The 72,089-nt window shown below is 35.6% G+C and overlaps 1 non-coding gene across 1 annotated transcript; it reads right to left on the reverse strand.

Moving 5' to 3' along the window:
- Positions 1-29,308: 29,308 nt before the first annotated feature.
- On the reverse strand, positions 29,309-29,415 carry LOC131503258 (U6 spliceosomal RNA). Its single transcript, XR_009257362.1, has one exon. It is a non-coding gene; the product is annotated as a U6 spliceosomal RNA (small nuclear RNA).
- Positions 29,416-72,089: the final 42,674 nt, after the last annotated feature.

The raw sequence follows: 72,089 nt of genomic DNA on the forward strand, positions 1-72,089 counted from the left end.
AGAAGGAGACACAGAATCGGAAACAGGCTCCAGGCTCTGAGCCATCAGCCCAGAGCCCGATGCGGGGCTCGAACTCACAGACCGCGAGATCGTGACCTGGCTGAAGTCGGACGCTTAACCGACTGCGCCACCCAGGCGCCCCTAAACCATATTTTCAATATTACTCTGAATGTAAATGGACTAAATGCACCAACCAAAAGACATAGGGTATCAGAATGGATAAAAAAACAAGACCCATCTATTTGCTGTCTACAAGAGGCACATTTTAGTCCTGAGGACAACTTCAGATTGAAAGTGAGGGGATGGAGAACTATCTATCATGCTACTGGAAGTCAAAAGAAAGCTGGGGCAGCCATACTTATACCAGACAAACTAGATTTTAAATTAAAGCCTGTAACAAGGGATGAAGAAGGACATTATATAATAATTACAGGGTCTATCCATCAGGAAAAGTTAATAATTATAAATGTCTATGCGCCGAAAACGGGAGCCCCCAAATATATAAAACAATCACAAACATAAGCAATCTTATTTATAAGAATGTGGTAATTGCAGGGGATTTTAATACTCCACTTACAACAATGGATAGATCATCTAGACACAGGATCAATAAAGAAACAAGGGCCTTGAATGATACATTGGATCAGATGGACTTGACAGATATATTTAGAACTATGTATCCCAAAGCAACAGAATATACTTTCTTCTTGAGTGCACATGGAACATTCTCCAAGATAGATCACATACTGGGTCACAAAACAGCCCTTCATAAGTATACAAGAATTGAGATCATACCATGCACACTTTCAGACCACAATTCCATGAAGCTTGAAATCAACCACAGGAAAAAGTCTGGAAAACCTCCAAAAGCATGGAAGTTAAAGAACACCCTACTAAAGAATGAATGGGTCAACCAGGCAATTAGAGAAGAATTTAAAAAATATATGGAAACAAATGAAAATGAAAATACAGCTATCCAAATGCTTTAGGATACAGCGAAGGCACTCCTGAGAGGAAAATACATTGCAATCCAGGCCTATCTCAAGAAACAAGAAAAATTCTGCATACAAAATCTAACAGCACACTTAAAGGAAATAGAAGCAGAAGAGCAAAGACACCCCAAAACCAGCAGAATAAGAGGAATAATAAAGATTAGAGCAGAAATAAACAATATAGAATCTTAAAACACTGTAGAGCAGATCAATGAAGCCAAGAGTTGTTTAAAAAAAAAATAGACAAAATTCATAATCCTCTAGACAGGCTTCTCAAAAATAAAAGGGAGATAACCCAAATAGATTAAAACATGAATGAAATGGAATTATTACAACAAATCCCTATGAAATACAAGCATTTATAAGGGAATACTATGAAAAATTATTTGCCAACAAACTGGACAACCTGGAGGAAATGGGCAAATTCTTAAACACCCACACACTTCCAAAACTCAAACAGGGAAAAATAGAAAACTTGAACAGACCCATAACCAGTGAAGGAATTGAATCAGTTATCAAAAATCTCCCATCAAATAAGAGTCCAGGACCAGATGGCTTCCCTGGGGAATTCTACCAGACATTTTTTTTTTAATTTTTTTTTAACGTTTATTTATTTTTGAGACAGAGAGAGACAGAGCATGAACGGGGGAGGGTCAGAGAGAGGGAGACACAGAATCTGAAACAGGCTCCAGGCTCTGAGCTGTCAGCACAGAGCCCGACGTGGGGCTCGAACTCACGGACCGCGAGATCATGACCTGAGCCAAGTCGGACGCCTAACCGACTGAGCCACCCAGGCGCCCCTCTACCAGACATTTAAAGCAGAGATACTACCTATCCTTGTCAAGCTGCTCCAAAAAATAGAAAGGGAAGGAAAACTTCCAGACTCATTATTTGAAACCAGCATTACTTTGATTCCCACACAAGACAGAGATCAGCAAAAAAAGAGAACTACAGGCCAATATCTCTGATGAATATGGATGCAAAATTTCTCAATAAGATACTAGCAAATAGAATTCAACAGCTTATAAAAGGAATTACTCACCATGTTCAAGTGGGAGTCATTCCTGGGGTACACGGCTGGCTCAACATTCGCCAATTAAACAACTTGATCCATCTCATTAATAAAACAAAGGATAAGAATCATATGATCCTGTCAATCGATGCAGAAAACGCATTGACAACATTCAGCATCCTTTCTTAAAAAAAAAAAAAATCGAGAAAGTCTGGATAGAAAGAACATACCTAAACATCATCAAAGCCATTTATGAAAAGCCCACAGCTAATATCATCCTCAATGGGGAAAAACTGAGAGCTTTTTCCCTGAGATCAGGAACATGACAGGGATGTCCACTCTCACCGCTGTTGTTTAACATAGTGTTGGAAGTTCTAGCATCAGCAATCAATGAAAGGAAATCAAAGGCATCAAAATTGGCAAAGATGAAGTCAAGCTTTCACTTTTTCAGATGACATGATATTATACATGGAAAACCCAATAGACTCCACCAAAAGTCTGCTAGAACTGATACATGAATTCAGCAAGTTCACAGGATACAAAATCAATGTACAGAAATCAGTTGCATTCTTATACATTAATAATGAAGCAACAGAAAGACAAATAAAGAAACTGATTCCATTCACAATTGCACCAAGAATCATAAAATACCTAGAATAAATCTAACCAAAGATATAAAAGATCTGTATGCTGAAAACTAAAGAAAGCTTATAAAGGAAATGCAAGAAGATACCAAAAAAAGAAAAACATTCTGTGCTCATGTATTGAACGAATGAATATTGTTAAAATGGGTAGCCAAAGCTATCTACACATTCAATGCAATCCCAATCGAAATTGCATTCTTCTCAAAGCTAGAACAAGCAATCCTAAAGTTTGCATGGAACCACAAAAGACTCTGAATAGCCAAAGTAATATTGAAGAAGAAGACCAAAGCGGAAGGCATCACAGTCTCAGACTTTAGCCTCTACTACAAAGTTGTAATCATCAGGACAGCATGGTATTGGCACAGAAACAGACATAGTCCAATGGGATAGAATAGAGGCTCAAGAATTGGACCCACAAAAGTAAGGCCAACTAATCTTTGACAAAGCAGGAAAGAATATCCAATGGAAAAGACAGTCTCTTTAACTAATGGTGCTGGGAGAACTGGACAGCAACATGCAGAAGGATGAAACTAGACCACTTTCTTACAACATTCACAAAAATAAACTCAAAATGGATAAAGGACCTGAATGTGAGACAGGAAACCATCAAAACCCTAGAAAATAAAGCAGGAAAAAATTTATTTGACCTTAGCCACAGCAATTTTTTACTCAACGCATCTCCAAAGACAAAGGAATTAAAGCGAAAATGAACTATTGGGACCTCATGAAGATAAAAAGCTTCTGCACTGCAAAGGAAACAATCATCAAAACTAAAAGGCAAACGACAGAATGGGAAACAATATTTGCAAATGGCATATAAGTAAAGGGATAGTATCCAAAATCTATATAGAACTCACCAAACTCCACACCCAAAAAACAAATAATCCAGTGAAGAGATGGGCAGAAAACATGAATAGACACTTCTGTAAAGAAGACATCCAGATGGCCAACAGACACATGAAAAGATGCTCAATGTCACTCCTCATCAGGGAAATGCAAATCAAAACCACACTCAGATACCACCTCATGCCAGTCAGAGTGGCTACAATTAACAAATCAGGAGACTATAGATGCTGGCGAGGATGTGGAGAAATGGGAACCCTCTTGCATTGTTGGTGAGAATGCAAACTGGTGCAGCCACTCTGGAAAAAAGTTAGGAGGTTCCTCAAAAAATTAAAAATAGGTCTACCCTATGACCCAGCAATAGCACTGCTAGGAATTTACCCAAGGGATACAGGATTGCTGATGCGTAGGGGCACTTGTTCCCCAATGTTTATAGCAGCCCTTTCAACTATAGCCAAGTTGTGGAAAGAGCCTAAATGTCCATCAGGTGATGAATGGATAAAGAAATTTTAGTTTATATACACAGTGGAATATTACTTGACAATGGGGAAGAATGAAATATGACCTTTTGTAGCTACGTGGATGGAACTAGAGAGTGTTATGCTAAGTGAAATAAGTCATACAGAGAAAGACAGATACCATATATTTTCACTCTTATGTGGATCCTGAGACACTTAACAGAAGACCATGGGTGAGGGGTAGGAAAAAAAAAAGTTAGAGAGGGAGACAGCCAAACCATTTGAAACTCTTAAAAACTGAGAATAAACTGAGGGTTGATGTGGAGTGGGAGGGAGGAGAGGGTGGTGATGGTCATTGAGGAGGGCCCCTGTTTGCAGGAGCACTGGGTGTGCATGTAAATCAATTTGACAATCAATTTCATATTTAAAAAATATAAAAAAATAAACCAAAGATTGTAAGAAGAGATGAAGAAGGGCACTGTATCATAATAATAGGGTCTATCCAAGAATAATACCTAACAATTGTAACCATTTATGCCTCCAATTTAGGAGAAAACAAATATATAAACCAATTAATAACAAACATAAAGTCACTCATTGGTAACAATACAGCAAAAGAAATGAACTTTAACAGCTCACTTACATCAATGGACAGATCATCTAAGAAAGTCGAAAAGGAAACAGTGACTTTGAATGACATACTGGACCATATGGACTTTACATATATATTCACAACATTTCATCCGAAAGCAGCAGAATACACATTATTTTTCGAGTGCAACATGGGACTTTCTCCATAAAAGATCACATACTAGGTCACAAATCACACCTCACCAGGAACAAAAAGATTGAGATCTTACAATGCATATTTGCTGAGTACAATGCTATGAAACTAGAAGGCAACCACAAGAAAACATTTGGAAAGACCACAACTATATGGAAGTTAAACAGCATGCTATTAAGGAATAAATGGCTTCTCCAGGAAATCAAAGAAGTAAAGAAAATACATAGAAACAAATGGAAATGAAAACATGACAGTCCAAACCTTTGAGATGCAGCAAAAATTGTCCTGAGTGGGAAGTATATAGCAATATACACCTACATCAAGAAGCAAGAAAAATATCAAATAAACAAACTAACCTTACACCTAATAATGCTAGAATAAGAAGAAAAAACAAAACACAAACCCAGGAAAAGAAAGAAAATAATAAGGATTAAAACAGAAATAATTGATAGAGAATCTAAATGTGTGTGTGTGTGTGTGTATATATATATATATATATATATATATATATATATATAAAACAGATCAATGAAACAAGGATGTGGTGTTTTGAAAAATTAATAAAATTGAAAACCTTCTAGCCAGACTTATCAAAAAGGGAAAGGATCCAAAAGATAAAATCACAAATGAGAGAAGAAAAATAACAAACACCACAAAAATACACACAATTGTAACAGAACATTATGAAAAAGAGTATGCCAATAAATTGGACAACCTGGGAGAAATTGATAAACCTCTAGGAACATATAAACTACCAAAATTGTAGAAGAGGGGAGGAAGTTGGCGGCAAAGGAGGATGCTGGGCTCACTGCGTCCTGTTGATTGCTTAGATTCCACCCACATCTGCCTAGTTTACCCCAATAACCACCAGAAACCTAGCAGAACGGACTCTATGGAGCCAAGCATAGATGAGAGGCCCAGGGAATAGGTTGGAAGGGCAGAGAGGCGGTGCACACTACACGGACTGGTGGGAGGGAGCCAGGGAGGTGGAGGGGCAGCCAGCCCACTCGGCAAGGCAGAGCCCCCGAGTCTGGTTTGAAAAGCAGAGGGGCTGGACGGAGTGTGTTTTGACAGCCAGTGGGACTTAACATCTGGAATGTTATAAGTCAACAGCTGTGCTCAGAGAGCAGGAGGGAGAGTTGTTGAGCCCCAGAGAAAAGAGCTCAGCTTGGCAGGGAACAAAGGTGCTGGGAAGCGCTGTCTCCCTCTCCCATCCCCCAGCCAAAATCCCAAAGGGAGTCAGTTCCCCTCATGGAACTTGCTTGCACCACGCAAACACCCAACGCTGTGCTTCTGCAGATCCATCACTTCAATGGGTCTGCCTCCCTCCCAATGCTGCAGGGCCCCTCCCAAAGTGGGCCACCAAAGGCAAAGCGAGCTGATCTTGCCTCTCCTGCCCCTGTGCACCTTGTGGATCCACCCTGGCTAATACGCCAGATCCCATCCAAGCAGCACCACAAGCCTGGCAGTGTGAAAGTAGCCCAGAAAGGGGCCACACCACTCCACAGTGAGTCCTGCCCCTGGGAGAGGGGAAGATAAGGTACACGCCAGTCTGATCTAATTCATGTTAAAGGAAGTTGGTGGCAGTACTTACCAGCAACCATCAAGGACAAGTGTTGTATGGCAAACTCACCTATATATTAGTGCCAGAGTGATGCAGATCCATATAATCATCACTCAGAGAGATCAACTGGAAACTCTGCTGGTAGAAAAGGTAAAAGGGAAAGAATTATTTCTTAATAGAAACCAATAACAAGGAAAGTAGTAAGTTGATATACATTCATGGTTTTGGCCTATTTAGATCACTTCCAACAGACTTACAAACACGTATGTCAGAAGAAAACATATCAGGAATTGTATTACAGCCATGGAGAAAAAAAAAGACATGATTTCCTTTACTCACAAGGCTTTTGAGGAGTGCTGTATCTCCAGGCTTACCTCTGTTTTTTTTTTTTTTGGAAGATTGAACAAGTTTTTCCTAACAGCAGCAGTTTTTTTCATGAACCACTAGATGCTAAATTGTGGGCAGCTTCTTATAATTACCAAAGTCATTAAAGGGCTGGATGTGTGCTGGGTCAACAAGCAAAGTCATGTTCAGCTCAGTGAGTGGCTGCATGGAGTGTCATAAATCAAGAGTTCTGAGACCTTCCTCCAGAGCTAATGTGATCTCTTCTAACTGAGGTCTATTCCCATTCAGGCACAGATTAAACTGAGACAAGTTGCAGATCTCCAAAACACCAGGGGACTCATGCAGTCTCTCATTTCTAACCTCATTTTCCTAGCAACTGGCAGAATTTTATATAAACTCTTTTCTCATTACCAAAGTAACCCTACTTTTAAATTGAGAAATGAAGAATCTATACTTTGGATCCTGAGGGTGTACTTGGGAGATGGAGAGAATTTGTGATATGTATTTAAATTTTTTTTCTGAACCACCTCTCCCCAAAAAGCCTTTATTTAAAAGAGTATAATATCTCCAAAGATAGACCACCTACTCATAATATCCCTTTAGATTATTCAAATGATGTACATTGAAATATTCAACCAAAAAGTCTGGCTAATATTTCTGAGCATACTGTCACAAGTATACTAGTGTCTAGGACTGTATCATCAACAAATCCTACTCTCATATCTTTCCCTGATTTTCTAAATAGTAATCTTTGAAAACTGCAGTCAGAATTAATAGGGGACTAGAGACAGACATAGTTCACTCAACATATGTCTGTGAGAACCCATAACATTTTTAGTCTGGAAACTTTAACACTTAGGAAGCATTCAGTAAGAGAAAGGTGATGAAAATGTATTTTATTTCTCACAGGAACTATTTATTCTCACTATGCTACTGGTGGATACAGTCTTTGAAAATACAAATATAATCTTTTGAAAATACAAAACTCACCCCTCATATAGATTAGCAAGTACTATAGCTTTGGTTTGGCAGGTTTTGTATTTCAGCAGAGAGAGGCCATAACAGGTAAAATTTCATCTCCCCCACAACACTAAAAAAATCTTACAAAGTTGACACACAAATTTCACAGAAAATATTAACAGTTTGTTCCTTGAATGTGTTCATTTTCCCTTCTCTATAAAAGATGTCAACCTTATTTATGCACTGCTCCAAGTGTTTTTATAACTCCCTCATACACATTACAAAAATCCCTGTAGTTTGTTGGGCCTAGAGGACACATAAAGAAACTAAGAATATATGGATATACTCATAGAATTACATCAAAATATGCATGTATAAGGATGTTCACTGAAGCACTGTTCATAATGATTATAAGAATGGAAGTAAACCACAAATTCATCACCAGTAGAATCATTAGGTAAATTATGGTATTATTCAATGATAAAGTACAGTGATAAGTAGCAGTTAAATACAAATATCTGTATATACTGAAATGGAACAATTTTCAAGATTTTTATGCAGCCTTATTCAATGTGCAAAACGGTCTGTAAAGTAATATGTAGTTTTATAAGAAGTTAAAAAATATTATGCATATACACCTGGTAGAATTTTGTAACAATGTGTTTGTATTGCTTTAAGATATATTGATGTGAGTTACACAATTAAATTATAAACTGTTTTTCTTTATAATTTTATTCAAGTATGAGAATATTAATAATTTATATTTTAAAGACATAAATGGTCACTCAATAGACCCATTAGGCCAGAAATCCAGTTACCAGATTATGAGGATTCTCTTTAGGAAACTTGAATGAACCTGTAGGTCATAAATAGTTAAATACATTTTCTTGGATTTCCTGAACAAGGCCTAGAAACACCGCCTCAGCAGTATCCAGAGGCTAGCTGCTAGGTGGGTAGAAAAGATGGAGCAGATTTCATCCTGACTCAGCATATTCTAAGAGCTAACCTGTCTATCAGAAAGAATTCTTCAGATAATAGGGTTTCAAAGCTGAGACATGAAGTGTACACTAATGACCTGAAAATTTTATCAATGACTTTTATTAAGTTTATTTTGAGAGAGTGAGAGAGCACAAGCGGGGAAAGGGCAGAGAGAAAAGACAGAATCTCAAGCAGGTCTCACGCAGAGCCTCATATGGGGCTTGAACTTATAAACCATGAGATCATGACCTTAGCCAAACTCAAGAGTCAGAAGCTCAACTGACTGTGCCACCCAGGTGTCCCAATGACTTTTCAGTGAAGTGTGGAATTCTTTGTTAGCACATCAACAAAGTATAAAATATTTTACTAGCACAATTTTATTATAAAATTGTGTAGGTGCTTGTTGTCTGTCTAGAAAATATTTCTGGTTATATTCTGAGCATTTGGTCAATTAACATTTATATTGGCTGGCAACATTTTTTTTACTTGTTTATTTGACTCTTTGAACTGTTTGCTCATTAAATTTGCTCATTTGTTCATTAAATCTGGAGCCCAGAGAAAACTCCCCTAGTTTTCTTTGATGACAAGCATCCAACTTAAGTGATGCCAAGAGGAGCAACTGGTTTCAGGTACAACATAATGCTGAAATGATAAATTAACCTTCCTGACCACCATTCGTTTTTTTTTAAAACGTTTATTTATTCATTTTAAGAGAGAATGATAGAGAAAGAGAGGGGTAGGGGCAGAAAGAGAGGGAGAGATTACCTCCATTCTTGCAGTCACTTCATGACTCCATTCTGGCAATCTTAGGACAAAGTAAAATCCATACATAAAACAAGAAAACATATGGCTAAATTATGCAATGATTAAATCATACAGGAAAGTACATAAAATGATATATATATATACTCTTGCCTGTACCATTTCAGGCTTGACCATGTTACTTTCTTTGGTCAATGTGATTTAAACAGAAGTGCCATTATTCCTATAGCCACTAGACCTTTAATTACTATCACATTGTTTTTCACTCTTTCCCCTGCCTTCCACCATGAAACCAGCATGTCCAATATAAGGTCTATTTTTTTTAGTTAGTGTTCTAGAACGAGAAGACACATGGAACATAGCTGAAAACTGGTCATACTGAGATTTGGGGGTTTTAACTGCAGAAAATGCTCATGAATACACTTACTTATTGTTTTATATGGTCAAATTGTATTTAGTTTTATTTCTATGTTTCTAAACATATACAATTGTTTCTTGTGCCCTTGACTTTTCATCTGGGATTACTTTCCTTTGTCCTGAAGAGCAACCTTCAGAAATTCCTTCAGTGAAAAACTGTTGGCAGTAAACTTCACAGTTTATGTTTATCCAAATATATCTTTATTATGGTGTAATTTTTGAAAAACTGCTTTTCTTAGGTAAATTTTAAGTTGACAGTTACACATTTTCTTGACTCTTTATATATTATCTCACTGTTCTCTGGGTTTCACTGCAGCTATTGAGAAGTCAACTGACAATCTAATTGTTCTTTGTATCTCATCTTTCTTTTCTTCTTGGCTGCTTTTATCATTGTCTTTGGTGTTCTGAATTTTGAAACCATGGATTGCTTTCCTTATTTATCCTTCTTGAAACCCATTAGTCTTCTTGAAATTTCAAAACTAAAGACTCATGCCTCTCATCAATTCTGAAAAATTGTCAGTTATCTATTGCTTTTTCCCAATCTCTTTATCTTCATCTGCTTTGCAGATTAGATTTATGTTGAATCTACTTTTTCACTCCATCTTTTGTGTCCCTTAATTTTCATCACTTTGTCCCTCTACTGACTTCTCTCATAATGTTCATATCTGACTTGCAGCTTTTTTATTCTTTTTGTGCCTAATCAACTATTTAGCCTGTTCATTGAATTTCTAAATTCATGTATACATATATTGATGGAAATATGTATGGAGATCTATTTCGTTCTTCAGATATATTTGATAATTTTTATACTTGCTTATTCCTTTCTTATACTTTTGATACCTTTAAAAATTATTTAACAATAGTATGTGTGTGTATTATTTAATCTACATGCTATTTTCAATAGATACAGTTTTCTAAGTCTGCATAGAATGGTTCCTGAAGTCAGAAGCCCCAAAATATATGCCTGCTCCAGTGCTTCCTTTTGTCTCCAAATTTATAGTTTCTCATTGTTTCTAGCATCCAGGTATTTATCTTTCTTTCCCACCAGTACACCCATGTACTCACAAGAAAATTTTATATTTCTCTTCCAGAAATTTTGGATGCTCTATGCCAGTAATGTTTCCTGTCCATTCAGTATACCATGTTGATGAAACTAGAAGACTTAAAATAAGATTTATTTTAATACTGAAAAATCCCTATAATCCTGGATTAAACTCAATTTGGTCAAGACACATTTTTAAATATATTAAGGGAGTTGGATTACTGGTATTCATTAAGATTTCAGTATCTATTTTAATGGATTAGATTGGTCTATCATTTCCTTCTTCATATTGTTTTTCATTTGTGTTTTTAGGTTATAATTGTTTCATAAATGGGTTATAAAATGTTCCTTTTTTTAATATTATTTAGAACTATGTGCAGCCATCTGCCCCTATTTATTTTAACATTTATTTTTAGTAACTGTTCTTTTATTCCTGGTAAATAATTTAAGAAGTTTCTCTATTTTATTACTACTTTCAAATATTTGAGTGTTTCTTTGTTGATCCTCTGTATTATTTCCTTGTTTTTTATGTTGTTATTTACCTTATGAATATTTGTTCCTTTCATATCACTTTGCTCCCATGTTTTCTTTTGGTTTATCTTGATGCTAACTTTCTACATTTTCAAACTGGGTGATTAATTTTTTTTTAGCTTCCAAATTAGTTTTTTTAATTTAGTTTTGAAGTATAATTGAGATTAGTTTTAAAACTTACTTTCTTCTATTGCATGCATTTAAAATTATCCATTCTCATGTAAGTGGAATTTTAGTTTCTACAAATTTTTTTTGTGGGTCCATTCAAATTTTGATATGAGTTATTTTTGCTGTTCTAAAATTACATTTTTTCTAATTTCTCTCATGATGTCTCCTTTGATCTATGAATTATGTAGATGTGTTTCCTTTACAAATGGATAGCAGTAACTTGGTTATATTTTTCTGTTTGATTTTTATGTATATGAATTATAATAAAAGAATATATGGAATCTATGGTTATTCATTAAATCAAATTATTTTAAGTATGGTTAAAACATGGTATATATTTAAAATATTTTTATTACTTGATTATTCAATTATGAAGAGCAGAGTGCTACAATATTATATTATGATAGTGGGTTTGTCAATTTCTCCTTTTAGCTTTGTCAAATTTTATGTATGTATTTTGAGGCTATGGAATCAGATACATATAATTTCAGAACTATTATCTTTGAAGAGAATGTATCTGTGTATCATTATGTAATGATCTCCTTTATCCCTAAGGATTTTCTCATACAATGTATTCATTTTATATTAATATAGCTATATCAGATTTTTTTTTTAGTGTATGCCTGATACATCTTTTTGTTTTCAACTTTTCTATGTTCTTAAGTTTATGTCTCTTTTATAAACAACATATAGCTGGATATTATTTCTTAATCAGCTGATAATCTCTTTTAACTTCCTCTATCCAGTTATATATATTTATTAGTGATATATTTTCATTTATTTTTATAGTCTGATTTTGTCCTTTTTATTTTCCAAGCTGTTATTTTTACTGTATTTTCCTCCTCCTTGACCCCTATTGAATTGATCAAGCTTCATTCAGGCCTCTCTCACTTCCCATATTAGTATAAGCAATTAATAAGTTTCTGAATGTTTTTTATGCTTAATTAAAAATTTTAGCATTCATATTTTACCTAAAATATTAAAGTTAAGGGGCACCTGGGTGGCTCAGTCGGTTGAGTGACCGACTTCAGCTCAGGTCATGATCTCACGGTTTGTGAGTTCAAGCCCCGCGTCGGGCTCTGTGCTGACAGCTTAGAGCCTGGAGCCTGCTTCTGATTCTGTGTCTCCCTCTCTCTCTGCCCCTCCCCCACTCATGCTCTATCTCTGTCTAATAAACATTAAAAAAATTTAAAAATATTAAAAAAATTAAAAAAAATTAAACTTAAGTCAAGCCTTTAAGTTCCTCCAAAATAATGTATACCTTTTAGAATTGTTTAACTCTGAGAAGCACTCTCATATCTTTCATCCATTCTAGCTTATCTCTTCTGGAGCTATTAGTCATATTATAGTTTTCCAATACATTCTTAGTTTCCAAACATCTTCTACACTTTCCATATTTTCATCACTCTGTGATGCATTCTGGGTAGCTTTCTTTTATCTACCTTATGATTCAATAATACTCTATTCAGTTTTTTCTAACCTGTCCACTCAATTTCATTGTTAAAACTCCTATTTAGTATTATTTTTTCAAATCTGACTATTCTTTTTTCATGATTTTTTCTTTTTCCTATGATTTTTATTATTTTGAAATCTTAATTATTAAAAATATACTCATGTAGTTTATTTTAGATTGTCATACATCATGTACTTGTGCTTATCCTATTAGCTGTGACTGCTGACTGTCCCTGAAAATATACCATTGTTGTGTGTGTTTTGTAATTTTTTATTTGTTTGTTTTGAGCTCATTTTTAGCAGGACTTTTTTTTTTTTTTTGTAGGAATCTCATGGGAATTGTTTGCTACCTCTTCCGTGTACTTGAAGGGTATCTTTGGTCTTGGATTTATCTCTATGCATTTTTTTTTTTTGGTGATTCCTTAGCCTTGTGGAAAGGTTAAATTCAGTCTCTAATCCTGTGTGTAGCTCATGTTTGTGGTTTTAGTTTCTCAAAGGATAGTACATTTTCCCACCCAAAACATTAGGTAAGGCAAATATTTTTGGCACTCTTTTTGGACGATTGGAAATAATTTTTCTGGTATTTCTTTCACTGAGAGTGTAACAGTTTTATGCAGTAGTCTCAGATTCAACCTTTCACCTCACATTGAATTAACATGTAATTTTCTGTCTATGCATGATGCTGAGCCCAAGACCTTAATGTTAGAGCCTCTGAGTTTACTCAGTGATTATACCCATTTCACTATAGCCAGTTTATGAGGTTACCATCCTGGTTTTAATTTTTCTCTTTGCTTCTAGTACTTGATGATTTTTCTTAATTTCTTTTGGCTTCAGAAACATATTTCACTGGATATTTTAATTGTTTTGCTCTATCAAGACTAGCTAGGCATTTGTACCAGAGAAAGTTTCCCATTAGCTGGGCCTACTATGCTAGAATTTTAAGTAAAAAAAATGAAGTTCTAGAAACAAAAGCTTTATGGCCAATAAAGATATTTAAAATATTCAACTTTATCAGTCATCATGAAAATGAATGTCAACACCACAATGAAATACCACTACATGCCATGTGAATGGCCAAAATTAAAAAAAAAATAGAAAATGGTAGATGTTCTCAAGGATAAGAATAACTGATATATTGATAAAATACTGCTTGTAAGAGAATATATTGGTAAAGTCAAGCACTTTCAAAAAATTTTTGCCAATAGCTACCAAGATGAATATATGCATACACTATGACTCAGTAATTCCACTCCAACAAGATATACACTCAACATAAATAATTTTTATCTTCACCAAAGGCATGTGCCAATATTTATTTGTCCATTCTGCTATTAATGTACCTTTGTGTAAGCTCCAGTTTCAAGCTATTATGAGTTATCTGTTATGGATAAATCATGGGAATAATTTAATCTAAAACAACTATTTTAAAGTTGTAGAAATTCAAACTTGTGAAAGTTAACTGATTTACCCAAGCCAGTTAGTGACAGCTGACTCTGATTTGATAAAAGCCAACCTCTGATTTCTAATTCAGTACCATTTCAAACAAGCATTTTTAAACATTGCCTAGGACCTCAAAATCCCTAGAGAAATATTATGAATATAATGCAAAGAGTATGTGTGTGTCTTTTCTGAATAAATGAAATAAAAAAGAATGTCTTATGTCATTTAAGTTGTTAACTATGTGATATTTTTACTATCAAATGCCAACAAGAATTCCCTATTGTTATGGTTTAAAAGGATCCTTAAATAGAACAGCCATTTCCCTGCCCAAATTGTAAACTCAATTAAGAGATAGGTAAGGAGTAAAGGAGATAGAAATAAAAATATAGGCCCTGTTGCTGATTAAGCTGATGTTACAGAATGTGGCTTATATAAATTTTCTTTACATTCAGGAGTAAGCCTCCTTGCATTTAGGGCATGGAGTAGTGGAGCAGAAAGTTTGTTCTTTGAAAACAGATTTATTTCACAATGAAGTAAAAACAGAATAAGTCTCTGGAATTCTCTAAATGGAATGAATGCAGACCTCAGAATTTGTACTGTCAACTCTATATGCTTTTTATTAAGAATACACATTCACCATAGCTAAGACTTTGTGGTATGTGAGGGAAGAATAAAATGAATGACAAAAATAATTTTGGTTTAAGTTTTCCCAGGATTCCAACAGGTCAGAATACCAGGATGCTAATTTATCAGAGTCCACAACCAGAGAATCTCAAAACAATGAGGAGAAATTTCCCATAGAGATTCATTTTGGAATGATATATTGACTTTATCTTATGAAGAACATACATCTTATTCATTTGAAATGGTGACAGCCCCAGTCACCAAGTCTTATTTTAGAATTATTTTTCCCTTTGTATATTTCAGATTTTTAATTCCTGTTTTTGCTTTGGTCCCACATTTCTGGTACCCAAATGCTACACTCAGGGTGGTCTCAGCCTAGTGACATAGCCTTCATTATCTTCTTGGAACCAATATCATCAGTCCTATGCCACAGTAACTTCTCCCACTCTCTCCTGCTAAAGAAATGTCTGGTCTTATGAAATATTTCTCATAAAGATAGGTTTATGTTTATTCCAAAATTTATTTCTGCTGGAGTATCACTGCAGATTTCTGAAGTGGAGCTGATGATGCCACTTTTGAAATGTATTCCCCAAGGAACCTAATAATGACTAATAACCCACTCATGTGCTCCTTAAATCAGTGCCTTCCCTCTGCTTTTGAATCTTCCAAGGTACAATCAGCATTTACATCTGCTATTTCCTTTCTTCCCTTCAGGGGTGAATGTGCCTGTAATGTGTCATTCTCCTCTGTTGTTTCTCTACGCCTTTCAGGAAGACAGTTTAACCTGCTTCTTAAGATGGTATCTTTTAATCTCTGACATATGCAGGGTTATTACTCTTTACTTGATTTGCATGCTTTCTTTTCTTTTGTTTTCCATTTGATTTCTGACTCAGACATTTGTTTTATTAACATATTCTTCTATATTTCATTTTGTGGGTTCACATATAGTGAGCAGTATAAAATCAATAAAAATTTGGCCTGTCAAAATTATTATTTAGACAAATCATGTTCACCTTCACTTTCCTGAGTTGGATAATAGTACAATGTCTAACCTAGGTCTGAACTTGATCTATCATTTTTCATCTTACTCCCCTTTAAATTCCTCAGACTTGTTCCCTTAGGGCATAGATTATAACTAAGCTCCTCTTAAGTAAATGTACTGCCTCAAAACTCACCTAATAATTCTCTTATACTATTTTATACTCTTCTTTGTACCCTTCTCCCATCAAATATGTCCAGATTTTCTGTAATTAATCAGTATAGTTGTTCTTAATTATAAATTATGTTCCCAAATTGCTTTTTCACCACTGGATTCTTTATCTGCAATCTTTCAATAATATACTGGATCTTGATCCTTACTGAAGAATTATATCTGGTTGTTGACCAATTACTTTCATTTCTTTTTCTCTTTGATTTCATTGGGTTCTGGTCACTTTTTCTAAAACTAATGAAACCGTGGTTATTTCTTTTTTAAAAAAAACAATTTTGTTTATTTATTTTTTTTTTAGAGAGAAAGCCAGTGAATGGGAGATGAGCAGAGAGAGGAAGACAGAGAATCCCTAGAAGGCTCCCCATTGTCAGCACAGGGCCCAGTGTGGGGCTCGAACCCACCAACTGTGAGATCATGACCTGAGCCTAAATCAAGAGTCAAACACCTAATCGACTGAGCACCCAGGCACCCTGAAAATTTGGATATTGCTTACTTTAACAATTTACTTTTCAGAGAAGTTAGATATGAAACAATCTTCATTTCTTTTTTATAGCATTCTATTCTCGAGATTAAGATCTCATTCTTTCCTTTCATAAAAATAAGGTGTTGTATGCCTATGAGCTTTACTTTTCTTCTGAGTAAATAAATATATTATTTTCACTGTTCTGCTCTTATTCTGATATTAAAATTGAAACATACTTTTCAAATCACTCTAAATCCTTCTTGTTTCCCTAAACTCTTCTGACTCCTATGGACAAAATATGGGAGTAGACATTTTAAACTGCTTTATTACATTTGTGTTTTCAATCATTTTATTAACTTATTTCTCTACCTCAGGATGACATATTCTCTTTAAAATCAATTTATTAGTTTTCTAATAAAATCTACCACATTTCTGTAGGTGAAGCCACAATTTGGGCCTCTGTAATTTAAACTCATAATCACTATTTTAAAAATTAATAAATCTAGACTCATCTCATGACCATTTGGTGGGACAGTGATGAACGAGTCTATGGATCAACGATATGAATTCAATTATTCCTCCTGAACACAGAAAATAATTTTTAGGAGTGAATATGATCCTCTAGCCTTCATGAGTTTAGCACTAACACTTTAAAGTTAGAATAAGACACACTAGTGTGCTGAAGCACATATATATTTAACGTATTTGCTTACAGACTTAGCTGAAAAAACATTAAAACAGAAGCCAAAAATCTTTGTCTAAAAGGCTGATATCTAGAAAGACTTTATTTTTTTTTTCTTCTTTTTTTTTTTAATTTTTTTTTCAACGTTTTTTATTTATTTTTGGGACAGAGAGAGACAGAGCATGAACGGGGGAGGGGCAGAGAGAGAGGGAGACACAGAATCGGAAACAGGCTCCAGGCTCCGAGCCATCAGCCCAGAGCCTGACGCGGGGCTCGAACTCACGGACCGCGAGATCGTGACCTGGCTGAAGTCGGACGCTCAACCGACTGCGCCATCCAGGCGCCCCGAAAGACTTTATTTTTTTAACCAATTGTTCAATTTGATTCAGCTGCCTCTGCTTACTAAGGTCCCTACAATATTCATGTATCTGCTGAGGTCCACGTGAAGCCCCAAACATATGCTTCAGCCAGTGTTCATATACTCATTTGATTACTATCATCTGGGGTATACATATTGTATCAGACTAAGACTCACTGGGTCTGCTTCTAGCTGAGACCTGTGGTTGGCCTCATTTTGCTGCCAACCCCGCATGTTGCTGAGCAGCTCAATTTCCCTTCAGGTGACAAGATTCATTCAATTTTCACTCAATGCAGCCCTTTATACAAAACTTGCTTCTGGTTAAAACCACGCAAACTGTGGGGTGCCTGGGTGGCTCAGTCGGTTGAGCAGCTGACTTCAGCTTAGGTCATGATCTCACAGCTCCTGAGTTCAAGCCCCACGTTGGGCTCCGTGCTGACAGCTTGGAGCTAGGATCCTGCTTCAGATCTGTGTCTCCCTCTCTCTCTCTGCCCTAACTCACTTGCATTCTGTCTCTGTTTCTCTCAAAAGTAAATAAACATTAAAAAATAATAAATAAATTTAAAAAAACATGTAAACTGTGATGACTTACTGTATTAGCTACATACTATTTTATAACAAATTATCCCCAAATTAGTGATTTAAATTAGACACATCTATTATCTTACAGTTTTTTCTTCTCAGAAATGTGGTTGTAAATTGACTAGGCCTTCTGGCTCAGGATCTCCTACAATGATGCAATCCAGGTGTTGGCTAAAGCTGTGGTCTCATCTGAAGACTCAGTTGGAGGAGGATCCACTTCCAAGGTCATGACATAGTTGTTGGAAGCATTCAGTTTTTCATCAGCTATTGTAATGAGGGCTTCAGTTTCTTACTGCCTATTAGATGGAGACTGCCTTAAGTTTTCTTGTCATATGTATCTCTCCAACATGACAGCTTGCAAAACAAAAAGCAATATAGAAAATGCTAGCAAGATGGAAGTTACATAATTTTGTAACCCATTCATGTAAATGTCATCCCATAACTTTTGCCATATTTGTTAGAAGCAAGCTGCTAGGTAAAGCTGAATCTCAGGGTGGAGGAAATACACAAAGATGTGACTACTAGGAGGAGGGGATCATTGAGGGCCATCTTTGAAAACTTCCTATCACATTTACCAAGGTGAAAATTCCATTTGGCTGACATCTGGGTCCTAAAGTGGCCTATACAGGTCACATCATTTGAAAGCCAAATAAACAATTATGAAAAACAGCATATGGCCCAATAAAAGCCTGTACAAACTGCCAAGAAAAAAAAAAGTCCAGTACACACACTTAACATCCAAAGACAAAGCTGAGTTCCTTGGTCCCAAAAGAGCCTCTAAATATGTTGTTTTGGTTCACAATCCTGTACTCTAAAATTTTTCAAGGGTTTGAGGAAACCACATTCCTTATTCCTCTGTTCAATTTCGAAATATTTTAGAAGATAGTTATAAAGCAGATGACATTCAAGACATCACTTTTATTACTGTCATAGCTGATATTGGAAAATGTGGCTTATGTTTGTGGTCAAGTTGACTTTCTATTATTCAGTCTCTGAATTAGAAAGTTTTACCTACCTACTCTCGGCACTGTCAGACCACCATACATTTCTTTCACAAAAGTAGTCTTCCTTTACAATTTGTAAGGGATAAAAATATAAAACCTGCTCTCTGTAGGGATGCTCACTCCTAAGGAAAGAATAGAACAAATGTTGAAGATATATACTCTCTGTTTATTCAAATTCAACAATAAGATTAAGTTATTCTTTCTTCTTTGAAAAAGAGTAAGTGAAGATACAGGTAAGTATAGTTTTCTTCACAAGGCAGGAAACACTAAGTGGAATAAAAAGTGTTTCCATACCTAACAACAGTGAATGAAAGGAAGAATTACATTACAATCTAGGAAGAAGTTTCTTCCCTATCTGCACCCTTTTACCTTATGTGGTGGAAGTTATCTAATGAGAAATGATCTTCATCAAGGAAACGCTGCATTAAATAAAGAATTACGAGGGTATAGAACAATAGAGTGAATGTCAGGAAACACGTGCTCTATTCTTGCACACTTCACCTGACCATTTACAAGCTAACTTAGATTTTTTTTAAGTTTCAATTTCCTCTATATAAGGGTAAGGATGGACTCATAAGGATATGAATGATATCTACTAGATGAATGATTCTCAATGGGGAAGAAAAAGCATAATTTCCTAGGTAGGGAAGTAACATGTTTTTCCCATAATATAATAGATTGGATAGTATAAAAATCCCTCCCTGTGTAAATAAATAGAAAACTAAAATAACCTTGCAGTCTGTTGCAAAGAAGTAGAAATTAAATATCTTTCCTCAATAGAATTCCAGAGCTAGATGACTGACTTCATGGGAAAGTTCCATCAAACATTAAAGCAACAAATAATATCAGATAAGCTCTTCTAAAATAGAATAAGAAGGAATATTCCACAACCAATTTACAATCTATAAGAATCTTCAAATCAAAGGAACAACCATATGAAAAACTCATTTCACTCATTAACATAGATGGAAAATTTTTAAATATTAGCAAAGCAAAACCAACAATGTAATAAAAGATGGTCTGTTATGACCATGTTAGATTTATTTTTTTATGAAATTTATTGTCAGATTGGTTTCCATACAACACCCAGTGCTCATCCCAACAGGTGCCCTCAATACCCATCACCCACCCACCCCTCCCTCCCACCCCCCATAAACCCTCAGTTTGATTAGATTTATTCACAGAATACAAAGATGGCTGTCTTAATATTAGAAAATCTATTAATCAAGATATTTAGACTCATTAATATGTTCTATTTATTATAAGATTAAAGGAGAATATTGAAGGAGAAAATAACATCTCAATACATGAAGAAAATATTGATAAAATTCAACAGTTGTTCATAAAAAATATTTGCAAGGTAGGCATAGAAGGAAATATTTTTAACTGATAAAAATATCTAAACAAGCAAACCTAAAATAATGGTGAAACACTATTCTGTTTATAATCAGGATGAAAGCAAGAAGCCCTAATATCAACACTTCTATGTAGCATTTTAGTAAGTTCTAGCCAGTTCTCTAAATGCAAAACAACAACAACAAAACCTCAGAGCCCCAATATGTACAAATTAGAAAAGAAGAATCCAAATTCTCATTATTGGGATAATATTTGATTGCTTATATAAAAAACAGGAAAATCTGGGGCACCTGGGTGGCTCAGTAAGCTAAATGTCCGACTTTGGCTCAGGTCATGATCTCGCGATTCATGGGTTCAAATTCCATATCGGGCTCGTGCTGACAGCTGAGAGCCTGGAGCCTGCTTCGGATTCTGTGCCTCTCTCTCCTCCCTTCTCACACTCATGCTCTGTCTCTGTCTATGTCTCTCTCTCAAAAATAAATAAACGTTAAAAAATAATAATAAAATAAAAATAGGAAAATCTACAAATTATCAAAACTAATAAAAATGATTCTTATATGTAAATATGAATAATTACATTTTATGAACTATTATTGGTTAAAAGTGTTATGTTATTTTTAAAGATATTTCATTAATAAAATTAATTAAATAATAACAATAAGTTACTTTGAAGTAAATTTAATAAAATTGTATAAAAATCACGTGGAAATTGATTATTTTAGTATATATTTATTTATTTTGAGAGATAGAGCATGCAAGCAGGGGAGACACAGAGGGAAAAGGGAGACAGAGAATACCAAGCAGGCTCTGCACTGTCAGCAGAGTCCAATACAAGGCTCAAACCCACAAACTGTAAAATCCTGACCTGAGCCAAAACCAAGAGGCAGACACTTAACCAAGTGAGCCACCCAGGCACACCTGGCATTTATTAAGAGTTATTTCAAATATTGATAAAGACATATACGATATTCATACATACAAAAACTAGATATAAAAAAGATGTAAATTCTCCCCAAATTGATTCATGAATTCAATGTTGTTTATTCATGAAACTTCTTATTGAGTCTAAAATTTACCGGGAATAACATAAGACCCAGGATAGTTAAGTCAATTTTAATGAAGATATAATTTGAGTGGGTAACAAATACTTTTTATATATTCTTATAAACCTACAATATTTTAGATGACGTAGTGATAGTTCAATACATAATTGGAAAGTATACACTGTTTAAAAACTTATAGATAAATGCATATATGGAAACTTTATATGAAAAATCTGGCATTACAGATTAGTGGAAAAAGTGCTATTTTTTTTTTTAAGATTGAGTCACCACTTACGCTGGTTCATCACTTTGCTTTATGACGTGCACACCTGGTGTGTTCAAGTGTGCATGTGTACTGTTTGTGCCATTTGTGTATCCCTCTCATTTCCCGAAGTACACTCATGAGCACAGTACAGTGGGGGCATCAAGGATGAAATATTTAAGGATTGTTGCATGATTCTTAAAAATGAATTAAACTGTTGGGGCACCTGGGTGGCTCAGTTGGTTAAGCATCTGACTTCGGCTCAGGTCATGATCACACGGCTTGTGGGTTCAAGCCCTGCACTGGGTCTTGTGCTGACAGCTGAGAGCCTGGAGCCTGCTTAGGATTCTGTGTCTCCCTCTCTCTCTGCTTCTTCCCTGTTTGTGCAGTTTCTCTCTCTCTCTCAAAAATGAAACAAACATTAAATTTTTAAATTAAAAAATTAATAAAACTTTTTCAAAGGAATAAAAGAGATAGAGTCATCTACATAAAATAGATTTTGAGGGGGTCATATAAATAGAAAATATGTAAAAGGTTACCATTGGAAGAAATCAGGTAAAACGTACATGAAATCTCTGTATTGCTTCTTAAAACTGCATTTGAGTCATTTGAGTCATCTTGAGCCATTATTTCAAGAATTTGTTTAATTAAAAATAGAAAATAAAATACTAGAGTTCATCACATATAATTATGAGTGAGTGATATTTAATGAAAATATAAATTTGTGCCTCTGTTTGCATAAATGTGGTTCAATGTTGATCACTATAAAAAATGCACTACCCAATATGAGCCCTTGTCAAAAATTTTTTAAACCACTGAATTTTAAATAAGTTATCTGGGAAAAGTGATCATTTATATCAGAAATATAAACAAAAATAGGTATATATTTCCCATCATGTATAAAATTAATTCTTGATTAATTAAGAACTTAAATATAAAGACAAAACTATTGAACTATAAGGTGAAAATATAGGAGGATTTTAAAACAAAAACAAAATAGCCACAAAAGCTGTGAAGAAAACAGTTGATAATTTCATTTAAAATTAAGACTGTTTCTTCATAACAAAAAGAAAGGAGAAGATAACCAGACACTGGAAGAATTTATTTATAAATGATATAATTAATAATTATTAGAATTATACACATCATATGTTAGAATCACATATATAATTAATATGCTAATCATATATATGAATTATACATAATCATGATTTATGTGTATTTTTAATATATTTTATTATATTATTTACATGTATTAATATAGTAATCCTACAAATCAATAAATGGAACAAACAACAAAATAGAAAATTGGGAAATAGACATGAACAGATTTTTCAGAGGAAGAGAAATACTAACTAACATCATAGATAAATCTTATAACATAGAGTTTAGCAAAAGAGTCTAGACATAAAATAATATAAACTGCACATTTCCATTTACAAAAAGGTGAAAAGCAGACAAACTATATAATATAGTGTTTAGGGACACATGTAAATGTGACAAAACTATATAGAAAAGAGGCAAACTATAAACATAAAATTCATGATAGTGATTTCCTTGGGTTTGAAAGACAGATGTTACTAAGCATGAATACATAGGAGGCTTTAATAGTTTTTAATTTTCTTTGAATGAGTGGTTTTACTTTATCAACATTTTAAAAACTATACATATATGAATAATGTACTATGTACATATGTTTTAATAGGATATATTTTATTAAGTATTTAAATATAGAATTAAAATTAGATTAGAAAGACTCCCCCCAACTGCCTTCAAATAAATAATCATTACACTAGACCAAAATTCCACTTTTAATGCAGGGTGGACATAGCCTCACATAATGTGTGTGAAAGGCTAAAGTTCTGCACTGCTATCACCAGGGACCTAAAGTAAAACGTGCTCATAACTTCTGTGAAATGTGGGAGATGTTTTAGGTCAGGCTTATTCTGGAATTACTCTTTCCAACAAAAATTAGAGTAAAATTCTTCCCATATTTACAGGGCAGCTGAAAAGATATTCAGCATTGAAAATAGTGACTGTATCATATACCTATAAAATCACAGTAAGGAAGCAGAAAAAAACTATTGTTCTGGTATTAAGCAGAAACATCTGTAAGTTTAGTGTGCCTTGAAGCAAAGCAACCTCCTTAGAAACAATTAATGAACACACAACATGTAAGAAGAGTGCTTATACAATTAAAGACAGAAAGATAGAATTCTTTGTCTTTCATGTTAAATACCTAGGTATAAGATGCCATTACAAGAAGATTAGAAAGGAACACAAATTGTGAAAGGCTGATGTAAAATACTTAAGGGTTATGAAATAAAAGGTCTAAAATTGATTCAGGCCATAAAATTTTCTTTTGATCTCACATGGCTAAGAGTTGCTCCAAACACTAGTGAGGAGGAAATTATTTTATACCAAAATAACATTGTGTAATATTTGTAGATTTTTACAAATGTATGATGGTGTATTCATGTAGACATTCAGGTTTAAATTTAATTCATTAAATTACACAATGTTCTAATGCTATATTGTGGATTTAGTAATTTTCAAACTGTTCTTTCACTTTATAGAGTATTGGGTTAAAAACCATTCTAGGTAGATTGGTAGATGGAATAGACAGACATGCGAGTTATTATCTTACCATCTACTTAGAAAAGTTCTTAAATCAATAACTTAGTTTTCTACCCTAAGAACCTAACTAAAGTAGAGCAAACTAAAGAAAGCACAAAAAAGAAAATAATAAAGATTAGAATGGAAATAAATTAAGGAGAGAATAGAGAAACATAGATAAAATCAATGAAAAAAATTATATTTTGGAAAGATTGATCAAATTGACACATTTTTAGCTATACTGGCCAAGAAAAAAGAGAAAGAGCAAGAAGGAAAGCTCAAATTACTAGAATCAGAAATGAAAGTAAGGATATTACTACCGAACGTATAAAATGTAAGGCCTTGTAAAGGAATACAATGAGCAATTGTAAGCCAATAAATTATTTAACTTTGATGAACTGAACCAATTATTAGAAATATACAAACTACTAAAACTGACTCCAGAAGAAATAGAACATCTGAACAAACCTATAATAAGTAATGAGATTGAATTAGTAATTAAAAAAAAAAAAGCTACCAACAAAAAAGCCTAAGCCCAGATTAGTTCCCTGGTAACCCTTCCAAACATTTAAAGAATTAGCAAACTAATCCAAATCTCAAACTTTTAAAAAATATTAAGAGGAGGAAACATTTCCCAAATAATTCTATGAGACCAGCATTAGCCAGATACCAAACCCATATGAAGATATTACAAGAAAGAAAAACTAGAGACTAATATTTGTAATTAATATACGCATAAAAATAGCAGCAAACCAAACCCAGCAACATATAAAAAGACTATACAACATGATCAAATGAGATTTAGCCCAGGAAAGTAAGGTTGACATGACATTTAAAAATTAACGTAAAACACCATATTAATAAAATAAAAGGCAAAAACTGCATGCTCATCCTAGTAGATGCAGAAAAGTATTTGACATAATTCAACACACTTTCATGACAAAAAAAATCAACTCAGAATAGAAGGGAACTTCTTCAATCTGATACAGGAAATCTATGAAAAACCCACAGCTAGCATTATACTTAACGATGAAAGACTGAAAGCTTTCCACCTAGGATCAAGAACAAGTTGGGGCGCCTTGGTGGCTCAGTAGGTTAAGCAGCCAACTTCGGCTCAGGTCATGATCTCGTGGTCCATGAGTTCAAGCCCTGAGTCGGGCTGTGTGCTGCAGCTTAGAGCCCAGAGCCTGTTTCAGATTCTGTGTCTCCCTCTCTCTGACCCTCCCCCGTTCATGCTCTGTCTCTCTCTGTCTCAAAAATAAAAATAAACGTTGAAAAATTTAAAAAAGGACAAGTTAAAAATGTTCACTTTTACCTCTGCTACTCAACACTGTAATACAAGTTCTAGCCAGGGCAATAGGCAACAAAATAAAATAAAAGGTATTGGTATTGAAAAAAGAAGTAAACCAATCTATACTCACTAGGACATCATTTTATATATAGAAAATCCTTGATAATCCATAAAAAAAATTTAGACCTAGTAAGCAATTTCACCAATGCTGCAGGATATAAGATGAATATAAAAAAATGTATTTCTATACAATAACAATAAACAGTATGAAAACAAAATTAAGCAAATAATTACATTTATAATAGGATCAAGATAATAAAATATTTAGGAATAAGCTTTAACAAAATAAGTGCAAGATCTGTATACTTAAAGATACAAAATATCATTGAATGGATTATGGAACTTATACATAGAGAGAAACAGGGAAAGGAAGGTGATAGTACCGAGTTAAAGATAAGAAATTTCCTTTAGTTCCTCACATTACAGAGCCAATTCCCATCTAGCACTGCTCTCTTCTATTTTCTATCCTTTCAATTATACATTTTTCTACCCATTTTTCATCTGCTTAAAAAATGTTACTTTATTGGCTAATATATGCCAAACATTTTTCTAAGCATCAGTAATATATTGGTGAATAAAATAAAGGCCCTTGCTCTCATGGAGATTATATTATAGTGGCAGGTGATAGACAACAAACAATAAACCTTAAAAGTAAATTGCACAAGTGTCAGAAGGTGATAAGTACTATGGAAAAATTTTTAAAAATATAAGCATAAAGAAGACTAACAATGTGGTGTGTAAGTGGAGTAGATGGGTTGGTGAGTCAGGTGACATTCAAATAAAGACATGAAAGAAGCAAAATATTTTGTCCTGTAGATATGTGGAGGGGGTAGGGGTGAAACAAGGCTTTCATACATATACAACAAGACAAAGACCTTAATGCATGGGTATGCTTAGAATATTCAAGTAATAATAGCAAGGATGCCAATGTGGGTAGATTCAAATGTGCTGAAACAAAGCAAAGAGAATATTAGGAGATGAAGTTAAGGACATGACATAAGGTGGTAGGTTATGTACGAAATTGTAGATCATAGATAGGATTTTGGCTTAAACCTTAAGTAAAATACAGAACTATTGGAGTGTGTCGATCAAAAAACAGATGGTAGCTACACTTGGGGTGATTGTAGCATAATGTATATTTGTTGAATCATTTTGTTACATACATAAAACTAACATACCATAGTGTGTCAACTCATGAAACTATTTTATTTTTATTTTATTTTTTAGTATTTATTTATTTATTTATTTAATATAATCTATTGTCAAGTTAGCTAACAGTCTATACCGTGTGCTCTTGGGTTTAGGAGTAGATTTCCATGATTCAGCACTTACATAGATAAGAATTTATCCAAAGGATATCCTTTGCTATTGCTGGATCCTAGGGCAATTCTAATTTTAACTTTTCTAGGAACCTGCACACTGTTTCCAGAGCAGCTGCACCAGTTTGCGTTCCCACCAACAGTGCAAAAATATTCCTCTTTTTCCACATTTTTGCCAACATCTGTTTTTTCCTGTGTTGTTAATTTTAGCCACTCTGACTAGTGTGAGGTCGTATCTCAGTGTGGTTTTGACTTGTATTTCCCTGATGATGAGTGATGTTGAGCATCTTTTCATGTGTCTGTTGGTCATCTGGATGTTTTCTTTGGAAAAGAGTCTATTCATATCTTCTGCCTATTTCTTCACTGGATTTTTGTTTTTTGGGTGTTGAGTTTGGTAAATTCTTTATAGAATTTGGATACTAACCTTTTATCCAATATGTCATTTGCAAATATCTTCTCCAATTCCATTGGTTGCCTTTTAATTATGTTGAATTTTTCCTTGCTGTGCAGAAGGTTTTTATCTTGATGAGGTACCTGTAGTTCATTTTTGCTTTTATTTCCCTTGCCTTCAGAGTCATGTCGAGTAAGAAGTTGCTGCAGCTGAGGTCCAAGAGGTTGTTTCCTGTTTTCTCCTCTAGGGTTTTGATGGTTCTCTGCCTCACATTTAGGTCTTTTATCCATTTTGAGTTTATTTTTGTGTATGATGTAAGAAAGTGGTCCAGTTTTATTCTTCGGCATTTAGCTGTCCAGTTCTCCCTGCATCATTTGCTAAAGAGACTGTCTTTTATCCATTGGATACTTTTTCTTGCTTTGTCAAACCTTAGTTGGCCATACATTTGTGGGTCCAATTCTAGGGTCTCTATCCCATTCTATTGATCTATGTGTCTGTTTTTTATGCCGATATCATACTGTCTTGATGATTAGAGCTTTTTAGTAGAGACTAAAGTCCAGGATTGTGATGCCTCCCACTCTGGTTTTCTTTTTCAACATTACTTTGGCTATTTGGGGTCTTTTTTGTTTCCATACAAATTTTAGGATTGTTCTAGCTCTGAGAAGAATGCTGGTGCAATTTTGATTGGGATTGGATTGAATGTGTAGATTGCTTTGGGTAGTATTGACATTTTAACAATATTTGTTCTTCCAATCCGTGAGCATAGAATGTTTTTCCATTTCTTTGTGTTTTCAATTTCTTTCATAGGCTTTCTATAGTTTTCAGCTTACAGATCTTTTACCTCTTTGGTTAGGTTTATTCCTAAGTATTTTATGGTTCTTTGTGCAATTGTAAATGGGACTGATTACTTCATTTCTCTTTCTGTTGCCTCATTATTGGTGTATAGGAATGCAATCAATTTCTGTACATTGGCTTTGTATCCTGTGACTTTGCTGAATTCATGTAGTGGTTCTAGCAGCTTTTTGGTGGAGTCTTTCAGGTTTTCTGTGTAGAGTATCATGTAATCTGTGAAAAGTGAAAGTTTGACTTCTTCTTTGCCTATTTGGATGCCTTTTATTTCATTTTGTTGTCTGATTGCTGAGGCTAGGACTTCCAACTCTATGCTGAACAACAGTGGTGAGAGTGGACATCCTTGTCATGTTCCTGATGTCAGGGGGAAAGCTCTCAGTTTTCCCCTTTGAGGATGATATTCACTCTGGGCTTTTCACATATGGCTTTTATGATGTTAACATATATTCCTGCTATCTTGACTTTCTTGAGAGTTTTTATTAAGAAAGGATGTATTTTGTCAAATGCTTTTGTCTGCATCTATTGACAGGATCATATGATGCTTATCCTTTCTTCTATTAATGTGATGTATCACACTGATTGACTTGCAAATATTGAACTGGCCGTGCAACACAAGAATGAAACCCACTTGATCACGGTGAATAATCTTTTTAATATACTGTTGGATTCGATTTGCTAGCATCTTTTTGAGAATTTTTGCATCCATGTTCATCAGGAATATTGGCCTCTAATTCTCCTTTTTAGTGGGGTCTCTGTCTTTATTGGGGCTTAGTTGTTGGGAATCAATGTAATCCTGGCTTCATAGAAAAAATATGGAATGCTTCATGAATTTGCACATCATCCTTGCACAGGAGCCATGCTAATCTTCTCTGTATCATTCCAATTTTAGTATATGTGCTGCTGAAGCGAGCACAAAAATTAATTAAAATTTAAAATTACAGTGCCCACAAAGTGCAATAAAGTGAAACACAGTTTTAAATTTTTTTAAAAAAAAGAGTAATTTGATCTAATTTAAATTTAAATAATTATAATAGCTGCTGTGTTGAGAGTAGACTATAAAGCCAAGGGTAAAGCACAGAGACAAGTACAAATGAGAAATGATCATGGCTTGGATTAGAGTTATAGCACTGGACATGTAAGAAGTGGTCAGATTTAAATCAATGCTATTTCCTCATAAGCCAGATGTCAGGTAGGAGAAAGAGGGAGGAATCAAAACTGACCCTACTATTTCTGGCTGATATGCTGGGAAGATGAATGTTCAGCACACAACCTATAGTATTCTTTCAACAAATGTTCTTTGTATCTGAAGTGAAATAATTAGCTGTCTGTGACTTACAATAAAATGATTCCTTCAAAATTAAAATGATATCTAGACTACTTGGATCCCAATTGACAGTGTAGTCAGGATACTTGTGCCCAGAGTGGAGCAAACAGGAAAACAAAATAATATACAAAATAATAAATTTAAAAGCCTTACTCCAAGGGTGCCTGGGTGGCTCAGCAAGTTAAGCATCAGATTTTTGCTCTGGTCAAGATTTCATGGTTCGTGAGTTCAATCCCACATTGGACTCTGTTCAGACAGCTTAGAACCTGGAGCTTGCTTTGGATTCTGTGTCTCGCTCTCTCCCTCTGCCTTCTCTTGCTTGTGCGCTCTCTCTCTCTCTCTCTCTCTCTCTCTCTCTCAAAAATCAATAAACATTAAAAAAAGCCTTACTCTTGTCTAGCTATGCCACATGCTACAAGGTACCTTATTTTAAGTCAATTTAATCTGGCAAATGAATGAGGAAATGACAACTCTTCAGTCTAAGAATTCCTTTGCCAACAGATCTCACAGTTCTTTCATCTCCTGAGTGGAATTTTGTTGATATCTTCAATTAGAACAATATGAGATATTTAGTATATCAATTAAGCAAAGGATTTGAAGAAGGTGGAGCCCTGGTTCCATTAAACTGAAAAGAATGACACAATTATTTACATTGCTAAATTTTCCTGCTGACAAAATGGTTCCAGAGTGAGACTTTTTCATCAGAGACCAAGACAACAGTAGAACACAAATAGAGCTTAAAATGCCATGCCCCACAAGCACTTGCCAGGCTGAGTGGAAGAGAAGCAGCTGAAGAAAAATGTTTCTACTTTCCAGAAATTGTATCTCACTCTACAGAAAGAACATAGCCCCTCTTATCATTTTATTCATAATATCTATTTGTTAAGACAGAAGTAGCTTTGTAACATTTAGAGAATATCCGTGTTTCAAATATAAGCATAATAATGAACTCTTTTCAAACTGCAAAATTTAGGGGTTATAATTTTTGAAGAAGAATTAAGATAATTCCAGACATTATATTATCATTTCCTTCATTATAGGGAAAGAGAAATAGAAGAGAAAATGAAGGCAGAATTTACTAAACTTTTAGGGGGAGAGAAAGCACAAATAATGCAGAAGGTTTTCAAGGCAATGTTAAAAATCTTGTCTCATATTTAATATAATGTATTGCTATTCAAAGAACTTTAATGGCTGTGTTATCTGAAAAGCAGGAAACTAAGGTTTTGAAAAGTTATGTGATGTCATTCAAATACTTAGCAACCAAGACAAGACAAAAATATAAGCCTTAAAATTTATAAATAAGTTTTCTCTACTATATCAATGCTTTCTTTCAATTATAACTAAAAATATGAGGAAATCATTGACTTAGATATTGATTTCATGGTTTGCGAGTTCGAGCCCCACTTTTGGCTCCATGCTGACAGTGCAGAACCTGCTTGGAATTCTCTCTCCTCCCTCTCTCTTTGTCCCTCCCCTGTTTGTGTATGTGCATTCTCTCTCTCTCTCCCTCCCTTCCTCTCTCTTTCTCCCAAAATAAATAAATTAATTAAAAAAAACTATTAAAAATTAAGAAATTAGGCAAAATAATAGAGACTTTTTCTTTAATAATATCAGAGGGAAATTATGTAAATTTCAAGTTCTTACATAAAATAGATAAAGCACTACTCTTACTTGTGGAGTAATTTACGATTGACAAACAACACACCAATTAATAAAAGCACAGGAAATAGCTAAACAAAAGAACATAGCTTCTAGGAAATCAATAGGTTACTGTAGCATCTTAGACTGGAAATAAAGGTAAATAAATATTTAAACTGCAAGCACTTTGGAAAACAGCTGTGTTCACATGCCTGTGATTGGTAAGACAGTTTTAACTATCAGAATCAATCTGATCTGATGGAAGATGCTAATGACGGATAGCCACTATAACTCATCTCCCAAAGTACTAATTTTGGGGAGATGTAAAACATAATGCCTGGCATTGAATTCATGGGACAATATGCCTTCCTTTTGCTGAGTATGGCTAGCTTAAGTAAATTGGTGACACAAATAGCAATTGTAAAGTCGTCATTGGAATTAGAATGAGTGTCTATCTTTGGAGATGTTTCAAGAACATTGGTGGGTGAAAAGTGACTTCATTGACCTTACATGATAACTAAAAGGAAGGGGACTTTTTGGTATTTATGATTTTCTTATCAAATATTGTGTAAATACAAGGGATTTATACCAAATAAATATATGTGTTACAATAGACATCTTCTAATGCCACAGTTGCATGGGCTATTTATTTATTTATTTATTTAGAGAGCATGTGCTCATGCATGAGTGGGATAAGGTCAGAGAGAGAGGGAGAGAGATAATCCCAAGCCCACGATGTTAGCATAGAGTCTTATGTGGGGCTCCATTCCAACATTGTGAGATCATGACCTGAGCCAAAACCAAGAGTCCGGCATTTAACCAACTGTGCCACCCAGGTGCCCTGCATGGGCTATTCTTTATAAAGAAATTATACAACTGAAACCATTAGTACTGCAGATGTTTCTTCAAGTAACAGAGAAGCAGTGTGCTGATCCATTCACATTGCCTCTTCTAGCCCCTTAAAAATCATAATACATAATTTTTTTAAGTTTATTTATTGTGAGAGAGAGTGCAAGAGAAAACATGAGCAGTGGAGAGGCAGAGAGAGAAAGAGGGAGAGAGAGACAATCCCAAGCGGCCTCCATACTGTCAGCATGGAGCCCTGCGCAGGGCTTAAACTCATGAACTGTGAGATCATGACCTGAGTTGAAACTAAGAGTCTTCCCAGGTGCCCCTATAATACATATTTTAATAGAGTTAATTGGAATTATAAATAAGTCTATAAAATAAAGCTAATTATACTGTGAAAGGAGCAAATCCTTGGTGTCAGCTGAATTAATGATGTTTCAGTGGAACTAACTCCCTACACTTAAGATAATGCATAACCTTAAATAGAATGAGGGCATCATTTGGCTACAAAAAGAATAGATTCCTACCTAATGTGTCTATATTTTCTCCTTCAAACATATGAAAAGAGATTTCCTTCAGATTTATTATTAAACACTTTTGGATACCTCCTCTAAAGACAAAATAATGTCAGATGGAATTAAGTCTCCAAGTTGACAAATGCTGTGTCTTTTTGGTCTTTGAAAACAATAAGAAGAAATGTTGAGGGTTTAGAAGGTTAGAATATTTTACTGAAAAATATTCTGGATTCCATTTCTGTCTTTTAGATAATGTGAGAATGATCTTTATAGAAAGCCATGCTTAAGATAAAATTTCCTTTCAAGATATATTCCAGTCCTATGAATCTATTATTCTACCTGATATGATATAAATATACCAACATTGAGTTTACGATTGAGTCTATCTACTGAGGTCAAAGTGAAAATAAGAATAGATTTTGAAAAATTCAAAATTATAAAAACAATATTTTATTTGGACAGAGTAAATTATAATTGGATATTTTCCAATATTGGTTAGTGTGCTCCACATGCAGAAAAATTCTTTTCCTTGATCATTAGCAATTCTTTCCAGAAAAAAGAACCAATTGAAGAAAAAGTCACAAAACTATAAGAAACTGAAGGAAATCTACTTCTCGGTCACAAATAGCCTCAAGACTTAAGTGGACACACATATAATTAGCATAATTTTTATTGAATGAATAAATAGTGGCGTGATGCAGAAAACTACTTAAAGGTAGACTTTTTGTTTTGCTTTCTCTTGTTTTCATTTCAGAATCCCTAACACCAACTTGGTGGCCAAGTCACAATTCATGCTAAGACAAAGGTTGTTGAGTGAATGGATGAGAAGAATGGAAAAGGAAATCAACGATGGAAATAGATGCAGGAAGAGGAGAGAAGCAAAGATAAACGACAAATTGAATTTAACCTACATGGAGTCACCAAAGAATGAAACAGCCACTTGAACTTTTATACTTCTAGTACAGTGTCACAGTATTTTCACTATTCCAAATCCCAAATAATACTTTTTATTAAAATAAAAAGCTGATAGTTTCCCCCTCATGTTAATGAGTATAAACATCTGGAGTATTCAAGGGATATTCTAATTCCTCCATAAAATATTATTTTTTACCAAATTATAATAAATGTTTATTGTTTGAGTTTAGTCTGAATAATCCATTAATATCCCTAATCTTCCTTCATGCATTGTTCTTAAAGATCAACTTTAATGTCAGAATGATAAAATAATTTTCATTTCCAATTCAACTTTTTCAATTGAAATTTGAATTCAGACTTTAGGGAGAAAATAAATCTCACTGACCATTATCACAGTTGTGAGATACAGTAGCTATGTGCCATGAACCAATGTCTCAACTAGCTTAACATATCTCCTGTAAAAAGCCCATTATGTCATTGGTAAATATTTGATAAATTGGGGAACATAAAATTTCAATCAGCAAATCTGGCCCAGGCCCTCCCAGAAGCAAAAGAAAATAAAATGTGAATGTGTCTATGTGCTCACGTTTGAAATTAAATATACCTCTCTTTCAATTATGCCTATTTAAGTAATATCTTGAAAATGTTTACTAGGTATATTAAGCATATTTAAGACTGTCTTCTTGGGGCGCCTGGGTGGCGCAGTCGGTTAAGCGTCCGACTTCAGCCAGGTCACGATCTCGCGGTCTGTGAGTTCGAGCCCCGCGTCAGGCTCTGGGCTGATGGCTCGGAGCCTGGAGCCTGTTTCCGATTCTGTGTCTCCCTCTCTCTCTGCCCCTCCCCCGTTCATGCTCTGTCTCTCTCTGTCCCAAAAATAAATAAAAAACGTTGAAAAAAAATTAAAAAAAAAAAAAGACTGTCTTCTTTAAAAATATATAGAGAGAAGGTACAAGGTAAGAGGAACATGCAAACATTGCAATATATAAGAAAATATAATCTATGAATTTGCTGCAATCCATATTCTGATAACTCAGCATTTGACCAGAGCAAGTCACTTTGTAGAGGTTTTAGCTTCAAGCTGTGTTTTTTGTCAATAGTTTTAAAAACTAGGAATCTAAAACAAACAAGCAAAAGTTGTAGGAGTAGAAAGGGAAGGAGGAAAATAATAAATAAGTGAAAGGAGACATTTGGTGGCCTCAAGAGAGTGATTAAAAAGTACACCTTGAATGAAGTAAAATGGTCTGAGAATAGAATCTCAGAAGTGGCATTGGCTAATTTTAAAATGTAAGCAAGATGTCAACCTGTATTCTCTTGTGTTTCCTCTCCATCAGTAAGCTGAGGACGATGCTACCTACCTTAAAATTTAAGACATATATGTATATAGAGAGACAGATATAAATATATACATACATATCATGAATGATTGATACTCAGTGGATGTTCAACTAATAGTAGGTATTACTGCTGCTGCTGCTGCTATTACCATTATTACCACAACCTGTTATACCTATTAGAGAGTAAATAGTATGAAAAGCAAATACTGTTATGCCCAAAAGGGTAGTTAAATTTGATTCTAGTCACATTCAAGGCTTGTGTTTAACCTTTTTATTTATTTCTTAAATTAAACCCATTAAAGTTTAATAATTTCTTATTCTTATATGGTTCTTTATAATTTTAAAGGGCTTTCAAAAAACATGTATTGTTATTTGAATTGTATTCAAAATTTTTTGGTTTATTCTATCACTCTTACCAAGTATAATTCTGCAGTATTATACTTCAAATCATCAAATTATGAAATGACAGAGATGTAAAATTGTTTAGTTCACACCTCATGAGCATAGGAAGAAAATGAGGCCTCTGAAGGTTGAAACAACTTGCCTCAAACCACATATAAAACAAGTAGTAATTCTGAAACAATTTGCAATAAATACAAATAAATACTGACAAAAGCTATCGTAAAAATATATAGTTCCAAGTCCAATCAATAGACCAATCATTCTAAATGATGTTTAATACAAAAACAAATTTAAAACAATCAAAAAATTGGACAGGTTTCAGATCATGTTTGCAAAGCAATGTGGACCTGAGACTATGTCAATAGTGTAATCATATTATTGACCTAGTACAGAGATGAGTACATTTTGTGTCTATCCCACAAATATTTCCAAAGCCATATTTAACATAATTTTTGATTTTGATGTAATTCAATTTTTAGGAGAGTTTTTTTTTAATAGTATAGGACCAGGAATAAAAATGCAAATCTATAAGTCTACTTGGGGTATGATCTTCTAATATAGTGCTTCTCAACTTTGCAGTTGGCTGATCCTTTTGGTAGTATAATATATTCATGATCTTTTGATCTCATCCTTTCTGTTTTTTTTTTCACCAGGAAAAAAAATCACAGAATTAATACAAATCTATTATCCTCTTCATGTTTAGTCTTTTTAAATATTATAGTTAAAATATTCATGCACAGCAGAAACAAAAATATGGACATTACCATATTACATGTATAAACATTCAAGTTATTAATTCACAGACTACTTAAAAATTCTTATTAAAATGCACGTACTAGAACTAATATTTACTTAGTTTTCACTATATTCTATGCACTAGATTTAACATTGTATATTGTTATTATGATGAATCCTAATGATCATGGTCTGAGGCAGGTGCTATTTTTTATTATATCTTCAGATAAAGAAACTGATACTTAAGCAAGTTTAAGTAATTTGCTCATGGCTACATAACCCAAATTTGTTTGACTGACTCTAAAGCCTGTTCTCTTTCCACTATACTCTTCTGTAGCCCAAATCATTCAAATATTGTTTACAAAAATCAAAGAAAAATGCTTCTCAGGACTGGCCCAGATCTGATATCAAGTAAGTGAATTTTTCCCTGGGTACAAGCTCCCAGAGAAACATTCCTCCATCCAGTTCTCCCTATTGATACCTATTGATCGTTGCATGGCTATCAGAGACAGTAGTCACAAAAAGCGACATCTGGGAGACTGTGCCGAATAGGGGAGAAACAAAAAATTATCAAGAAAAGGAAAAAGAAGTCCTGGTGGAAACTGCACTGCATAGAAGTTGTATCTTCCCCTTACTCTGCATTTCCTTTACACTTCCCATAGCTTACTTCCCAATTCTTTATTTTTTTTCTTCCTCATCTGCTTGCTCAGACCCAGCACATTTACCAGTAACTTCTTCCCCCAAAAGGTGAAATATTGAAAGAAAATATAAAGCTATACTAATATATCAATAACAATCTCTGCTCTTCTTATACTGATATTTCACTATTCAATAGTACTTGATTTCTGTGTTTCTGATTCAGTTCCTAATATACATGAAGGCCTAATGTGCACAAATAAATGTATATTTTGAGTATTACTGCAATATGTTCTTTCAACTCTTAGTATAACATCAGGAACATGGTGGGTGCTCAATAAATATAAATTTACAATGATAGTGATGATAAAGATTATAATGATAGATCTGGTATTTTTTTTTAAATTGTAGTCTGTGGCACTAGAGTGCATTAACTTATCTTAATGACTACTGATCAGTGTCTCCCATTAAAATATAGAGTTTATTAACTTAATGTAAGGATATTTAAGGCACTACTTCGCACATTTAGATGTTTTTGGTATTTAAAACTCTACTTTTACCTCAAAAGAGCCTGACACATGTGACAGGTGGCACAGAATTTCAGAGAAAATTGATCAGAAAAAATGAGAATCCTCACAGAATGTTGGGCTCTTTACTGGAATTAATGTCAGCAATCAACTAAAATTATAAAATATATGAGAACACACATCTGATGGGTTATGGGAAAAATAACACCATTCAAATTTCCTCTGAGAGAGCCACCATCCTTGTTACCCAGGCAATACGCACTGGTCTGTACCCTGACATTCTGGGAAAGCACCTATATTCCTTCGGGCCTCTTCAGCATCATGTGTAAAGACTAGAGCAAGCCCCAGTGAACCAGTCTCCAAGAATGTATATGGATTACTTAACATTCTCTACTTCCAACATACATTTAAGAAGTCAACAGTTCTTTAAAATTCCTTGCCTAAGCGATTTTGGAATTTAACTTAAAAAAAATTTTAAATCATTTAAATCAATATGCAATTAGAATATATGATCTGTCCAGAAAGTGAGAAAATCATTATTGGCAATAGTTTTTGGTTGGGCTTAGGAAGGGAATATGTTGACATTTGCACATGCATAAATTCATAATATTAAATTGTTTTGATTCAAACACACTTATCAAGAAAGACTATGGATAAAAGAATTCTAAGGAGTCAATGTTGGCTCCATTTAGTCTGGGACTCTGAATGGGTGTTTACTAAGAATATAAAACTTCTCTAAAATCAAGAGCTCTTTCATGACTTTCAGAAGTAAGCTGGAATACTTTCAAGATCAGACATTCTCCTAAAATTTTCACAACTTCCCGAACCTAAAAGTACCATGATTTTTTTTTCTTTTCAAAGCTCACAAAATTTCAGAAGAATATTAATAAAAATTAAAATTGTCAAATATAAGAATATTTTATTCTATTGTTAGAACTTAGGTCAAAAAAGGAAGTGGAAATGATATTTATACGAAATAAACACTAGCAAATAAATAACATTGCTGTAATTGCAGTTGACATATTCATTAAAATATTTTCTATTTTAATGGGTAAAAGCAATCTGCTGGTTAAATGAATTTAGACACCCATGCAGAGTATTAAGGGATGTTTTACAATGCTTGCAAACCTTCAATTGGGACTTTTTTCCAAAATGTAAATGCCCTGTCAATATAGCTTTTCACAGAAGCCTTATTTATGAGCATATGCTTATCTTCTCCCATCTCTATACTCTGCCTCAAGTGGGCATGATTGTGATATGAACATAGATGGCAGATGCCTTGACTTTTGATGTAGTTAATCATGATTGAAGGCATTCCAAGGTATTGGTCCTGAAGAAATGTGGCAGTGCTACTGTGTAATGGTAAATAAAACAATGGAGTTCTTGCACAGTTTCTTTTCTCATTAAAACTTTTGCATTTCACTCTTACTGCCTTTGAATAATTGCTATTAAGTAGACCTTTTTGACAATAGTGACAGAAAGAAAAAAGCTGTTTCTTGAATAATATTTTTAATGTTGCTCAATAGTTAATCATTAGAAAAGTCAGTTGCCTGTTTTCTATACCTGATTGTAGAAATTTATTTGGTGAATTGTTTTTGTATGTAAATGTTGATAAATCATCAAAACCAATTCTTCAAAACTGCTTTCTTGCTACCAATAGTGAGAGAATAAATTTATAATAAACCAAAAAAAAGAAAATATTGTGAATGTTCTTCCTGAAATTAAAACAAGAATAAAAACCAAGTTCAGACGATTCTCATTTATAAAAAAAAGCTCATTTTTTACCCAGTTAAAATATTCATCCATTAACCCAGTGCAATCTTTCTTCCCACTACTGACAGACCCATAGTCCCTGTAAGGCAGCCCAAAAGACAGGCTTTTCTCTGAATTTTAGGCTTTTCTGTGAAAGTTAGTAACATTTATTGTCAAACTGATAATAGAATAGAGGAGAATAGAAGATTATAACCCCAAAGTCAGAGACAAAATTCCTAGTGGAATGAATTCAAAAAAACAAATGTGTACTGAACAAAGTGGAGACATTCCTGCTAAGTCAGTGGCGTTAATAGTCATTATTTCAAGCTTAGCCCTTTTATACAGCAATCATCCTGCAAGTTGCCTTTTAGAGAACTCCTATTGCATAAAAAACTGTGTGATTTCAAAAACTGAAAAAAACCCAAAAAAAAGTCCAAAACAAATAATGTAAAATAAAAGATCAGTGTGCAAGAGATGCCACTCAGTATGGAGGCATCATAAAAAAGAAGTGTCAGAAGCCCAGAAATGAATAACAAATATTGCTCAGTGAATATGGCCACCAAGCCATGACTTGCCAATTTCAAGAAGTTTCATATTATTCAAAAATAGGGTCAGTTTGCCCTGATAATATGCTGCTAATTGATTTGGAAGTTTCCATTTCTCCAAGTCACATTCCTTTCTTCATTTGATGTACAGTTCTTAGTGTATTTACTTTTTTCATTTGTAATCAAGTGTCTGATATTAAAAACAAAACAAAAAGCTTATTGTTTCCATTGATCTTTGAGTGCACTAGCTTAATATTACGTTCTATTATTTTAATGTAGATTTTTCTTAGAACTATCCTCCTGCTTATCAATTTGCTTCCTGCTAAGGCAACCTTTGCCTCTGCTGTCTTCTCCAGTTGCTTATTCAACATCTTCTAACACCTTCCTCTTTGAAAGATATAGCTGGATTCATGACCCAAATTAAAGGAAATATTATTTTAAGAAGAGCTTATCTTGAAGGCTATGAACTACATGTTTTCATCTGGTACATTCTGGAGTATCAGTTTCATGCATCTATGCACTTAGTAATTTCTATATGCTTCCTCTCTGAAATATGACTTTATCTTTATGTTCAACTTTGGACAAAGTTTGTCTATGTTGAGATGGCTACAGTATAGAATTGACATGCCTAGAATAATGACACAACTTCACTACAAATAACAATGTAGCCCTGAATAGGTGGTCTCTTCTCACTTCTCAAACTGATTATTTCTGAAACCTTCCTAAGACACAAATGGCTATAAAACCATACCATTTGTTCATTTTTATCATAATAAAATATATTATTTAATCAGAAATATTTTTCTTAAATTTATTTTGTGGAAATTTGTATCACCTACACATTATGCCCCTGTAATAAAATGAAATAATAAAAAACTCTTTACGAAAGAATTTTTTGAATTCTAACATTGTTATATTATTATGTATTCTATGATTCTATGTCCAGTAGTTGTCCTGAAATCTGGCTAAGAACCAAGAACTAATGTCATACTACCATTGAGAAAAAAATGGAACAAAGGTTTCAACTCCTTTTGATATAACCTATCAAGTTCCTTCGCCAACACCTCAAGTAAGAATCCAAATGTATTCTTTATGCCATGCCTCCTCACACACGCACATATATTAAGCACAGAGAGTTCTTTATCTGTCCTCCATAATATTAAACTTAAGTTTAATTAGGTCTGACACACATTGAGGGAAACACTGTTTGGTTTTCAAATTGAATTTGCCTTTATCAAATATGTCAGCAGTTCATCTTTGTTTCTAAAATTGGATTTGCATACTTCCCCTTTTGTTACTGCTAAATTAAACTGCTAGGACATAACATATTTTGAATTCAGTTCAGAAGCATTCTTTCATTACTAAAGTATGATCATCTTTTTAAAAGGTAAAAGAAGTAATATGCATGAGTGTGTATGCACAAAATGTATGCGGGAGTAAAATGTGCACTGTAGAGGCTGCCTGCCAGCATCCCATTAATTGAAGCTTCCTTGTTTTTCCAAATTCTGAATAATTTCCATCTGCCTCACTTCTTCTGAGCATGAAATCAAAATCCCTAATGCAGAATGGGGAAAGCTGCAGACTAAAGCACTGAGTTTAAGAATGTTAGTCTTGTTCCACGGAGAATACAGAGCATAGGTTTCAAAGGATTTTTTAAAATATCTGTTTCTTCCCTAAACAACATGCAGTTGCTAATTTAAGATGATAATATGCTGCACTGATTAAAAACTATGTATTTGCACATGTGGGTTTGTTTTGTACAAATATTTTCTCCCCAAAATGGTATAGGTACACTGTAGCCTTTTGCTACCTATGAGTAAAATTAGCCTCAAATTTTGTGCTGTTGTTATATTTTAATTCCTGCACATAAGTTTGTCACATCCATTATATAAAATTCCTGAACTTCATATTCCCAGGGTTATCTTAGAAAATTGCACTACCCATACCTTCACCCACCTATTCACTTTTTCTTCATAGAAAGATGGGATCTCATTCCTAAGTCAGAAGCTTTTTAATTTATTATTTACTCCATTGCACTTTCAAGTTTTCAGTAATAACAGCTCTTCAATTCTCATACACAGAAACAATTGGTGCTTTGTATTCATTTCTTTTTATGAGTTTAGGAATTTTCTGAACTTAACAACAGATGATGACCCATTATTATTTTATTGCTCATTACAGGTGACTTTTCAGGACCACTGGTCTTTCAACTTTCCTTTTCAACAGCATACTTTATGTAATACCTCTTCCATCCAAATTGTATATTTTATAAAACAAAGAACTTCTGAAGTCAAAGGACTTTGAATCCAGAGCCTGGGAGGAAAAGAGACTGAATCTACCAGGAAGAAAATTTGAAAACTGGAGAAAAGATAATGGGGTGATTGCAAACAGGAGGAGATTAAAAAGGCCACGTGGGCACTGAGGGGAGGGACCCCTTCTGTGGAGAGATGAAAGGAACAAAAAGAGTGGCTAGGGAAGTGTAGGACTGTATCTAGACAGGAGAAAGACCTTGGACTGAGACTGAGAGGATCCTATCTCTAACCGTGGGTCTTTCTTTGGACTGGGGCTTGCTCCCTGTTCAAGCACCTGGGAAGGAGGGAATCCAGCCCTGGTTGCGGTGGTAGGTCAGGGGCGAAGTCTGCAGCTGGAGAAAGTTGTCCTCTCCCTGGAAGGCTGTGTGTTAGTACAAAGCCTGCCTGCATCCTCCACCCCCAGACTCAGTGGCTGGGCCAAGGGCACAGTCTGCAGTTGGAGTAGGTGGCCCTCTCCCTGGAGTGCTGGGGGAAAAGACAAAGCTTGCCTGCATCTGCCACCCGCCCCCCATCCCAGGGGCTCAGTGGCAAGTTCAGTGAAGCAGTCTACAGTAGGAGAAAGCGGCCCACTCTCTGGATTGTTGTGGGAAAAGACAAAGCCTGCCTGTTTCTGCCTGCATCCGCCACCCCCTGGGGCTCGGCAGCCAGGTCTGTGCTGCAGTACACAGTAGGAGAAGGCGGTCCTCTCCTGAAGTGCTGTGACACAGACAAAGCCAGCCAGAACCACATATTGGGCCACACTGAGAAGCAGTTCCCCAGTGCCAGAGTGCACAGAGTGGGATATTGAATCCTAGCCAAGCGCAGGGTCAGGGGAGTTGCCTGAGCCAGAAGGACTGCCCTGTTTGCACCCGCAGCACGGTGAGGACAACTCAGACTCCACTGGGTCATGCTCTGTGGAAAAGAGACTGGGGGATCACCACTTCCCCCAACAACCACCACCAATGTGGGGCCTCTGGGATCAATCCTGGGGCCCATAGTGGAGATGGGTCCAGACTACACCAAACCACACCCCTTTGCACTGGGTAACTGTGTATCTACCAGAGCTGGACAGACCCTGCACACTGCTCCTCCAGACTAGTGCTGCAGCATTGCCTGGGTTAACTCTAGGTCAATACTGGATATATAGATGTAGTCTCCCCCTCATTTCTCCTTCTCTCTTCCCTCCCTTAGGCTGGTTACTCTGGTTATTGGTTTGTCTAAACAGACATATTTAATCCATGTCTTCATACATGTTCTACACCCCCTTCTTTACATGCCTTTCTCTCTCTCTGGAATAATCAAGCCATATAGTTTCTCTGTCTGGGTAACTTTATATTCATTTAATTTCCCCCACCTCCTTCTTTATTTTCCTTTCTCTCTCTCTGGATTAAAACTTGTAGTCTCTCTGCCTAGTCAATGTTTATTTTTTTTCTTTTTCCCCAATTCCTGTAATTTCTCTCTTTCTATGTGCTCTTCCATCAGGACTGGATCCACCCTGTTCTTTACTTGTAGTCGGTGTTTTGGGATTTTTGTTTTTTAGTCTTTAGTTTTTGTTTTTGTTTATTTGTTTGTTTGTGTTATTTGCTTCTCTGTTAGTGTGTTGTTGCTCCTGTCTGTCTGCCTGTTTTACTTCACAGGGCTACTCAAAGGACAAATCAAAGCACACCAGTAGAGGGTCCAAAATATCATTATGAGTAGGGTAATAAAATAACCAAAGTTACAACAATAGAGAGCAAGTAACAATCTCTGAGAAAGAAAAAATAAACACCTCCTGGAGGGCCAGGCCCTGGACAGTGTATGACCCGCTTTAATATACCAGGGATAACAGGTACAGAGCACAAAACAAGCTTTTAAAATGTATAAGGGACTGAAAACTAGCCAAAATGATGAAATGGAAGAATCATCCTCAAACGAAATTACAGGAAGCAGTGATAGTTAACAAATTGATCAAAATCAATTTAAGCAATATAATTGAACAAGATTTTGGATAATAGTTATAAAATTAATTGTTGGGCTTGAAAAAAGCATAGAGGACAGCAAAGAATCTATTGCTACAGAGATCAAGGGACTAAAAAATGGTCATGATGAAATAAAAATGTTATAAATAAGGTGCAAAATAAAATGGAGGTGGCCACAGTACTGATTGAAGAGGCAGAGGGTAAAATAGGTAATTAGAAGATAAAATTATGGAAAATTAGGTAGCTGAGAAAAAGAGAGATAAAAAAAATCCAGGATCAAGAAGGGAGAATTAGAGAACTAAGTGATCCAATCAAACAGAACAATATCCTTATCATAGGAATTCCAGAAGAAGAAGAGAGAGAGAAAGGGGCTCAAGGTGTACTTGAACAAATCATAGCTGAGAACTTCCCTGATCTGGGGAAGGAAACAGACATTGAAATCCAAGAGGTACAGAGAACTCCCTTCAGATGTAACTTGAATTGATCTGCACAACATACACTAGTGAAACTGGCAAAATACAAGGATAAAGAGAGAATTCGGAAAGCAGCTAGGGATAAACGGGCCCTAACATACAAAGGTAGACACATAAGGGTAGTAGCAGACCTATATACTGAAACTTGGCAGGGCAGAAAGGAAAGGCAGGAAATCTTCAATGTGGTGAACAGGAAAAATATGCAGCCAAGAATCCTTTATGCAGCAAGTCTGTCATTCAGAATAGGAGAGAAAAAGGGTTTTACAAACAAACAAAAACTGAAGGTATTCATCACCACTCAATCAGCCCTACAAGAGATCCTAAGGGGAACTCTCTGAGTGAGATGTTGCAAGGACCACAAAATAACAAAATAACACAGACATCATGACAAACATGAAACCTATAGATAACACGATGACTATAAACCTATATATTTCAATAATGACACTGAACATAAATGGATTAAATGCTCCAACCAAAAGACACGATATCAGAATGGATAAAAAAATAAAACAAGACCCATCTATTTGCTGTCTACAAGAGACTGGTTTTAGACCTGAAGACACCTTCAGATTGAAAGTGAGGGGATGGAGTACTATCTACCATGCTACTGGAAGTCAAAAGAAAGCTGAAGTAGCCATGTATATATCAGACAAACTAGACGATAAATTAAAGGTTGTAACAAGAGATGAAGAAGGGCATTATATAATAATTACAGGGTCTATACATCAGGAAAAGTTAACAATTATAAATGTCTATGCACTTAATTCAGAGGCACCCAAATATGTAAAACAATTAATCTCAAACATAAGGAACCTTATTGATAAGAATGTGGTAATTGCAGGAGGCTTTAATACTCCCCTTACAACAATGAATAGATCATCTAGACAGAGAATCAATAAAGAAAGAGTGGCCCTGAATGATACATTGGATCAGATAGACTTGACAGATATATTTAGAACTCTGCATCCCAAAGCAACAGAATATACTTTCTTCTTGAGTGCACATGGAACATTCTCCAAGATAGATCACATACTGGGTTACAAAACAGCCCTTATTAAGTACAAAAGAAATGAGATCATACCATGCACACTTTCAGACCACAATGTTATGAAACTTGAAATCAACCACAGGAAAAAGTCTGGAACCCTCCAAAAGCATGGAGGTTAAAGAACACCCTACTAAAGAATGAATGGGTCAACCAGGCAATTAGAGAAGAAATTTAAAAATATATGGAAACAAATGAAAATGAAAATACAACAATCCAAATGCTTTAGGATGCAGCGAAGGCAGTCCTGAAAGGGAAATAAATTGCAATCCAGACCTATCTCAAGAAATAAGAAAAGTCCACAAAAATAAATTTTAATGGAACACCTAAAGGAAATAGAAGCAGAACAGTAAAGACACACCAACCCAGCAGAAGAATAGAAATAATAAAGATCAGAGCAGAAATGAACAATATAGAATACAAAAAAAAAGTAGACCAGATCAATGAAAGCAAGAGTTGTTTTTTCAAAAAAAATAAACAAAATTGATAAACCTCTATCTAGCCAGGCTTTTCAAAAAGAAAAGATAGAGGAACAAAATAGAGAAAATCATGAATAAAAATGAAATTATTACAAAAACTAGCTCAGAAATACAAGCAATTATCAGGGAATACTATGAAAAATTATATGCCAACAAACTGGACAACCTGGAAGAAATGAACAAATTCCTAAACATCCACACATTTCCAAAACTCAAAAGGGAAGAAATAGAAAATTGGAACAGACCTACTAGTGAAGAAATTGAATCAGTTATCAAAAATCTCCCAACAAATAAGAGTCCAAGACCAGAAGACTTCCTAGGGGAATTCTACCAGACATTTAAAGCAGAGATAATGCCTATCCTTCTCAATCTGTTCCAAAAACTAGAAAGGGAAAGAAAACTCCCAGACTCATTCTATGAAGCCAGCATTATTTTGATTCCCAAACAAGACAGAGACCCAGCAAAAAAAGAGAACTACAGGCCAATATCCCTGATGAATATGGATACAAAAATTCTCAATAAGATACTAGAAAATCAAATTCAACAGCTTATAAAAAGAATTATTCACCATGATCAAGTGGGATTCATTCCTGGACTGCAGGGCTGGTTCAACATTCAACAATCAATGTGATCCATCCTATTAATAAAAGAAAGGATAAGAATCATATGATCCTGTCAATCGATGCAGAAAAAGCATTTGACAAAATACAGCATTCTTTCTTAATAAAAACCATCGAGAAAGTCGGGATAGAAGGAACATACTTAAACCTCATCAAAGCCATTTATGAAAAGCCCACAGCTAATATCATTCTCAATGGGGAAAATTTAGAGCTTTCCCCCTGATCAAGAACATTACAGGGATGTCTACTCTCACCACTGGTGTTTAACATAGTGTTGGAAGTCCTAGAATCAGCAATCAGAAAAAAATAAATTAAAATCAAAGGCAGCAAAATTGGCAAAGATGAAGTCAAACTTTCACTTTTTGCAGATGACATGATACTCTACCTGGAAAACCCAACAGACTCCACCAAGAGCCTGCTAGGACTGATACATGAATTCAGCAAGGTCTCAGTGTACAAAATTAATGTACAGAAATTGGCTGAATTTTTATATACCAATAATGAAGCAATAGAAAGACAAATAAAGAAACTGATCCCATTCACAATTGCACCAGAAAGCATAAAATACCTAGGAATAAACCTAACCAAAGATTTAAAAATCTGTATGCTGAAAACTGTAGAAAGCTTATGAAGGAAATTGAAGAAGATACAAAGAAATGGAAAAATATTCCATGTTCATGGATTGGAAGAATAAATATTGTTAAAATGTCAATATTACCCAAAGCGATCTACACATTCAATGCAATCCCAATCAAAATTGCACCAGCATTCTTCTCGAAGCTAGAACAAGCAATCCTAAAAATTGTATGGAACCACAAAAGACCTCGAATAGCCAAAGTAATATTGAAAAAGAAGACCAAAGCAGGAGGTATCAAAACCCCTGACTTTAGCCTCTACTACGAAGCTGTAATCATCAAGACAATACGGTATTGGCACAAAAATTGGTACATAGACCAATGGAATAGCATAGAGACTCCATAATTGGACCCACAAATGTATGGCCAACTAATCTTTGACAAAGCAGGAAAGAATATCCAATGGAAACAAGACAGTCTTTTTAACAAATGGTGCTTGGAGAACTGGACAGAAACATGCAGAAGAATGAAACTAGACTACTTTCTTACACCATTCACAAACACAAACTCAAAATGCATGAAGGACCTGAGTGTGAGACAGGCAACCATCAAAACCCTAGAGGAGAAAGCAGGAAAAAGCCTCTCTGACCTTAGCTGCAGCAATTTTTTACTAGACACATCTCCAAAGGCAAGGGAATTAAAAGCATAGATGAACTATTGGGACCTCATGAAGATAAACATCTTCTGCACTGCAAAAGAAACAATCAACAAAACTAAAAGGCAACGAATGGAATGGGAAGAGATATTTGCAAGTGACATATTGGATGAAGGGCTAGTATCTAAAATCTATAAAGAATTCACCAAGTTCCACTCCCAAAAAAACAAATAGTCCAGTGAAGAAATGGGCAGAAGACATGAATAGACACTTTTATAAAGAAGACATCCAGATGGCCAATAGGCACATGAAAAGATGCTCAACCTCACTCCTCATCAGGGAAATACAAATCAAAACCACACTCAGATACCACCTCACACTGGTCAGAGTGGCTAAAATGAACAAACCAGGAGACTATAGATGCTGGAGATGATATGGAGAAATGGGAACCCTCTTGCACTTTTTGTGTATGCAAACTGGTGCAGTCACTCTGGAAAACAGTGTGGAGGTTCCTCAAAAAATTAAAAATACATCTACCCTATGACCCAGCAAAAGCACTGCTAGGAATTTACTCACGGGATACAGGAGTGCTAATGCATAGGGGCACTTGTACCCCAATGTTTATAGCAGCACTTTCAATAGCCAAATTATGGAATGAGCCTAAATGTGCATCAACTGTCGAATGGATACAGAAGATGTGGTTTATATATACAATGGAATACTACTTGGCAACGAGAAAGAATGAAATCTGACCATTTGCACAACCAGCAACGTGGATGGAAGTAAAGGGTATTACACTAAGTGAAATAAGTCAGGCATAGAAAGACAGATACCATATATTTTCACTCATATGTGGATCTTGAGAAACTTACCAGAAACCATGGGGGAGGAGAAGGGGGAAAAAAGTTACAGAGAAGGAAGTAGGCAAACCATAGGAGACTCTTAATACTGAGAACAAAATGAGGGTTGGTGGGAGTGGGGAAGAGAGGAAAGTGTGTGAAGGGCATTGAGGAGGGCACCTGTTGGGATGAGCACTGGGTGTTGTATGGAAACCAATTTGACAATTAATTATATTTAACTAATAAATAAAAAGAAAAAGAAAAAAAAGGTATGTTTAAAAAAACAAATTGTATATTTTGTAGTCTTTTGTCTCTAAAATCTTGCTCTGTAATAATATTCCATATAGATCATATATTTTCTCTTTAAGTTTATTCATTTATTTTGGTAGACAGAGAGACAGAGCACGTGAGTGGGAGGAGAGGCAGAGAGAGAGGGAGAGAGAGAATCCCAAGCAGGCTCAATGCTGTCAGCCTAGAGTCTGAACTGGATTTCACAAACTGAGAGATCATGACTTGAGCCAAAATCAAGAGTCAAAAGCTTAATTGACTGAGCCATCTAGGCACCCCATATGATCAGGTATCTTCTTAAAACTAGGTTCTGGTTTTGATAGCTCACGTCTGTCAAAACACATCATATGTATTTCTCAACTTTTCATCTTAAGAAAATTGTTTGATTTTTGCAAAATAAAAATATTTTCCCATGAAGTATCTAGAGGTTTGCTTTAAGTTCACTTAGAACATAGTTAACATTTATAGGCGTATAACAACCTCCTGCACTAGGAACATGAAGTATATAAACATATTTTTCTAGAAAACCTAGTAATTCTGGTCTTTGCTTCTTAATTCGTCTTTTCTTCTTGTCCCGATTCTCTCCCCATCTTTATATGTGCTCTCTTCTGATATTGACATGTTCTCTACTTGGGTTAAGAGCCTAGTAGTAAAAAAATGTTTATTTATTTATTTATTATTTTTTTTTCTGAGAATTAATTCAGCCAGTTTTATTTTTTTTTTATTTTTTAATATATGAAATTTACTGTCAAATTGGTTTCCATACAACACCCAGTGCTCATCCCAAAAGGTGCCCTCCTCAATACCCATCACCCACCCTGCCCTCCCTCCCACCCCCCATCAGCCCTCAGTTTGTTCTCAGTTTTAATCATTAAAAAAAGAAGAAGAGAGACTAGAGTTATCTCTCTCCATTTGAGGACAAAGAGAGAAGACAGCCATCTACAAGCCAGGAAGAAAGCCCTCATCAAGAACCAGTTGGCCAACACCTTGATCTTGGACTTACCAGCCTCCAGAACTGTGAGAAATAAATGTCTATTGTTTACACCAAAAAAAAAAAAAAAAGAGCCTAGTAGTATTACAGTGGCTCATACTCAAGGGAGTTGAAAAGGAGAGATGTCATGCAAAAGAAGAGAATTTTTCTTAGTTGAAGACATAAGTAGGTATTAAATATATCTCCCAACAATGTTCTTACAGGCTTGCCATAAGAGGCTAGAGACTCAAAATCTTTTTTTGTTTGTTTGTTTATTTTTAATTTACATCCAAGTTAGTTAGCATATAGTACAATAATGATTTCAGGAGTGGATTCCAGTGATTCACCCCCTATGTATAACATCCAGTGCTCATCCCAACAAGTGTCTTCATGCTGCTTACTCATTTAGCCCATCCCCCTACCCACATCCCCTCCAGCAACCCTCCGTTTGTTCTCTTTATAAAGAGTCTCTTATGTTTTGTCCCCCTCTTTGTTTTTACATTATTTTGCTTTCCTCATGTTCATCTGTTTTCTTTCTTAAATTCCTCATATGAGTGAAGTCAGATGATATTTGTCTTTCTCTGACTAATGTCGCCTAGCATAATATCCTCTAGTTCCATCCACATAGTTGGAAATGGCAAGATTTTATTCTTTTTGATTGCCGAGTAATACTCCATTGTGTATGTGTGTGTGTGTGTGTGTCTGTGTGTGTGTGTGTATATATATATATATATATATATATATATATATATATATATAAAACCTTCTTTATCCGTTCATCCATCAATCATAATATCCTCTAGTTCCATCCACATAGTTGGAAATGGCAAGATTTTATTCTTTTTGATTGCCGAGTAATACTCCATTGTGTGTGTGTGTGTGTGTGTGTGTGTGTATATATATATATATATATATATATATATATATATATATATATAACCTTCTTTATCCGTTCATCCATCAGTGGACATTTGGGCTCTTTCCATACTTTGGCTAATGTTGATAGTGCTGCTATAAACATTGGTGTGCATGTACCCCTTTGAAACAACACACCTGTATTCCTTGGATAATTACCTAGTCTTTTCAAGGGTAATAACAAGTGCCATGGAGGAAAAACAAATAGCTAATGCCATTCTTTTATTTGCTTCTAATGCAAGTATTTTTTTAGCACAAAGTGGATTTTATGTTCTATAAAGTTACCAAGTCAATACTATGCTCTATGTAACTTCAATATAAGTAATATTGTAGGTTACAATTGGTATATTGTCTTAAATGAGGCAGGGGGTGAAGAGGATTCACGTTGATCTTCTGAGAAAAGAGATTTTTCAAGGACATGCTAGCCCCTTTTCGTTTCTTCTTTCAAAGAATAACATTTAGGGCAGGAAAGTCTTCCAAATGAGAAAGATTGAGATTGCACAGTTAAATTTCTAACAATATTAAGGTGAAAAAGTTCTACTGTGATAGGGAAAAAGTCATGATCCTTGGAGAAGCTCTTCAGTCTGAACTTTACCAACAGTGCAGGGACAACATTGTTTTGCTTTGTGCTCGTTCAACATGTAACAAGTCCTAATCAGCAAGGATTTTGATGAGAAAATTTAGCTGCCAAAGAGGCACCTTTTGGAATAAACTGATTACTTACAAATGAATACTCTCTGATTTCTGAAATTATATCTGTCTTTTGTGTTTTTTTTTATCATCCAAGTAGTTGCTGTTTTATTTCTAACCACATAAGAGAAAAGGGTAGTAATAAAAGCTTTAATAAAAGCTATAGAAGACTTCCCCTGTAAGCAGCTAAAGTCTCATTATTGGCCTGCATTATCCCTGCATATAACCCTTTTGACCTATCCATTTCTATTAGGGCTGGTTTCATAACATGTCAAATAAAGTTCCTTTCTGAAGGGAGAAAATGGAAGTAATCTAGATCTCTTGCTGAGAACAGCTAATGTTGAATATCACCTACATCCAGGAACCAGCAAAAGATTGTAATCTGATGCCATAGTTTTTGTTTATACCTCCTGTTAACTATTTTAAAAGTTAAATTTTTTAAAGCTCTTTGAAGAGTGTTGGAATGTAGTGAATTTTATTATCAGTTTGCTGCTGTTGCTGCCATTGATATTATTATTATTATTACTATTACTATTACTATTATTATTATTATTATTGAACTGACCTAGCCCACTTTGTAAAAACTGCACTGGGAGGCCTTAAAGAGATCTAAGGAAATTATAGTCAATCTGGAAAATGTTGGAAGATTGACTGTTATTTTGCCTTTACAAATATGATGGAACATCTAATTGATATTAAGGGACAATGTTGTCCCCATAATTTGTCTCCACTTTTCCCTTTTTGATGTGAATTCTGGGGTGAGTGGATTACAAAGAACTACTTGAGGTTGGGAGGAGGCAACAGGGAGGAAGGATTGAAGTAATGTTATTAATATCAAAAGATTTCAGATGAAAGATCTATAGCTGAAATAGTTCATGTCAAAGAATTTGAGCTGAGTATAACTTGATTTAAATCATTCCAGGATAAAGTTAAGATAAGAACAACCTCAATGAGTTTACATCACTCATTGTGCCAAAATCCAGCAAGAACCTTATTACAATTCTTGAGTTCAAGAGGCATAATCTATGATCTGGATTAAAGCTTTGTTTGTAAGAACAGAATAAGTTTTCAATTCATTATTCTTTCTGTAAACTGATTTTGTGTTAAAACAAATTTAAAGATTAGGTATATTTTACTCCACCACTGACCATTGGCAGAATAGGTTGGAGAAACCATGAAAATTGTAGCCATAGAGGATCAGCAGGAGGAAAGCACAATTTACCTTCATACAAATGTGATTATTTGAAATTTTTAAAAGACTGGGTTCTGACACTTAGAGAATGAATCTTTTATTTTCATCCTTTGTTATTTTAATTTTTAAAATTTTCCCTTCCCAAATAATTCCTTCATAACTCAAGTTATTTATTCTCCTAATTCATTCTTCATTCTAGAGCCATGATCAACATGTTCTACCTAAATATTTGGCAACATTCTTTGAGAAAGGCTTACAATTGTTTAAAATTTCTCTATCACAGAAAGTATTATCTTAGAAAGAAAAAAAAAATCCCATTAGTAAGATGCCCAGAAATTGTCAGAAGTCATGCACAATTGGCCTTCTTTTTTCTTGAGCCAATCAGCTGCTAGGGAATACCCATGTAACTAGGAAGGGGAGTTATCTGAAGATTACAGCCAATGGTTAATTGAAAGAAGGACAGATTGGTAACCCATCCGTGGCCTGACTAGCATTGGGAAGAACTAGATCAGCTGGCTCTTTCTCATTGCTCTAATTTATAATTCCCAGCAAATAACCACACTGCCATTCCCATGCCTGCTCTTATGGCTCTGCCACCTAATAACTGTAAACCTAGGCAAGTTATTTAACCCCAATATTCTTTATATCTCAGTTTTCTTACCTGTAACATTCTAATTATGGTCAAACCTGCCTCACAGTGTTATGTGAGGATTTCCTGAGATAACGTGTGGTGTGATTCTGTAAACAATGAATATAACTGGTAAAATGTCTAGCATATTTTTAAACAAATATTAGGTGCTGGTATTGTTTTAATTACTATTAGCACCTAATATCTAATTTAACATAGTCAATTAATCTTGTTGTATTTGCTTCTTCATTTTACTAGATGTTACATGTTTGTCAATATTTTTTTCTTCTCCTGACTAAAATCAAGGTATATATATCTCTTGCTAAATCACACATCCTGGTAAGTTTCACTCTCATTTCACAAGCCCTCCGTATGGGTTTTCTACAAAATATAAATGCTTTATATCCAAGTGTATTTAATACTTAGGACTTTCTATCACCAAACATGAGGTAAAGCATTTAGTCAATAATCAAAATAGAAAAAAAAAAATCTGTAGTTTGTGTGTGTGTGTGTGTGTGTGTGTGTGTGTGTGTGCATGGGTGGGTGCATGCGCATATGTGTAAGGGAAGGGGGGAGAAGAATTTTTTTTATCTGAATAATCCAAATATGTCTCCTTAGTTATTGAAACCACTTTTTTCACCTGTGAATATCAACCATGCCATATTAATTTCTAATCAGAGAAAGAACTCTTAAATTTGCTTCATCATACAGAATTCTTTCATTTTTAGTATGTTTCTAGTCTTTTTCATTACATATCATAATCAGTTGTCTCTGATTTGATCAGCCAGGCACTGAATGTGTCATAGTTGTTTGCATCACATATCTGGAGATCCGAAAGCAAACACAATCCAGACACGTCCCTAGAAGTTGATTATATAATATGGTCTAATGGAGAAAGTTAGACACCTAAGCTGACAAATAGCTGTCATTGTTGTGTACGGCAAACAATGACTGTGCTTATTTATATGCGATTAACAAACAATGTTAGACTTCCAAAGTATATTACAACAACACCCTTTAAATGTAGAAAAAAAGCACCTCTCTATTACTTTCCTTCAAACACTACAATGCTAACCATATCATCAAATCCAGCTGTTGTTTTGTTCATGAGTTATTTAAAGAGAAACTTCGAGCATAATATAAAGCATGTTCTAATCACTACATATAATGATTAAGAACAGTAAATAGGGGCGCCTGGGTGGCGCAGTCGGTTAAGCGTCCGACTTCAGCCAGGTCACGATCTCGCGGTCCGTGAGTTCGAGCCCTGCGTCGGGCTCTGGGCTGATGGCTCGGAGCCTGGAGACTGTTTCTGATTCTGTGTCTCCCTCTCTCTCTGCCCCTCCCCCGTTCATGCTCTGTCTCTCTCTGTCCCAAAAATAAATAAAAAACGTTGAAAAAAAATTTAAAAAAATAAAGAACAGTAAATAAATTTCATATTAATTGTCTTAAACATGGAAAAATGAAGAATTAATAAATATAGACTGAAATTTTCAAAAATACACTGTCAAACAAGACAAAGGCCCACAAATTGTGACCTTACATATTCACTGACTTGACCCACATTGTCCATGAGCATTTTGAAGAAAATATCTGTGTAGATATCACCTGTTTAAGGTGAGATTTCATTGGACTTCAAGCTAATTCTTGTAATATATTCTGAATTAACTGGTGAATGGTATTAAATATTAATAAAATACCAGTATTTAAAAAAAATTAACGTTTATTTATTACTGAGAGACAGAGAGGCACAAAGCACAAGCAGGGGAGGGGCAGAGAGAAGGAGACACAGAATCTGAAGCAGGCTGCAGGCTCCGAGCTGTCAGCACAGAGCTCAAAGCGGGGCTCAAACTTACAAACCATGAGATCATGACCTGAGCCAAAGTCGGATGCTTAACCAACTGAGCCACCCAGGTGCCCCAATAAAATACCAGTATTTTAAATGTCTTAATAACCTTAATGAACCATCCTTTCCATTAGCTAATTTTTCCTCTGTGTGTCACTTTGCTCTCACTCTCACTACATCTCATTCCTTTCTCAAGGATCAGAAAACAAGTGTATTTGAATTCCCTGATTTTTTCTTTTTTATTTCTCAAATGATAACCTGTTATTCTTTGAAATATGTTAACTAATCAGAGTTCAATAATTATATTTGGAAACTACTGAATATATCTCAAAGAAACAATCCAGGAGCAGGTTTTGAATGGAAATACCAAAAGTTGGAAAGTTGTATTATTTTGTCAAAACACAGACTTTTCTTTTTTTTTTAATTTTTTTAACGTTTATTCATTTTTGAGAGACAGATAGAGACAGAGCATGAGTGGGGAAGGGGCAGAGAGAAAGGGCGACACAGAATCTGAAACAAGCTCCAGGCTGTAAGCTGTCAGCACAGAACTTGATGCGGGACTTGAACTCATGAACTGCGAGATCATGACCTAAGCCGAAGTCAGACGCTCAACCAACTGAGCCACCCAGGCGCCCCAGACTTTTATTTTCTATGGTGACATCCTCCTCATTCCTTAGTGAGATGGATTTTTCTAAAGTTTTCCATCACGTAGGTGTACTTTTATCTTAAAAGTTTTCATTTTTCAAGAGTTAGAGTAAGATGGCAGCAGAGTACAGGGACCCTAGGGTTATCTTGTCCCAGAACACAACTAGATACCTTTGAAATCATCCTAAATACCCCAGAAATCAACCAGAAGACTGACAGAACAAACTCCACAACTAAAGGGAAAGAAGAAGCCACATTGAAGAAGATAGGAAGTGCAAAGACATGGTTTAAGGGAGAAATGGATCATGGGTGCTTCAGAGGAAAGGGAGATGTGGTCACAGAGAAGGGTGAGAGAGAAAGAATCACACAGGGGAACAGGCAATAAGAATGTTTCCCCAAGGCCATTGGTTGAGGAAAATGAGAGGGGCTGATTACTTTGAGTTTTTATATGCAGCAGGGCTTGAAGGCTAGAGTTTTAAAGGTGGGTGGATTTGGCTGGGATAGAGTCCTGAGGGCATTGCACTGCTCCTAGAGTGAGGAAAGGCAAACAACCCAGGGGCAGACATTGTGGAAATGGTGATCTCAGGGACACCTGGGACACACAGGTGGGATATTTATCACTCTTCTCAGATTGTGTCTCTGACAGGCAGCATTCATAGAGATGCCTTTCTGATAACAAAGCAGTTGGCTGGTGAAACATTGCTCCCCAACCCTCAGCATAAACACAGAGTGAACAGTGGGAAGCAGCATAACACCAAAACCAACTGCCTAACCTGCTTACACCAAGACCCACAACCATGTGTTCTGATGGCACTGCCTTTCTCAGCCAAGTTTGCCTCAACCCCAGTGCTGCAGGCCCCTCCTACAGAAGGCCAGCAAAAACTCTGCCCACCAGCAGTCTCCCAACCATAGAGTTTGGCAGAGCTTCATCCAGTGGAGGTGGTGACAGGTCTCATTTCACAAGAAGCACAGCTAGTTAAAACTTGCCACATCCAGGCCAGGAACTAAACATGCTCACAGCAGGCAAAGAGAGCCTCTGCAAAAAACTGACATGAAAGAGGCACCTGGATGGTTCAGTCAGTTGGGCATCCAACTTTGGCTCAGGTCATGATCTCACCATTTGTGAGTTCGATCCCCACATTGGGCTCTGTGCTGACAGCTCAGAGCCTGGGACGTGCTTCAGATTTGGTGTCTTCCTCTCTCTCTACCCCTACCCCACTTGCACTTTGTCTCTATCTGTCTTTAAAAAATGAATAAATGTTCAAATAAAATTGAAAAAAAAAAAAACCTGACCTGAAAGGTAGTCAAGCCAGGACACAATAGCAGAGGGCATGCAGCACGCACCAGACACACTCTGTGAAGTGCCAGGACCTGGGCATTCTTCATAGGGCTATTACATTCCAGATCAGGAAACATAACCAGATTTTCTAACACAAAGAAGGAAGAGACTTAGACAAAATGCCGAGATTAAGGAATTTATCCCAAATGAAAGAACAAAATAAGGCCATAGCCAGAGATCTAAGCAAAACAGATATAAGTAACATCCTTCATGGAGGCTTTAAAGCAATGATCATAAGTATACTTACTGTACTTGAGAAAAGATACAAAACATCAGTGACACACTTCCCACAAAGATAAAGTAGTTAAAAAAGAATCAGAGGAGTTCCGGAAGATGGCGGCATAGGAGGACGCTGGGCTCACCGCGCGTCCTGCTAATCACTTAGATTCCACCTACACCTGCCTAAAGAACCCAGAAAACCGCCAGAGGATTAGCAGAACGGAGTCTCCGGAGCCAAGCGCAGACGAGAGGCCCACGGAAGAGGGTAGGAAGGGCGGCGAGGCGGTGCGCGCTCCACGGACTGGCGGGAGGGAGCCGGGGCTGAGGGGCGGCTCGCCGGCCAAGCAGAGCCCCCGAGTCGGGCTGGCAAAAGCGGAGGGGCCGGACGGACTGTGTTCTGACAGCAAGCGCGACTTAGCGTCTGGGAGGTCATAAGTTAACAGCTCTGCTCAGAAAGCGGGAAGGCTGGAGGACAAAGGGAGGGAGAGCTGCTGAGCCCCCGGACGGACGGCAGAGCTCAGCTTGGCGGGGAACAAAGGCGCTCGCCAGCGCCATCTCCCCCGCCCATCCCCCAGCCAAAATCCCAAAGAGAACCAGTTCCTGCCAGGGAACTTGCTCGCTCCACGCAAACACCCAACTCTGTGCTTCTGCGGAGCCAAACCTCCGGCAGCAGATCTGACTCCCTCCCGCTGCCACAGGGCCCCTCCTGAAGTGGATTACCTAAGGAGAAGCGAGCTAAGCCTGCCCCTCCCGCCCCCGTGCACCTTACCTACCCACCCCAGCTAATACGCCAGATCCCCAGCACCACAAGCCTGGCAGTGTGCAAGTAGCCCAGACGGGCCACGCCACCCCACAGTGAATCCCGCCCCTAGGAGAGAGGAAGAGAAGGCACTCACCAGTCTGACTGTGGCCACAGTGGTGGGCTGGGGGCAGACATCAGGTCGGACTGCGGCCCCGCCCACCAACTCCAGTTATACACCACAGCACGGGGGAAGTGCCCTGCAGGTCCTCACCGCTCCAGGGACTATCCAAAATGACCAAACGGAAGAATTCCCCTCAGAAGAATCTCCAGGAAATAACAACAGCTAATGAACTGATCAAAAAGGATTTAAATAATATAACAGAAAGTGAATTTAGAATAATAGTCATAAAATTAATCGCTGGGCTTGAAAACAGTATACAGGACAGCAGAGAATCTCTTGCTACAGAGATCAAGGGACTAAGGAACAGTCACGAGGAGCTGAAAAACGCTTTAAACGAAATGCAAAACAAAATGGAAACCACGACGGCTCGGATTGAAGAGGCAGAGGAGAGAATAGGTGAACTAGAAGATAAAGTTATGGAGAAAGAGGAAGCTGAAAGAAAGAGAGATAAAAAAAATCCAGGAGTTTGAGGGGAAAATTAGAGAAGTAAGTGATACACTAAAAAGAAATAATATACGCATAATTGGTATCCCAGAGGAGGAAGAGAGAGGGAAAGGTGCTGAAGGGGTACTTGAAGAAATTATAGCTGAGAACTTCCCTGAACTGGGGAAGGAAAAAGGCATTGAAATCCAAGAGGCACAGAGAACTGCCTTCAGACGTAACTTGAATCGATCTTCTGCACGACATATCATAGTGAAACTGGCAAAATACAAGGATAAAGAGAAAATTCTGAAAGCAGCAAGAGATAAACGTGCCCTCACATATAAAGGGAGACCTATAAGACTCGTGACTGATCTCTCCTTTGAAACTTGGCAGGCCAGAAAGGCTTGGCACGATATCTTCAGTGTGCTAAACAGAAAAAATATGCAGCCGAGAATCCTTTATCCAGCAAGTCTGTCATTTAGAATAGAAGGAGAGATAAAGGTCTTCCCAAACAAACAAAAACTGAAGGAATTTGTCACCACGAAACCAGCCCTACAAGAGATCCTAAGGGGGATCCTGTGAGACAAAGTACCAGAGACATCACTACAAGCATAAAACATACAGACATCACAATGACTCTAAACCCGTATCTTTCTATAATAACACTGAATGTAAATGGATTAAATGCGCCAACCAAAAGACATAGGGTATCAGAATGGATAAAAAAACAAGACCCATCTATTTGCTGTCTACAAGAGACTCATTTGAGATCTGAGGACACCTTTAGATTGAGAGTGAGGGTATGGAGAACTATTTATCATGCTACTGGAAGCCAAAAGAAAGCTGGAGTAGCCATACTTATATCAGACAAACTAGACTTTAAATTAAAGGCTGTAACAAGAGATGAAGAAGGGCATTATATAATAATTACAGGGTCTATCCATCAGGAAGAGCTAACAATTATAAATGTCTATGCGCCAAATACCGGAGCCCCCAGATATATAAAACAGTTACTCATAAACATAAGCAACCTTATTGATAAGAATGTGGTCATTGCAGGGGACTTTAACACCCCACTTACAGAAATGGATAGATCATCTAGACACACAGTCAATAAAGAAACAAGGGCCCTGAATGATACATTGGATCAGATGGACTTGACAGATATATTTAGAACTCTGCATCCCAAAGCAACAGAATATACTTTCTTCTCGAGTGCACATGGAACATTCTCCAAGATAGATCATATACTGGGTCACAAAACAGCCCTTCATAAGTTTACAAGAATTGAAATTATACCATGCATACTTTCAGACCACAATGCTATGAAGCTTGAAATCAACCACAGGAAAAAGTCTGGAAAACCTCCAAAAGCATGGAGGTTAAAGAACACCCTACTAACGAATGAGTGGGTCAACCAGGCAATTAGAGAAGAAATTAAAAAATATATGGAAACAAACGAAAATGAAAATACAACAATCCAAACGCTTTGGGATGCAGCGAAGGCAGTCCTGAGAGGAAAATACATTGCAATCCAGGCCTATCTCAAGAAACAAGAAAAATCCCAAATACAAAATCTAACAGCACACCTAAAGGAAATAGAAGCAGAACAGCAAAGGCAGCCTAAACCCAGCAGAAGAAGAGAAATCATAAAGATCAGAGCAGAAATAAACAATATAGAATCTAAAAAAACTGTAGAGCAGATCAACGAAACCAAGAGTTGGTTTTTTGAAAAAATAAACAAAATTGACAAACCTCTAGCCAGGCTTCTCAAAAAGAAAAGGGAGATGACCCAAATAGATAAAATCATGAATGAAAATGGAATTATTACAACCAATCCCTCAGAGATACAAACAATTATCAGGGAATACTATGAAAAATTATATGCCAACAAATTGAACAACCTTGAAGAAATGGACAAATTCCTAAACACCCACACTCTTCCAAAACTCAATCAGGAGGAAATAGAAAGCTTGAACAGACCCATAACCAGTGAAGAAATTGAATCGGTTATCAAAAATCTCCCAACAAATAAGAGTCCAGGACCAGATGGCTTCCCAGGGGAGTTCTACCAGACGTTTAAAGCAGAGATAATACCTATCCTTCTCAAGCTATTCCAAGAAATAGAAAGGGAAGGAAAACTTCCAGACTCATTCTATGAAGCCAGTATTACTTTGATTCCTAAACCAGACAGAGACCCAGTAAAAAAAGAGAACTACAGGCCAATATCCCTGATGAATATGGATGCAAAAATTCTCAATAAGATACTAGCAAATCGAATTCAACAGCATATAAAAAGAATTATTCACCATGATCAAGTGGGATTCATTCCTGGGATGCAGGGCTGGTTCAACATTCGCAAATCGATCAACGTGATACATCACATTAACAAAAAAAAAGAGAAGAACCATATGATCCTGTCAATCGATGCAGAAAAGGCCTTTGACAAAATCCAGCACCCTTTCTTAATAAAAACCCTTGAGAAAGTCGGGATAGAAGGAACATACTTAAAGATCATAAAAGCCATTTATGAAAAGCCCACAGCTAACATCATCCTCAATGGGGAAAAACTGAGAGCTTTTTCCCTGAGATCAGGAACACGACAGGGATGCCCACTCTCACCGCTGTTGTTTAATATAGTGCTGGAAGTTCTAGCATCAGCAATCAGACAACAAAAGGAAATCAAAGGCATCCAAATTGGCAAAGATGAAGTCAAGCTTTCGCTTTTTGCAGATGACATGATATTATACATGGAAAATCCGATAGCCTCCACCAAAAGTCTGCTAGAACTGATACATGAATTCAGCAAAGTTGCAGGATACAAAATCAATGTACAGAAATCAGTTGCATTCTTATACACTAACAATGAAGCAACAGAAAGACAAATAAAGAAACTGATCCCATTCACAATTGCACCAAGAAGCATAAAATACCTAGGAATAAATCTAACCAAAGATGTAAAAGATCTGTATGCTGAAAACTATAGAAAGCTTATGCAGGTAATTGAAGAAGATATAAAGAAATGGAAAGACATTCCCTGCTCATGGATTGGAAGAATAAATATTGTCAAAATGTCAATACTACCCAAAACTATCTACACATTCAATGCAATCCCAATCAAAATTGCACCAGCATTCTTCTTGAAACTAGAACAAGCAATCCTAAAATTCATATGGAACCACAAAAGGCCCCGAATAGCCAAAGTAATTTTGAAGAAGAAGACCAAAGCAGGAGGCATCACAATCCCAGACTTTAGCCTCTACTACAAAGCTGTCATCATCAAGACAGCATGGTATTGGCATAAAAACAGACACATAGACCAATGGAATAGAATAGAAACCCCAGAACTAGACCCACAAACGTATGGCCAACTCATCTTTGACAAAGCAGGAAAGAACATCCAATGGAAAAAAGACAGTCTCTTTAACAAATGGTGCTGGGAGAACTGGACAGCAACATGCAGAAGGTTGAAACTAGACCACTTTCTCACACCATTCACAAAAATAAACTCAAAATGGATAAAGGACCTGAATGTGAGACAGGAAACCATCAAAACCTTAGAGGAGAAAGCAGGAAAAGACCTCTCTGACCTCAGCCGTAGCAATCTCTTACTCGGCACATCCCCAAAGGCAAGGGAATTAAAAGCAAAAGTGAATTACTGGGACCTTATGAAGATAAAAAGCTTCTGCACAGCAAAGGAAACAACCAACAAAACTAAAAGGCAACCAACGGAATGGGAAAAGATATTTGCAAATGACACATCGGACAAAGGGCTAGTATCCAAAATCTATAAAGAGCTCATCAAACTCCACACCCGAAAAACAAATAACCCAGTGAAGAAATGGGCAGAAAACATGAATAGACACTTCTCTAAAGAAGACATCCGGATGGCCAACAGGCACATGAAAAGATGTTCAACGTCGCTCCTCATCAGGGAAATACAAATCAAAACCACACTCAGATACCACCTCACGCCAGTCAGAGTGGCCAAAATGAAGAAATCAGGAGACTATAGATGCTGGAGAGGATGTGGAGAGACGGGAACCCTCTTGCACTGTTGGTGGGAATGCAAATTGGTGCAGCCGCTCTGGAAAGCAGTGTGGAGGTTCCTCAGAAAATTAAAAATAGACCTACCCTATGACCCAGCAATAGCACTGCTAGGAATTTATCCAAGGGATACAGGAGTACTGATGCATAGGGGCACTTGTACCCCAATGTTTATAGCAGCACTCTCAACAATAGCCAAATTATGGAAAGAGCCTAAATGTCCATCAACTGATGAATGGATAAAGAAATTGTGGTTTATATACACAATGGAATACTACATGGCAATGAGAAAGAATGAAATATGGCCTTTTGTAGCAACGTGGATGGAACTGGAGAGTGTGATGCTAAGTGAAATAAACCATACAGAGAAAGACAGATACCATATGGTTTCACTCTTATGTGGATCCTGAGAAACGTAACAGAAACCCATGGGGGAGGGGAAGGGAAAAAAAAAAAAAAAGAGGTTAGAGTGGGAGAGAGCCAAAGCATAAGAGACTGTTAAAAACTGAGAACAAACTGAGGGTTGATGGGGGGTGGGAGGGAGGGCAGGGTGGGTGATGGGTATTGAGGAGGGCACCTTTTGGGATGAGCACTGGGTGTTGTATGGAAACCAATTTGACAGTAAATTTCATATATTAAAAAATAAATAAATAAATAAATAAATAAATAAATAAATAAAAAAAAAAAAAAAAAAAAAAAAAAGAAATTATTTATTTATTTTTGTAATTCTTCTGTTGGGTTTTTAGTTTTTCAGGGGCAAGAATTGTGGCTTATTTGGCTTCCTATTATGAATGTTTGATCATTGTTGAATTGAACAGATTGTGACAAATTTCCTTGAAATTTCTATAGATTTTTTTCTTTTATAGAAATCTCAGAATCAGTATCCTAAACAAAAATTACACTGTTTGCATGGCAATAGGGAAGATGATTGCTGAGACGTTCTACATGATCTCTTCAGTTCACATTCTGTCATAAAGGAGCAATTTCCCTATAAATTCCCTTACTTAAATTTCTCAAATTAAATTATAGATTTCAGGAACAATAGCAAAAACAGCAACAACAACAATTGTGGATGTTAATGGAGGTGTTTTTTTTTTTTTGTAATAGGACGTGCTTTATGTGTATAGCAACCCAAAAACATAATAAAAAAAAATTAAATAGTTTGTGCTTCATAACTAGGTCAATTAATTTTAAAAGGGAATTTAGAATGAAAGAATAATGATAACAGTTTCAAAATTACAAGTCTTAATCTGTGAATGCTGAACTATAATTATAAACTACACATCTACAAAAAGAATTTAAAGGTCTTGACAGTTTCTCTGGATAACCATTTTTGACATAACATTCACTATAGAGAATCATCGATACAATTTTTTTCAAATGAGATTTTATTAGCTTGTGCATATTATAACTCAATAAAGATGATGTTTGAGTCTGGGGAAATCTTTAACTCAATTATAAGCTTTCACAATTAACTACCTAACTTTTGTTTATTTATTTTATTTTTTTTTAAATTTTTTTTTCAACGTTTTTTATTTATTTTTGGGACAGAGAGAGACAGAGCATGAACGGGGAGGGGCAGAGAGAGAGGGAGACACAGAATCAGAAACAGGCTCCAGGCTCCGAGCCATCAGCCCAGAGCCTGACGCAGGGCTCGAACTCACAGACCGCGAGATCGTGACCTGGCTGAAGTCGGACGCTTAACCGACTGCGCCACCCAGGCGCCCCTACCTAACTTTTGTTTAAATAATATCAAATCCATCTGCTTAGTGTCTTCATACTAAAATCAATTATATCAGTTTGTTTAGGATATGAAAAGTGGAGCCAATGCTGAATAACAGCCCTCCGTGATTAATTGATGTCAGAGTAATAATCTGCACTGCAGTTTTCCCCAGAATCGTTGAGGCATTAAACCACTCAATGCTTTGGGGAGGGAGGAGACACTATGTAGAACTTCAAGATGAGTTATATAAACTTTACCATTAGTAACACGTTCTTGAAGAACAGCAATATGTGTCACTTATGGTAGCATGAAAGTAAAGGTCATAGCATTTCTAACTGCAATGATATACAAACAAAAGCCTTCACAACTTTAGAAAGATGGGTTACATGAAACATTCTTTATTTTCTTCCGACTATAAGTTTGGTTACAATTTGGTAGGCAGAATCTCATAAAGCTTTCAGATTCATATTCCATGTAATTTCAAATTTGCAAAATTTTGTAAAGTAAACTAACTGAAAAATGACCAGGAACTTCCAATGTACCAGTTATTTTTTTTTTCTTTTTTTAATTTTTTTGATTCCCTCTTTTCATTTTTACATAGTACATATTATCCCTGTGAAAAGTGAACAAGAGATCAAATGCTCTCTCTGCAACCTTACCAGGAGAAGGAAAGGTATTTTTTACCTTATTCCTATTTCAACCAGACAACCCACAGGACCCCATAAACCCACCAGAAAATTCTCTCTGACAGTTGACAACAAACCAGCCTCTCATCTGAGGTCAGAGAATAGGATTGGATAAAAAAAAATTGGTAATTAACATATACTACTAAATATTGATAAAACTTTCCAGAGACAGTTTTGGAATTCATCTCAATAACCCAGAATAAGTACAGGCAAAGTACTGTATCAGTCAGACTGAGCTATTCCTCAGGAGCTGTGCATATTTCAGTTGCTTTGATGATTTCAAAGAACAAATTGTGTGCGCAAGCAGTTTTCCTTGTTGGAATTCTGTATACAGCACATGACAACCTAGTTTCCCCTTTATTTCATTTTTGAGACATGTAATTAGATGTTTCCATCTAATTCATGTATATACCATATAACTGCACATATAGTTACATTCAATTTTCTTACCTTCAGAGTGCCCAGCAACATGTCTCCCACTTGGTATCATCCACCTCATAGATATGTAAAAAGTGTTAACACTGAAAGTAAACTTAATACAGTCAATGTCTTCCTCCCATTTATTATACATTCACCAGCAAAGTCATTTATTATTAAAATGTTTTTACTGGAAAAATGCTTTCGTATTTGAATGATTGGGGAAAAATAAATTCTTTGTGTGAAAAAATAGGTCATTTGAGATTTCACCTGAAAAAGAAATTGGTGAAGAATATGGAAATGCATTTGAATTAGACTGAAAGGCTCCAAGAGTACACTCTGTAGTGAAATTAGTTTCTTAAACAGACAAGACGTCTCATTAGCAATGGCAATCTAACTTTTATGATACTTTTCTTATATTTTTCACTTCATGTTGTAATACTTAAAATATGCATTAATGATCAGATGAATGAATCTATTTGCTGTGGCTATTCTGAGCCCCTTGAATGAGCAAAACATCTAGCCTGAACCTTTGAAAGAAGGTAGAATTAACTCGATGATGTATAATCTGGTCGCAGATAATGATCTGATGAGAAGGGTCACCTTTATAGAAAGCACAAAGGATATTAACAACTAGATGAAGGTCCACTACTGTGCATGTTAAGTCATTTAGTATCTTTCAAATGCAGGCATAATGTTGTTTATATTGATTCCGTGTATCTGATAGTGATGTGGTTCAGAGTTTATCAGAAATTTTATGTCAAGGTCTAGAATTGAAGATCCAAGAACTATACTAAAATTATTTATGGGAAGTAAGTAAACCTGAAGTCTGTTTAATAGCACACCTTTATCATTCTGGGAAAGAGGAGCTTAAATAATTAATTTTAAAAATTAAGAGAAACTGAGGTGTGTTTTAAGAAACTACATATAACGTTCTTACTTGCAAAAGAGTACCTCCTCACTACACTTTATTTTATATTTTTTAAGACTGACAAGTTTTAAATACAATAAAGTAATGAACTAGTGTTTAGAATCTATAATTTTACTATTATAAGGATTTTAATCTAATTCAAAGTTAGTTCAAAATATTTTAATCTAACTTAAAGTTAGTTCAACTGGTTGGAGACTTGAAGGTGGAGAGAAAACAAATTGTGGTCACTGTGTTTTCACTTACTTAATAGGTCCAAGCAAAATAAACAACGATAATTATAAGGGAAAACAACCAGGTACAATATGAATTATCTCTTGAAGCAATGGAATGTTTGAATCCAATTTCCCAGATCACAAATTTTTACTGTAATAAGATTCTTAAATCCAGGAATAACATTCTGAGGAAAGAGATAAAAATAACACTGTGTACAATTAAGCCAAGAAATATTTTGCTTTGGTAATTTCTAGTTATTTTTAACCAATTTATATGCTCAGTATAAGGCAACTCATTCAGATGTAATGATTCAAATATTAGGTCTTTAGAAAATATGCACTAGGCTATAGTCCTGCAAAAGTTTCACAGAGAATGGGCCATGTAGCTTCTCTTACATGTGAGACGAAGTGCCTCTTCCAAATCACTCTGGTAGGCTCTCAGTTGTAGGAGGAGGTGTGGAGGGGACAGTTCCATTTGTTAAATGCAATGTTTTGACCTTAAGCGTTGTGCTTGACAAATTGAGCAAAGATAATTAACATTAAAAAAGTCAAACATTCTACAACTAGAGAAATGCAAAAAACATTTGTTTCTAATATATTTTTCTGACAACCAATGAATAAAAGAGAAAATGTTATTAAACTGAATTATTGTTCATTAGGAAATGAATGGAATAATTTTATCCTAATAAACATCAGGTTGGATAAGGAGCAGGAAGTTACATGAAGGGAAAGTATTATCTGTACTTTTTGCCAGGGTTTTTGTTGCCAAAACAGACTCCTTGTTAATTCTTTAGTGTTTATTTTATTCCCTGGAGATTCCTTCATATGCATGTGTACAAGGAACTATTTTCTAAGTTAATCTGATGACTTATTTATTTCATTTTAATTTTACAGAATGATTTCAGAACTCAAAAAAAAAAAATGAAGGGGCACCTGGGTGGCTCAGTAGGTTGAGTGCCCTACTTTGGCTTAGGTCATGATCTCATGGATTGTGAGTTTGAGCCCCATATCAGGCTTGCTGCTGTCAGTGCAGAGCCTGCTTCAGATCCTTTGTCCCCTGCTCTCTCTGCCCCTCCCTGCTCACTTGCTCTCTCTCTCTCTCTCAAAAATAAATAAACATTAAAAAAAAGGGAAATCGCTGTCCAACATTAGTCTGGCTTTTTTCCAAATTGCATGTGTTAGACAGAATAAATCATCAAAGCAGAAGGAAGTGAATCAAATTTCAGGAATCATAAAAATTATTTCAACAGAACACAGGCAGCAGTCAATCACAGGCTGGGTACTTTCAACAGTGGGATAGTTTGACAATTGCAGGCACCTAAATTATTAGGTGGGAGACGGGGAGATTTAAAGATTTTGAGATGGGGTGCCTAGGTGGCTCAGTCAGGTAAGCATTTGACTCTTGGTTTTGGCTCAGGTCATGATCTCACAGTTTCGTGAGTTCAAGGCCCACATTGGACTCCAAGCTAACAGTGCAGAACCTGCTTGGGATTCTCTGTCTCCCTCTCTCCCTCTCTGCCCTCCCCCACTTGCACTGTCTCTGTCTCTTTCAAAAAAATAAGTAAACTTAAAGTATAAAGTTTTTTGAGACAAGTCAGGCTAAAATGTTATTGTTTCTGAACATCTATATTTCATTTAATACCTATAACCTAATGACCCATGAAGATCCATATTTCCAGCCCCAAATTTATCCCTGAGCTGCAGAGTAATAAATAGTAAACATTTATACTTCAATGTCCCAAATGGCACAAAAATTCCCAATTTTGATCCTCATGACGTGTTCTTTATTGCAAGTCAGAAGCATCCCCTGCTCAATCCTGAAGCCTGACATCATTGCTTTTAACTCATCACTTCCCAAATTGAAGTAATATAGACTCCTCCTCTAAACCAAAACTATCAGAAAAATTTCTGCTTTTAAATCTATATTTTTCCCCAGGTAACATCATCACTATTTGCCCAGTAGCACAAGCAAGAAACTTGACAGTAGTCAAAGATTTCTCCCTCTTCCCACCTCTGGCCCCTATTCAATGCGTGCACGCGTGTACACACACACACAGACACACACAGAGTCACTATGAGAATTCTATCGGAAGATAGAATCCAATCCTTACTTCTTATCTCCACAGCCACTAATGTAGGCCAGACCTTCAATGTCCCTCTCCATGATAACAGTTTTCAAACTTCACCATTGACATCAGAAATATATTTCTATCACAAAATGTTATATCACTCCTTCCAAAATGAGATGGAAAAAAAAAAGGATTGTGAGAAGTAACTGTGAGGGAGAAAGAAACTGTGAAACACTTTTCAATTGTATTAAATGTATTATAAATTTTAGAGTCTGAGTGTCATTGTTGAGTTCTCCTTCCCCATCCTCCTACAATTCCTGTTCATTCTAAGTCCAGAATGTCTCTAATATTTACCATTTGTTTTCTGTACCTACTGTCACTACCTTAATTCAGGTTCTCATTTTTTATTTTTTTTTTTTACATTTTTATTTATTTTTGAGAGAGAGAGAGACTGAGCACAAGTGGGGGAGGAGCAGAGAGAGAGGGAGACACAGACTCCGAAGCAGGCTCCAGCCTCCAAGCTGTCAGCACAGAGCCCAATGCAGGGCTCGAACTCACAGACCGTGAGATCATGACCTGAGCTGAAGTCAAATGCTCAATGGACTGAGCCACCCAGGCGCCCCAGGTTCTTCTTATTTTTTATAGCCTTTCCTTTTGTCAAAATATAAATGCTTTGTGTTTTTTTTGTTTTGTTTTGTTTTTGCTTTTGTTTTTGTTTTTGCTTATAAAGATAACACAAAGGCGCCTCAGTGGCTCAGTCAGTTTAAGCTTCTGACTCTTGATCTCAGCTCATGTCTTAATCCCAGGGTTTTGAGTTCAAGCCCTATTATGGGCTCCATGCTGACCGTGAAGGCTACTTTAAAAAAAATAAAAAGTAACACAAACTAATTACATCAAAAACTTTTCAGAAAAAGCAGAGAAGTCTAGTGAAAAAAAAATTAAAATCATCTATCTCACTTTTAAGAAATTGTCATTGTCCGTATTTTGATGTAAATCCAGACTTTTTCCTTATGAATTTTCCTTCTTCACTCTTATGTTCTCTCTTTTCTTTTTTCTTTCCTTTTTTCCCCTTCCTTTTACCTCTTAACTTTTTATGAAACTTCTATTATGCACCATGCACTGTGTTAATTGTTAGGGATACCTGTGAACAAGACAAATTTACTTTCACCAAACTTACCTTCTAGTGGAAGAAATAGGCAACAAAAAATAGTTACAGATTGTGATTAGTGCCATGAGAGATATAATAAATATTATACTGTGATGAGGCATGACAGAGGGAGCTTAATATAGATGTAATCAGGAAAGGCCTCTCTGAGAAGGTGAAATTTAAACTAAGACCTTAAGTATAAGAAGGAGCCATTTTGGAAAAAAAAATGAAAGTGGCTTCCCACAAAAGTCCATTTTCAAAGTCCATGTTCAAGGAGCTTGAGGTGAAGGAGAAGGAAACATCAAAGATGGGCTTATCCTAAATATATTTTTCTGTAACCTGTTTTTCTTCATTTAATATATGGTGAATACCAATAAATGTACATCAACATTTTTCATAACACTTAGTAATAGAGATATAGATTTTCCCCCATTTTTAAATTTTATTTTCATTTCAATATAGTTAGCATACAATGTTATATCAGTTTCAGGCATACAATATAGTGATTCATCAGTTTGTTCTCTATAGTTAAGAAACTGTTTCTTGGTTTGTGCCTCTTTCCCTCTCTCTCTCTTTCCCTTTTGCATGTTTATTTTCTTTCTTAAATTACACATATGAGTACAATCTTATGGCATTTGCTTTATTTCACTTAGCATAATACACTCGAGGTATATCCATTTTGTTTTACCTTGGGAAACTGTGGCCACTTGTAAACCATACAACAGTCTTCTTGAATAGCATATGTGCATATCACATTTTACACATTTCTGAGAATATTTGTAGGCATAAAATTTCTATTTTGAAATTTACATACAATGTTAAGGATTTTGATATATATTACCACAATTTCTTTCAGAATTGTGGTACCAATTACACTCTCAGGGGTAATTACTGAAAGTTTATCATTTTCTTGTCAACACTGTGTATTATATTTTTTTCTTATGACATTCTGGATATGGGGTCTGATATCTTGTTTTAATTTTCATTCCCTTGATAATTATTGACATAAAGTATTTTTAATATGCCAATTTTCCATCCTTCTACTGGGTATTTTTCTTTCTCTTTTTGATTTAAGAATTCCTTACATGTTAATATTATTAACAATCATATATTCAAAGTAGTCTCCTAATCCTTTCTTTTTTAAAGTTTATTTTGATGTACTTTTAATTACTGTACAGTCAAATCGTCATTCTTTTTCATTATAATTTCTGTGTTTTTGTAAACATTCTTAGAAAGGCTTTCCCCATGGCAGGTATTTTATAAACATGACCTATATTTTCTTATATTACTTTTAACTTTTTCCTTTAAATATTTTTCCATCTTCAAGATTTGGATAAGGTGTGATATAGAGATCTGTGGCAGAGATAAAAGTGATTACCAATACTTCAACTATTTTCTTGCATTTTACAAACTCTTCACTGTTAGGAAGGAGCATATGACTAGTTATGGTAGGTTATGGAAAAAAAAGAATCAACTCACAAAACTACAGCTATGTCTTTCCCTTCTGCAATGTCTAAGGAAGTCATGTGTTCCAGGAGCTACAACTATCAGGTATTTATCCCCCTGTCAACAGCCAGTTGACATGTAGTTGAAGTGAGAATTAAGCCTTAGTTTTTCTAAGCCACTGCCATTATAGGGTTGATTTGTGACTGTAGCATCACATAACTTAGTGGTTCCCAAACTTTAACATGCATCATAATTGCTTTGATAGTTTGTTAAAACACAGGTTGTAGAGCCCACCCTCAGAATTTCTGATTCTGTGTTTCTAGGATAGGGCCTGAGAATTTGCATTCGAACAAATTCTCAAGTGATACTGATGATAATGATCCATGAACCACACCTTGAGAAACACTGCTCTAGCTCACAAATAACTAACATATAGTTGGGTCGATTTTTATTATTTGATTGATTTTCTCACAGTGACTTACTTTCCTATTAAAACACTAGTTTACACTTTTAATTATTGTAACTATATATTTTAGTATGTGGTAGGAAAAGTCCCATCTCTAATTACTCTTAGTTCAAATGCTCATATTCCGAGGGTATTTTTATTTTCAGATAAAGTTCAGAATCATTTTACTAAGATATAAAGTAGCAAATTCTACTGGAAATTTCCTGAGTTTGTGTTAAATGTAAATATTAATTTTGAGGGATGCCTGAGTGGTGCTGT

The sequence above is a fragment of the Neofelis nebulosa genome, chromosome X, assembly GCF_028018385.1.
Source record: "Neofelis nebulosa isolate mNeoNeb1 chromosome X, mNeoNeb1.pri, whole genome shotgun sequence".
In the NCBI taxonomy this organism is placed as follows: domain Eukaryota; kingdom Metazoa; phylum Chordata; class Mammalia; order Carnivora; family Felidae; genus Neofelis; species Neofelis nebulosa.